This window comes from Boleophthalmus pectinirostris, unplaced genomic scaffold (genome assembly GCF_026225935.1).
Source record: "Boleophthalmus pectinirostris isolate CB_2022bp ecotype Guang Dong unplaced genomic scaffold, ASM2622593v1 HiC_scaffold_16, whole genome shotgun sequence".
In the NCBI taxonomy this organism is placed as follows: domain Eukaryota; kingdom Metazoa; phylum Chordata; class Actinopteri; order Gobiiformes; family Gobiidae; genus Boleophthalmus; species Boleophthalmus pectinirostris.
This window is the reverse complement of record NW_026571095.1, coordinates 15,246,108-15,316,995: the sequence shown is the minus strand read 5'-3', so window position 1 is coordinate 15,316,995 and position 70,888 is coordinate 15,246,108. Positions and strand designations below refer to the sequence as shown.

The 70,888-nt window shown below is 38.4% G+C and overlaps 6 protein-coding genes across 8 annotated transcripts; 3 read left to right on the top strand and 3 right to left on the bottom strand.

The window, feature by feature from the left end:
• The first annotated feature begins 13,331 nt into the window (after positions 1–13,331).
• LOC110159094 (uncharacterized) lies at positions 13,332–18,519 on the top strand. The gene is made up of 8 exons (XM_020923657.2): positions 13,332–13,362; positions 16,486–16,593; positions 17,126–17,212; positions 17,531–17,559; positions 17,638–17,713; positions 17,776–17,910; positions 17,987–18,081; positions 18,151–18,519. The coding sequence occupies exons 1-8, from the start codon at positions 13,332–13,334 to the stop codon at positions 18,517–18,519; spliced, it is 930 nt and encodes a 309-aa protein (XP_020779316.2).
• A 340-nt stretch (positions 18,520–18,859) lies between these two features.
• On the bottom strand, positions 18,860–22,452 carry sf3a2 (splicing factor 3a, subunit 2). 2 transcript variants are annotated; one of them, XM_055151658.1, is made up of 8 exons: positions 22,315–22,368; positions 21,655–21,901; positions 21,522–21,568; positions 21,333–21,442; positions 21,205–21,254; positions 20,937–21,077; positions 19,299–19,367; positions 18,860–19,225 (listed from the first exon to the last, which is right to left on the bottom strand). In XM_055151658.1, exons 2-8 carry the CDS (start codon positions 21,850–21,852, stop codon positions 18,974–18,976), a joined length of 867 nt encoding a protein of 288 aa, XP_055007633.1. In that variant the 5' UTR covers positions 21,853–21,901; positions 22,315–22,368; the 3' UTR covers positions 18,860–18,973. The 2 variants fall into 2 exon arrangements, with proteins under 2 accessions (XP_055007633.1, XP_020778994.1); XM_020923335.2 differs by having other exon boundaries at positions 18,864–19,225; positions 22,304–22,452.
• Positions 22,453–22,594: 142 nt separating this feature from the next.
• plekhj1 (pleckstrin homology domain containing, family J member 1) lies at positions 22,595–25,312 on the top strand. Of its 2 annotated transcripts, none has more exons than XM_055151659.1 (6): positions 22,595–22,956; positions 23,089–23,156; positions 24,128–24,194; positions 24,288–24,363; positions 24,502–24,565; positions 24,631–25,312. In XM_055151659.1, exons 1-6 carry the CDS (start codon positions 22,863–22,865, stop codon positions 24,721–24,723), a joined length of 462 nt encoding a protein of 153 aa, XP_055007634.1. In that variant the 5' UTR covers positions 22,595–22,862; the 3' UTR covers positions 24,724–25,312. The 2 variants fall into 2 exon arrangements, with proteins under 2 accessions (XP_055007634.1, XP_020777450.1); XM_020921791.2 differs by having other exon boundaries at positions 22,601–22,956; positions 24,273–24,363.
• A 688-nt stretch (positions 25,313–26,000) lies between these two features.
• Positions 26,001–30,277, top strand: fzr1a (fizzy/cell division cycle 20 related 1a). The gene is made up of 14 exons (XM_020921780.2): positions 26,001–26,267; positions 26,886–26,959; positions 27,200–27,319; positions 27,513–27,576; positions 27,689–27,819; positions 27,905–27,990; positions 28,071–28,254; positions 28,341–28,406; positions 28,523–28,625; positions 28,704–28,888; positions 28,986–29,219; positions 29,328–29,432; positions 29,508–29,600; positions 29,682–30,277. Exons 2-14 carry the CDS (start codon positions 26,891–26,893, stop codon positions 29,721–29,723), a joined length of 1,482 nt encoding a protein of 493 aa, XP_020777439.1. The 5' UTR covers positions 26,001–26,267; positions 26,886–26,890; the 3' UTR covers positions 29,724–30,277.
• Positions 30,278–36,936: 6,659 nt separating this feature from the next.
• LOC110158272 (spindlin-Z-like) lies at positions 36,937–39,536 on the bottom strand. The gene is made up of 5 exons (XM_020922723.2): positions 39,437–39,536; positions 38,774–38,813; positions 38,358–38,617; positions 38,030–38,263; positions 36,937–37,941 (listed from the first exon to the last, which is right to left on the bottom strand). Exons 2-5 carry the CDS (start codon positions 38,791–38,793, stop codon positions 37,736–37,738), a joined length of 720 nt encoding a protein of 239 aa, XP_020778382.1. The 5' UTR covers positions 38,794–38,813; positions 39,437–39,536; the 3' UTR covers positions 36,937–37,735.
• A 15,636-nt stretch (positions 39,537–55,172) lies between these two features.
• LOC110159115 (potassium/sodium hyperpolarization-activated cyclic nucleotide-gated channel 2-like) lies at positions 55,173–70,806 on the bottom strand. The gene is made up of 8 exons (XM_020923676.2): positions 69,914–70,806; positions 67,610–68,033; positions 64,716–64,877; positions 60,023–60,241; positions 56,972–57,118; positions 56,654–56,894; positions 56,417–56,581; positions 55,173–56,122 (listed from the first exon to the last, which is right to left on the bottom strand). Exons 1-8 carry the CDS (start codon positions 70,789–70,791, stop codon positions 55,173–55,175), a joined length of 3,186 nt encoding a protein of 1,061 aa, XP_020779335.2. The 5' UTR covers positions 70,792–70,806.
• Positions 70,807–70,888: the final 82 nt, after the last annotated feature.

Here is a 70,888-nt window from a genome sequence, read left to right as displayed (position 1 = left end):
ATAAGCATTAAGTCATGTTATAATAGTCTTCTCTTATCATAAGGTTACTCATAGTTGTATTTTGATTCATTCACACATGTCTGAGTAATTCTGCATTGTCCTGCATTTGAAGCTGTCAACACTGTAAAATCTAACACTAGGGTTAACTTGCATTCAGCTAATTTACCCTCCTCACAGCTACAAATTTATGGATCTTAATGAGTGTGGTAAAGTAACAGTTACCTTTAGGGGAAAAAGCACAGTACTCCTCAGTTAGACTAAGGTCAACTTGAATTAGAGAAGTAACTTCTACAGTGATCTATTACTGCCAAGAGTCCAGCTCCATTTCCCAGTCTGTTCCGGTCCTTCTTTTTGCTACCTCTGTGTTTTTCCTACAGCTGCCACTCGTTCCCTAAACCTCCCAGGGCCATATCTATATTCTCCCTCTGTTCATTCAGTCTGTGCTCGATTACAACTGTGTACCTGTTTTGTTTCTTCCAGCATTTTTTGAGACCAAAGGGGCCTTGGTTGAGGTGACATAGAATGACTGAGCTATGTTATTTTATTGCTACACATGCTATGATGTGTTTTGAACTTAAATTAAACAAAAGTTTTGCTATGATTTTTTTAAAGACTAATAAGTATTCAAATCCTTATGTACCTGATGCAGATCTAAATGGCATTATGTAGAATAGAACCTGTTTTTACTCAAACTTGTGCATATAAGTAACATTTACTTGCTCAATTCAAGGCATGATTTCCATGGTTTTGCCAAGTAAGATGAAGTTACTTGTAGGAGCCATTTTGAACTTTTATTTGTTGCTTATCTGTGGCTTTGTCCTCCATTCACTGTGTGGCAGTATGGTGCCCTCCTTAACATATTTAAGGGCCAAGAAGGCAGCCACAGGTGCTGCTGATTGGAGGCAAAGCGTTTTTGGCAACATTGTTTGTATTGTGGAATATGTGGATGACATTGGTAAGCCAATAAAGGACTAAGAATTTATCTGTGGATTTATATTACAAGCGCGTCAGAACAACTTTAAATCAGTAGCCAGGTGGCCAGTGGCATAGGGCCACTGGCTGCTACATTACTATTAAAGTAAAGGTTACTACATAGTTCAGATTTGATCAGTCAGTTGGCAACAGCTTCTCAGCATGAGTTCTATGAATGAAAATTTAAGTACACTTAACTTGCTGTGCCTTGTGAGATAAAAGAGGAATTTACTGTACACTACACTGAGGAATTACTTGTAAGCTCAGCTTTAGATACACAGTTCACTACGGTCTACTTATTAGATTTTACAGTGAATCCTCAAAGATTTCTATTTTCACCTGACCCACCCCTTGCTGCTTTCTATGGTGAAATTTCACTATGGTGATATTTCAATATGACGAGGTGGAGCATATTTGTTCTACAGTTTTGAACTAGAAGTCAATTAATTCTGTTTCTATTATTAAACCGTTATATATAAGCAATATTGGCTTTACGATGAACAAAATGTAAAATAATGATCTGAATTCTGGGTTTTATAGGTTAATAAGTACATACAAAAAACATGCAGATTGCTGTTCTAAATATAAGGGAAATTTGTAAAGCGGTACTGCAGGCACGACCAGTAAAGGCTCGGACATGAAACGACAGGAGAGATGAAAGCAAGTGTCAACCGTGTGTTTGAAAGTGAGTGGGACACAGCTCACGGGGGTTAGCGAGCGCCATCTTTTCAAGAAGAGATTAAGAATAATCGTATCCAGGGGCAAGACAGTATGCTTAGAAGAGAGTGGTTTATATAAAATAAAGAAGAGAAAGAGAGTGAGGAAAGTGCATCCAACCCACAAGGTGGAAAAGTGCAAATTAGAAGATTGGGAGATATGACAGGGAGCAAAAATCAATATGGCTAGAGTGATAAAGTTATAGAAATGGGCCAGAAACCAGCGACAAAATGCTCTGGAGAGGTGCAAAGGAGGTACAGAAGCATGAGCTGTTGTTAGTCTTCAGGCTCTCCCAGAAAGGACAAGAATGTGTGGGTGGAAAGCAACATTTACTGACACAAACTCACCAACTGTCTGTGTGTGTATGTGTGTGTGTGTGTGTGTGTGTGTGTGTGTGTGTGTGTGCGTGCGCGCGCGTGCGTGTGTCCGTATGTGTGTGCATGTGTGTGTGTGTGCACCCAGCCACCAATAACATTATATAAGGATGATCAAAAAACAAGAAACCATGGCAACTGTAATCCTTCAAGCCTTGCCACAGAGCAAGACAAAATAATCAGGTGCGACAGAGCAGTCACAGAAGCAAATGGGAACTTTTGAACAATGAACAAAGACTGCCTGTGATGTGTCCTGATGACAGATGAGAAACAAATCAATAAGAGTAGTAATGCCACTAGCTTGTTCGATTGATTGATTGATTTATTGACTAACAGGACTATATGATCACCTCACAATTTGATATGTCACGTGAGACACAGCTTACAATACCAGCACATTTTGGTGATAAAGCACAACTCAATATATAGCATACCCATGGATTTCAAAACAATAAAGAATTCGGACTGTTGTCATAGCTACTAATAATTTAATGGACCCATATTATGCTATTTGCTAATTTATGTTTCTACAACAAAAACATATTGGGAGCTGTGTTTTGTTTCATTCACACATGTTTACCATGCAAACCCTGCACATTTAGGCTAAGTTCTTCTCTCTGAGAAGTTCCACCTTGTGATGTCATGTGGTAACAAAGGTGCTGAAGTGCGTTTTTAAAGTCCATACACTTCTTTCACTAGAATCTTTAGGATAATTTCAGCCCTGAAATTGCCCATTTCTACTGAACTAAATTTAAAAGGTAGTGGTTAAGTACTGCTTCATGACATCACAAGGTGCAACAGAGTTTTGCATAATATAGGACCTTGTATGTGTATTCAGCAACATAAGATTGGTTTAACATTAAGGGTCACTGAAAATTTTATGAGGTGTGATGTCACGATTCCAAGCTCTAGACTTGCCATATCCCTAAATAAGGCAATACATTTTAAAGGAACAGTGTTCAGAACAATACTTCTCTCTATAGCTCTTCCCTACAGTGATGGTCATGGCTTCAGAATATTTCAGGCCGAACCCGGAGACGTGACAAACCCCAAGTCGAGGCATCCAGGCCAGTGTCCCAAATGTGTGCAGCCGTTGCACAACTCAAGAACGAGGCTCCACTGTCTGTCTGAGTGCACAGCTTAGGAGAGGATAAGGGGATAAATGAGGTAGCTTCAGTGGATGCCTTTTCACTGGCCACAGCTTAAAAGCTCATTTGCATCTGTCCCAGTGCGACATGGAGCTAAATCCTGACTCTGGTCGCCCATATAACAGCAACACACCTGTCATTTTTCAAATTCTCATACCACCAGGCCAAAAGCTTTACGATAAGGCCAATTACAGATCGCCTAGTTTGAAATGAATTTATACAGTTAACAGTTTAAGTAAATATTAAAGTAAGTACTAAAGAATGTTAAATGTGTGATCCTGGTGATGATTGCCTGCATAGATTTACTACATGTTATTCATGGTAGGGGTGGACAAAAATATTGAAATATTGATATATCATGATATTAAATTTGGTGTTACAGTATTGTTATCATGGGCTTCTGTATTAATATATCGTCAAGAGGATTATTTTGGTATTTTTTATCAATTTTTTTGTGACAACACTAATTTTGTTGCTTATTTACTGGAATGAAACTTGTTTATGTAATACACTTGACATATTTTGATTATTAATATTATGTATTTCATATTAACTATTATGTATTTGGTTCTTAACAGCAATATATCACAAAGTATCATGTGCGATATGCTTGATTATCGTGTGTATCACCAGATAGTGATAATATTGTATTGTGAGCCATGTATCGTGTATCATGTATAGTATGGAATTGTGAGGCACCCTGAGATTCCCAGCACTAATTCATGGGTTTTGACATCCTGTTATATACAACATTTACTTTTTCCTACTTAAAAGCTATAATAGTTTTAAATTGTTTATCACCATGGCAACTGTCCTAATATTATTTGAAATGTTATATATGTTTTCAAAAAGCCATCACATGAGATATTGACTCATTGTTCAATATATGTAATGAGAAAGCCTATCATGATAAATACTATATCGATTTATTGTTCAGTATATGATCGATGGAATAATATTTTTTGGGTCTTTTTCTCTGTACTAGTGGGTCATTTTTTTGTTATTTTTCTGTTCTAAGATTAGATTTGAGCAGCAGAGGATTAAATAAATGACATCTATGACTGATTAAGTTTTTCATTTATCAATTGCATCTCATATTCAATAACAAGACTACACAAAATAGGATGTTTTTTCTGAGAAATTGGAAATTTTGGGGTTTATTGCCAGTATCATATAGTTTCAGTATTATAGTTAATCGTCTATATTATTTTCATCAGCAATGTATTGTACTTCAGAATGTGATATCGTGACAGGCCTAATAATGAGTTTATACAGTATTATGTAGTATCTTGGAAGAAGAAGAAAAGTCATTGTCAATGCTTAATTAAAATGAATAAATGTTCATTGAATACAAGAAACAAAAAAGATTTTACATGAGCTTGAGTATTGTAAGAGATAAATTTCAAATAGGATGAGAAATACAGTGGGTAGTGCTATGAGAATGTTAAAAAATAGCACTGTACTGCTGTGTCTCCTTTCAGTGTAGTGTCATTTCCAGAGGCCAGGGATCGTGAGCTCCTGAGGGTACTCTCATTCAGATAATGAAGCACCCGCCTGAAAATGGAGTGAGTCGGCAGACCCAGAGAGACCTTTTATAGCATAATTAAAACTTTACTATCAAATCTCAAAACCACTTCCAGCACAGCAGTGGAGAGGGAAAGTGCTCTTACTGATACTGGCTTGGATTTCATATGAGATCATACGTGAAGTGGACTATCTCACTCTCTTCGCTCTGGGATCAGGGGCTGGACTGAGGAGACTGAGGGCTCACACAGCAGTCAATATCACCTGCTGACAAATCCACATTATCACAAATGTGTGGGGAAGCAAACAGGAGGCACCCACTCCACAGCAGTGTCTCATAATGAAGCACCTGTCACAGTGGCTCATGCAACATTACATCATGTTTTCAAAGCAGTTTGGCTCTAGGCAACTGTCTGAGAATGTTAGAGTATTTACTAGTAACTGAGACTGACATGCATAATAAGGCTGAAGTCCACACTAGTCCCATGCTAATAAGAAATCTGTGTAGACCTTTACAATGCATGCAACCACTGACAAAAATAATAACTCATCCTGCATCATAATGAATAAATAATCTAATAAAACAATGTAGTCACAAGCCAATAAACATTATACTGTTTTTAAATTAAAACCTTTGCCAAATCGAATTGCAAAAACAGTTCCTTTACGTAGCTGGCTGCATCTCAAGAGAAAAGCCACAACAGGAGATGAAAAACAAAGATAGTAAGATATTGTTTCAAGATCCTGCAGTTTTACAATCTCCATACCTCACATATTTATTCACACAAACAATATGCCATGGAATTACTGTGAACATAGACCATACAGCCTCTGCTTGGATGAATCTCTCAGTATTTTGAAATACAACACTTGCTGTTTAATCTCCTGGTAGACCACATGCCAAAATAGAAATAGTAGCTCCCTATACAATAGGTGCCTGTGTGTACATAAAGATTTCATTACATGCTATTGCGATTGGTGTAGATAATGACCTCATTTCACACAGGTTTGATTGTGCCGAGTGGCAGTGCATGAAACACAGGTGTGCACCACAAATATATTGTTTAGTGTTCAATTTAACTTCAGCCCATCATTTTAACAGGAAAAGAGGCAAACATCTGCCCCATCCTTTATAACTTAAAGGGCCCATATTATGCTATTTTCTGAACTATGTTATAATGTTGTTTCACAAACATACCTGGACTTGTGTATTGTTTCATTCATATTTGTTTAATACACAAATGCTGCATATTTAGGCAGAGTTCTTCTCTCAAACAAAAAACACTCAGTTTCACCTTGTGATGCTATGTGGTAATATGCCACTGTGTTTTTAAACTCTGTACTCTTTCACTAGAATCATTTGGATAATTTCAGCCCTGGAATTACTGATCTCTACTGAATTAAAGGTAAAAGGTAGCTCTTAACTTGAAAACTATCGCTTCATGACATCACAAGGTGGAACAGGGCATTTTGAACTTTGGCGATGTAGACAAATTAATAACATAGAGTTACTCAAACATGCATGAATGAAACAAAATAGAACTCCAGGTATGTTTTTGATGAGGACATTATAGCATGGCTTAAAGCTCACAAGAGTCAATTTTGCGTAATATATGACCTTTAAAAAACATATTTTATAATCTTTCTGATGGAAAACACAAATGGATTTTTAAATATCTACTTAAAGCTAACACACAGACGCACAGAAATACTGGTGCTTTCTTATACCCACGTCTACATGTTACTTATATATTTATTTACTTATTTTCAAAGCATCCGATGAGCCAACATGAGCTGGAAGAGAGATGAGTCAACTAATAGGAGGCAGCAAGAATAACGCCCCGTGACATGTGGAATGAAATGCAAGCATCACATACCATCAAACATGAAACACAATTATTGCATCGCTACAGTAAGCCCGTGCCTAGACGCCCCCTCTGTCTGTGTATATGTGTTCATCTCACAAAATGGATTGTGACATGTGGAGGGCCAGAGGACACAGCACTGAATCACATTAGTGGTTCCACATATTAGATTCTCCTGTTTTCTTCTTCTTTTTCTGTCTTGTTTTGGAGAGACATGACACATCTTAGACCAAAGGCTGTTCCAATACTTTTCTATGGACTTCAATTTTCTCTAGAATCGATCTTTGGGGAGAGGCGAGAGTGTTGTTGATTTTCTTGGAGTCCGAGGGTTCTGCGTTTGAGAGCGCCTGTTGTTCAGAGGCGGCGGGCTGATGAGGCCTAATCGGTGCTGTGAGCGTGACTTTCTGATTAAAAACCTAATAAAGGATCCCACCACAGACGATCAGGGGCGGAACACCCACCATCAGTTTGTGCTGAGAAAAGAGATATTACTTCTGTTAATTTTGAAAAGGTTATGATTGCCGGTTCAACCGTAAAGCATAAAAAAGACTAATATAACCAAGCTTTGGTTCCATACTCTTATCTTTATCTCTCAAACTCTGTAGTAAAGCATATACTGCCAACAATGCTGTAGTACAATAAAAGCTGGAACAACAATAAAACCAAGGTTTAGGATTTAGGTAGTGAGGATTCAGATCACAAAGAGTGCTTTTGTTCATACAAACTGGATTTCAACTTTGAAACTGGCCACTCAAATTAAAAGACTGATGTGAGGCTCATTCTGTTTTCTGCATGGATAATGATTCAAAGAACCAAGACACCAAAAGAAAAAATAAACTTGGCCTTCATCTAAAATTTTTTGGTAATAAATGATAAATCTAAATTACAGTTACAAAGTAAAATTTGATTTGTAAGATGTCTACCTGGAATTTGTGGATATAGATAGGTCATGTTTATAGAATTTAAAATAACTCCTCTTTAAATGGACAAAACCAATTATTTTATTTTATTTAAAAATTAATTCTGATTTATCAAAACGCACACATTTCAAAATGGGCCTACATCTAGACAATTGCAGATCCAAGTTCTTTGTTTGGAAATTCAACAGATTTGAAATATATGCTCCATTTCTTGTACAGTACATTAGTGCATATGTACATCTGGTTGCCTGCTAGCTATGAACCAGGCTGTTATTAATCTTTCACTGCCATCCCTCAGCTCTGCTCTCTCAGCTCTCACAGTTACATTTGACTCCACTTCCTTATTCTTCTCTTCTCCCAGTTTGACGGTGTTGAGCCCTGTGGTCCTGAGCAAGAGTGGTTATGTATGCAGGAGATGGAGATTTTAATTAATTCTCATCCTGTATGTGCCTGCATCTGTAGGCTTATAGAGAATCTAATATAACCTGGAGCCAAGACTAAACCAATGAGACAAACGAACAACAATCTTTTCCCTCGTCAGCTTTAACCAGCCATTCAGGCACATACAAAACCAAAGATTCTTCAAATGACTTCTTTTAGAATAGTTTAGCACACAAACAATCTGAAAGTCCTCCCTCTAAACATTTGCTACAGAATTTACAGCGCTCCTTATTCAACACATCACTCCCTTACTTAATTACTTTCTGAATTATTTTTCTTTGAGACTGAAGCAAGCAAGGGAGATATTTTCCTTTGTTGTTTAAAATGCAATAAAATGAAATAAATATAAGCTAAGCCAAAAATATACCATTTCATCAAGACTCCTGCACCACTTTCTGCCCTTCTAATGCCTTTACCCCACAGTATCATCTGCATGAGGGGAGCAGAAGGAGGCCCATTAATCACCACACTGTGCCTCAGAGAGAAACTCCATTGCATTACTTTAAACATTAGATTCTGTGTGGTTCAGGTACAGTAGAATGCATTGGACCTATTACCTTTAAGAGGCACAGTACGCAGGGAAAGTGGTAGGAATAGATTATTGCTCCTGAAGGGAGACATGTGAAAGAAGGAAAAGAGAGTGAAGCAGCATAGGGTTGACAAATCGGTCTGCAGATGTGATGGGAAAATATGGCACTGGCAGAAATTGACTATAAAATTTGTTGCAGAATTACAGATCTAAAGAGGAAAATAAAAGCTTTGAGCAAAGATGGTGAGCCTGGCCAGCAATTTCTCTGTATATTGTACAGAGGAACAGAGGAACTACAGGTCTGGAAACCAAACTCCATAACATCTGCCAGAAAGGCCCAAACAAATACAATGCCAGTACTGAATGATTTATAAATTTGTATTTAAGTACTTCTAGTTCTTCTAATGCTAAAACCTGTACCACTGCATCTTTATAGCAATGAGAGTTCAAAATATTCAATACTCTCCACACCTCTACCAAGAAGTACTGTATACGTTCTGCTCCGGGCAAAAGCAACACCCACGTGCTGTTCCTATTGTGGCTCCAACAGAAGAGTTCGTGCTTCCTCACTTTCTCGCCTTGTCTTCGTCTATCACAGTCTTCACAGGAAACAGGCCTGAAACACTCACACACTCTAGCACACTGTGGTTCAGTCCACCCAAAACGCATTCAGTTGCAAATCCATCCAGGGAAGAGCTCAAGCGAAATCCCATGCCATTTCTGTTGCTGTTGTTTTTTTTCCACTGAGATTCTGACAAAGGCATTATTCAGTAATCATTATGATAGCTAACAGTTGTAACATGGTCAAAATGACTGCAAGTCATTGATGTGATTTGCACTGAAATAGCAATAGCTGGAAATAAAACACGAGTCTATAAAAACATGGCTACACATTGTTTGTGGCTTATCATAGTCTATAAATGAAAATTTTATTTGGGATCACATTTGACCTTCAGGGGGTCACTGCAGCAAATTGTGTAATTGTGCAATGATTAATTCACATCCTCTTCCAGTTGATGTCCCTTTGGAAATTAGAAAATAAGTGCAGTTTAAATTTAACTCTGTTTTTAAAAAAAATTCAAAATTGTTTAAGAAATTAAAGAGATGTGTTTTGAAAACAGGATTTTATTCTCTCAGTCATGTGGTGCAAGGTACTTTGGACACAGACATCAAATGATCCCATACATACATATAATTGCATAAAAGTCTCTTTATCACTCAAAAAAGGCACCTTACTAAGTTATTATATCAGAAAAAAGTGTTCCTATTTTAGATGTTGTGTGTGAAAGCTAAGACGTGTTCATTGAGGCATGGCACATTCTTCGTCAGTGCAAGACATCTGATAATAAGCCAATCAGCAGCAGGCCTGATGGAAAGGGCTGAGTGATGAGAGGCCATTTTCCCAGCGGAGAGCGAGTGGACAGAGGATAGATGATGTGCGCTGATGCAGGCCAAGCTGCTCCCGCCCGGTGCCAACCAGCCAACACCTGAGACCAGAGAGGGCCACAGCTGAGCCTGGATCATTGTTCTAAAGTGCTCATACTGACATGCTGCTGGTGTTTGTGCTCTCTCTGCAGAAGGCACAAGTTTGAGTCATGTTTGGGCCCACAGTGGCCACTATTACTGTGTAATATATCAGCCAATTAACAAGGGGTTGGTGGAGCACAGTGACATTGGCATGCATACAGAAGGGAATCCACTGATAAATGGGGATTCGATTTGCATTAATTATCGCACTTGGCAGCAGGCAGAATATAAATGCATTATTATTTTTTCTTTGGTACCTGTTGCGAGACTCCCACTCGCTGCTAAAATAGAGACAGCTCTCTGGTGAATGGAATTAGTATTGATCACCTTCAACTAGGAACAAAATGCTTATCTGAACTACCTTATCTGAACTACCATTATTATAACAGTCAACATGAAAATAGTATCTGGCCTACACTTGAATCTATAAAATTGTTGAAGTACTATGTGATATTTGATGGGTGAGAAGAGCCTATTAACTATGTGTTATAAACAAGATTTAAACATTACAATGTTAATTAAATAGTTAACCAACAGACAATATTTAATTCTCACAATAACACTCTTAAGTTACACGTACCCAGGTGACTGGAATATGGGGTCCCTGGAGAGAGCCAATACCAACAACACAGTCAGACACCAATTACAGAGGTTATACACACATCTATCTTGCTGAGAGACTGAATCTCTAAAACAAAGGAGAATACAAAATTTAGTCAAGTTGGAAATCTGGATCTGCAATGCATAAGATATTTGCAAAGAAAAACGTGACAAAAGTAAATATGACAGAGCTAATCACTAAGCCACTGAAATCTGTGATGGAATTACAAAGCAGCATTTTGACTAAATGGCCAAGAGGAGGCAAGGCTTTGAAGGCGAGTAAATCCTGCTCAAGTTGCCATTCAAAAAAAAAAAAAAAAAAAGAAAAACTCAAAATCTAACCAGGTGACAACATAACTTTTCATTTTTGGCTACCTTACCACCAGGATCCACAGACATAGACATAGAAAAACCAATATAATAAATGTAATATGGTGTAATATAATATAATATCAAAAAGCAAAAATATAAATGGTAACAATAAATTCAATATAAGTGGTAAAAATATCAAGAGGCTGGTGTAAAATAAGGCATAATTGTATATAGAAGCATATGCAATTATATTGTATATGTAGTATGTATATTTTATACTTGTACATATACGCAATTGTATATTTACAAGTAAAAATAAAATAATAGAAAAATATACCCTGACACACATGCTTCACCAAACAGCTAACACCTATAATGTGCTCTTCTGTCAGGTGCCTGCCAACTCTCTAGGCATAACAAACACATATGTAAGAGCTGCATTTGAAATCAGAAGGTTTGTAAGAGCGCCTGCAGTGGAGAGATAAACACAGCTCATTTGTCAGAGTGTGAATGCATGCATGCATGTCCTATTGTGTGTAAGTGTGCACGTGTGTGTGTTTGTTTTCTGTAGTGAATTCCACCTACCCGGACAGCACAAGCCCCAAGGAGTCCAGCGGCACACAACGCTTCAGTTCAATTATCGTTTACTTACTGCCATCTTTTCTCTTTACCCAGGGCTGCGTCATTTCTCAAGCTGTAAAAACAAGTCATGTCTGTGGTAAGGCTGAGAGGCAAGAAGGCCTAAAAAAAACCCAACAAGAACTGGATTTTAATCATGGAAGGCTACAAATTCTGTATTTGTTTGCAAGGTATAGGTCATTTTTCAGTGCTTGACTTGATAAATAACAACTTGAACTTATTTTTGAAGTCCTTGAGAGGTAGAGGTGGGTAGATTATCAAAATAATGATAATGTTATGAATGCTGTTCTGTACATTTCCAAATCTTAACATTCAGTTAATTAGTGTTGTTAATCATAAAAATGCTGCACAGAGAATTGAAAAAAATCAAGTTGTAAAGTTACAAACAGTCACATAACATAGTCCAAGTATAAAAAGTATAAAAATATCAAATTTGCCTGATACTTTTTATGACATATTTTGGATTTACCTAAATCTAAATAACATTATTGGTCAAAAAATGTTTTGCCATTTTTTGGCATTTTTGCCAATATTTCCCACCCCTGCCCTTGCCCTTCCCACCCTCATTTAAGTCTGAACTACGTTGATTTTTCAAGAATATACTAAATGAAAAAATTCCAGAGACAACAGGCCAGTAAAACTAGTTTAATTGTCTAAAGTCTGAACTTTGGTCTGGGCACCACATTAACTCATTCAAATACCTTGTTGGTAGTTTACAGAAAGAAGAATTACAGAAAGAAGAGACTATATGTGTCACTATATGTGTCATTTAGTTCTTATTACATCAAAGTGTTTAAAGGCATGTTATGTATGACAGCTTGAGAACAATCAGATCTTTCAACTGGGATTTGGGCACATAATCCAAGACCACTTTGTCAAAATTAAACTGAGAAAGAACGTGAATATCCTTTGAGAGTAGCACCACTTTAGTGCACTGTGAAGTTATTTTACTCCTCATTATAAGTGCTAAATGTACTCCTATTCCTAATTCGCTCCAGCTCAAACTGCTTTGTAAAACAAGCCTACGTATCTATACCAGAACACAGGGGATGTATAATTTCTGCTCAGTGTGCCATTCTCTGTATGAGGTAGTTAAGAGCCAGAACTTGGCATGTTCTGCCCCAGTAAGTGCCTTCAGAAAGAACTGGCTGTGAAAGCTGCAGTCAAATAGCTGTAATTATGTACAATCAGTCGACAACCAGGGGCTGGCTGAAAGGCTGCTCACACACAAACACCACTGAAAACGGGCAGAATAAAAGCTTGGAGGGCAACAGAGGCGAAAATATGGCACAATATAAAAAGATGGCAGTGAGTTAGTCTCTAAATCAAGCACCAAGGTTGTGAGAAAAACATGCAGTAATTGAGATCACAAATACTGCTTATGTGAATACTAACTGGGTTTTCTCTAGTTCTCTCTATCATTAACATGAACATCAGCGGTAAAATAATAAGACTAGTTGCTAAACAGCCATGTGATGTTTTATCTTTGTCTTTAATGTGTAAGGAAAGAACTTTGAAACTCCATGGACAGAATATTAAATCTGTTCTTATAGCAAAGGGGGAATTGTTTTCACTGTAAAGACTTTAGCGCGACTGAATTTAATTTAGATTACTATTAGTGATAGATGAGCTTTCTGATTTACGTGTGGTGTAAATTAATTCAAATTTTAAGGCAAATTTCTTAACTTTACAATTTTGGAAGTTGGTACGTCACACTTTCACATTGCTTATATAAAGTCGACATAACAATTTAGCTTAACAAAATGAAGTTTTGTGGGCAGGCAGAGATGCTGGGTAAGCAGAATAGGTTATCTCTGTAGCTTGTGGCTTGAGTTGTTGCTTGAATGTGCAAATTGAAAGTGTCTAAAGGGAGGTAGTTGATGAAAGAGGCTAAGGGATGTATTTATCACTCCAATGTCTAATCCTTAGGGCACTAGTTCATTTAGGTTTATAGTGCTTTAATAGGACCACCTGTGTTATTGATGTTTCTTTGGTGAATACTTGGACATAAATCTTTCATTTATTCCTCATATTTCTGTATAATTCAAAGCTTTATTAAGCAAGTACTACAGAGCGGTGGTGCTAGTGAAGTGGAAATGTAGAGTTCAAATTGCTTCCCTAGCACTGCTTACATTAAAGGTCCACAGATAACAGACTCGCTGCAGCAGTCAGCAGCTTTAAAGCATCCGCCTGATCTTTAAATGTTTTTATATCATCCATCTCCATTCATCTCCCCTACCACACTTTTTCTCTGAACCGAAAATAATTTCACCAATTACATTGGAAACAGCAATGAGTTATTGATCTTTGGCCAAACCATTTAACCCCCATAAACATCCTCAGAGGAGTCAGAACGCAATCAGTGCACAAATCTGCACTGGAGCACCGACTCCACAAAGCAAAAACGTGGTAATGACAGTGAAGCCGTACATCATGTGTCTGAGCACAAGGACTCATATAACTGGTGTCCCTGTGCTGTAAGCAGGGACATCACATGAGCCTGAGTGCTGGCTTCAAGCCTCTGCTTACACACACTTAAAGGCAACCAGGAGCACATAAATGCATAGAGCAAGAAAGTGTGGAGGCAATCAAAATGTATACATACAGGGCAATTTACAAGGAATTATATTTTATATAAAAACCCACAATATATGACTGAGATCATCACCAGTGCTAGAGCAACAAAATGCAGATACACACTGTAACTATACAATAATATGAATAGATGGAAATTAATACACAGGGCTTGGGAAACTGCAGCACTATCTAGGGGCAATTTGTTTAATCAATAAAATTGCCCTCAGACACAGTGAGTGACAGAGGGTGGAAATGAAGGCAGTGAAACCGCATTCTAGAAACAGAATTTGGTGCTTGAGGTGTTAGTGAAGGTGAAAGTAATTTCAAAGACTTATTTGAAAGACAAAACAACTGAAGGCAAGGCAGACGTTTGCCCAAAGACAAATATTCTTCTTTGCATACACACTCGGTCTGACTAATTATAAATAAAAGGTCTAGAGGAAGTGGGAATCGAGGTAAGGATCAAAAGACAAAAAATATATATAAGAAGTATTTTTCATCCATTACTATTTGAGTTGAGGAGGAGTTAATCCTTACCTCTGGCTTTCATTTTGACACCCATAAAATGTATTTTATCTGAAATCAAATAAAAAACCAATCTGCCCTTTAGGGAAAAAAATGCTATAATATTAAGCATTTGGTGTTCTTCATGTTTGATCTTCTACAAATGTTGAAACCAGGCTTCAAGATTTTAGGGGCAAGATCAATGGAAGAAAAATCACAAGCAGAACATGACGACAGTCTTCTCTGGTCGGTTGTACTCCAGAGGAGCAGGGTGACTGCTGCTCCATTTTGACTGTGACTCTGCCTCTTGCTGCAGAGCAGACATGAGAGACACATTATCACATTGTTTGGAGTGGAGACACTTATCTGCCTGAGGGCAACAGTCCGGATTACACACAGCTCTTGGTTGAACCTCGGCTTGGGAATGGGTTGGTTACATGGAGAGCCTCACTCGGATCAAAGGATGAGTGGAGCTGCCTGCAGAGAGAAGAGCACATGAGACCACTGGGCCCACATAACATCAGGCTCATTCAAACATAAGGCCTGAGAGCACAGCAAATGCAGAGACACATCTATACACTTTTCTGACCTGGCATTAAATGTAAGATTAAGGCTTAGACTACCAAAGCCCAAAAAATGTCAACGTAACATTTGGCCACACTTGTGTGTCAGAAGTAATCATATAGAACAATGCAATAATTTAAAGGATATTTTAAGCATAAATAAATTAAAGTATTAAGGCCAACCCACTTCCAAACAAAAGCCCAGCCTCTTGTGTAATGATTTCACTTAGCATAAATTGGTCTTAAACACACACATAACCCACATTAGTCCTCAGTGTGAATCATTAGAATATGAAGTGCTGACGCTGCTCCTATGAGGCTCCACTGGAGCACACTGCTCCAGAAACAGCTGAATGAAACACTTTGACGCTAACAGAAATAACAGTTTTTGCCCAGTGCTTTGGTAGGCGCATCCACAGACAACGCGTAATGGATGGACAGCTCGACAGACTACTCTCTTTACAATGGAGTTTATATTTATTTACCTTTGACTCCATGGGTACTGATCAGAATGTCCTTTGAGAACTAGCCTGTTACAGAAGGGCAAATTGCACCCAACCTGCTGGACTCCAGCCGCGTCTGAATTGGGAGCACTGATATCCGCCAGCACTGTTTGCCCACTTTAATAGGCACGTCCTGTCTACTGGGGTTTGTGCTGCCCTTGAAATATTCTTTTAAGACTTTCACTTTTGTACTAACCTAGAATGAAGAAGTTTATAAGATCTTCTCTATGTTAGTTAACTTCACATGTCAAATTTTTAAATGACGACGAAGCTAATTGAAATCTTCACACTTGTTTGGGTAGCCCTGGGAGTCAGGGAGTGTCTGAAATCTGTTAGCTTTTGTAAAAGTAAAGACTTGGGCTTACCGATGCATTCATTGTTACAAGAGCCCCAAAGTTTGGAAAAAGGCCCCACCACTGTAAAAAAGTAAAGATGTGATACATTTAACAAAACAAGAAGCAGATCAATAGAAAAAAGTGCTACTCTACTCGCGAGTGAGGCAGCCAAGTGTTTTGGCGCCCTCTGCTGTTATAGTGCTGAAGCTTAAAACATATTTTTGTATAACAATAGTTGACCAATATTCCCTCTTCCTGGGTTATTTTTATTGAAAAAAATATTAAATTTGATAACTTAACTGAGATGACAACTTTAGACATCGTGTATATAATTAGCCTACTATTAGGTCTGTACTTGCCTTACTATAAGGACAGTGGGGAACACCACACTATGGGCCTGTCACGTCTTTGCTTTTTGTTTTTTTCTTTCTGCAGCTGCACCTGTGCCGGGCCGTCACTCAGCCCCTGCCCGGGAGAGACTTTCTACACTGCACGGGAACAAAGGCTTTCAGACAACCCACTTCCCAAGGAGCTCCTGGGCAGGTAGGCCTCCTCCTGGTTTATCAGGGGTCATAGGTCGTGATTCATTACGAGATTATAATTGTGTATTTCCGCCATTTCTGCATTTAACATTTGTGTGTGTGTGTGTGTGTGTGTGTAAGATTGTATATGACTTAAATATCCATCCCTCTGCTGGCTTTGGTTCATCTATTTATAGCGCTGCGAGGGCATTAGCTCAATGGCTGTTTAGAAATGTCATGGAAGGCATAAAAGGTCTGTGTGCATCTCCAAATATAAAGGTCATAAAAGCAATTATCATACGCAATAAACCTGCCATAGATTTATATAATTCATTATTAAATCTACTGAAGCTTCTGCTGCCATAACATGAGATACCCTATTGATTACTATTAGTTGAACTTATAGCATACATGGAGTCATTTTTGGCCCATGACCTAGTGACCCCATCTCAGTGTAACCCTACAGGCCTGAGACTTTGTGATGTTATTTGGAAACTAATATAGCAATTAGTCTACAAAACGGTGTAGGCCAGCTGACATTATGCTGTTTTTAGGCAAATTTCAGGATATGGATGAAAATTATGAGACATTTGAAGAGGATTCACCTCCACAGAGACCAAGTCGACTTATCCGCAGACCAGGTGACACAAACACTCACACTCAGACATACACTCACACACATCTATAGTTGATCACTTGGATATATATATATATATATATATATATATATATATATATATATATATATATATATATATATATATATATATATATATATATATATACAATACACAAACCAATTGTCTCTGTCTCAAAAACTTGCAAATTGTTTGTTCACATAGCAGATTCTAGAATAATCACAAAATATCAGCAAATAAATCTCACAATAGGAATATGTTTGATTGAGGCTTATATTTGTTGTTTTGTGGCTTACGTATAAATATCCCATCTGTTTGCAGATATGTATGCTGCAAGAAAACTCAAGGAGGTTAGTTGGAACAAATTCCACACTTTAAATAATATAGACTTCTATTAAAAAAACAATTACATTGCTCATTTTCACCAGGAAATGGCTTCAGTACCTTTGCAAATAAAAGCAGAGCCCAAAGTTTTAGCCAGAGAGACAAGCTTTAATAGATCAGGTAAGTATCCAGGTTATCTCATTGCCCAACTTGGTAGAAAATTGAATGATTTTCTTCTCCAGCATCCATGCCGCAAACTGTCTCCACCCAGAATGCAAGCCAGCCAGAAGTTCCATGGGAGAGTGTAACGCTAAACCGCTGTCTGTTCATAGCAATTACAATCCTTGTGCTCACCTCAGGATTTCAAAGACTTCATGGTAATATAAATAGAAAATGAGAATGAACTCTTGCTTGGTTTATATGACTCAATTATTCTATATTCATATCATGTAGAAGCTCTGCATGGTCACAAGGTGACACTTGATGAAGAGGAGGATCAATATGGGCTAATTATGAGAAGATCGGGGGGACTGCGACATCAGACAGCGGTAAAGCACACTTTTTCACAATACACTTTTACATAAAATGTAATAACCTTATATATTCTCTGACTATAGCCTGAGGCAACCTTATGGGATGTAATATTTTCCTGGCTACCAGACCTTGATGATGATGATGATGATGATGATGATGATGATGACGATGATGACGATGATGAAGTAAGAGTACTAAGGAAAAGGAAACCAAAGAGACGAAGAGTTGTAAAAACTCTGAGTGGTCTTAGGAATCGACCACTAACAGACAAACTATTAAAGCACAGAGATGGCCAATCAAAAGTCAGACAGGCCAAGAATTTGGTGGAACAAAATGAGGATTTAGGAGAAACAGCACACAATCAGGATGACGATGTGGAAAATTTGGAGAAAGAATCAAAGAAAGGCTTAGTAGGCAAAAAAACCCTAAAGGGTAGAAAATTAAATAACTGATAAGCACACTAGAGTATAATATGCCAGGACTGAAATGCATTTGGTAGAAACCAGAGATATGTAATTAAAAAAATTCTGTTAATGGCATTTACTTTAATTTATGGAAATGTGACAGATTTTTAATCTGTGAATTCTGGGCTATAAATAAATGTACTGCTAAAAAATGGTGTTCAAAGTCCAACTAGTATTTTACTTAGAAACACTGAAGTTTAGGTTGTAATAACTGGAATTTGTGTTCATACACTGCCATCCTATGATAAGATGATATTTTATCACAAATGTGTTTATTATAAAAATTTCAAAATAATAACACTCTTTGGATTTTTTTTTTTTTTTTTAATAATTTCCAGTTTTGTACATAACCTAATAACAGTGACAGCAACATGTTGAGCTTTGCAAAACCAAGAAATATAAAAAACGCATTGTGTACATGATAAAAACCAAGAGGAATCAGTTATAGGCCTTCTGGGGGCGGTGGCCTCATGGGCATTGGAGGCATTGCCATCTGTGGGGGCATCTGTGGTGCACCAGGCGTTCCAGGGGGCAGTGGAGGAATAGTCATACCTCCTGGTGGGGGAGGAGGGAGGCCATCATTTGGTTGGTGTGGGCCACCCATCAAAGGAGGGGGGCGCTTGACTCCACCAGGAGGTGGTGGCCCAGACTGAGGAATGGGCTTCTCCATTTTGAAGTGAAACTGAAGGAAAAACTAACAAAGAACACAACATAATTTTAAATGAAATTATTTCAAAATGCATCACAATTTAACTCTTCAATTGTACCTGCTTTGTTTCCTTGTTCCAATGTGTCCAGAAGCGATTTTCTGCTTTATCAATTTCCCGGCTTGGTACCTGGATAATGATAAATGATGAAGATAATTATAAATATTAAAAACAGTAATAATAATAATTAATATGTATAGTATATGTGCATTATTATTAGTGCTGTCATGCGATTAAAAAAATTGAGAGATTAATTATGATCTGTAATTAATTAATCTAATTAATCTCATTTTAATCTCACCTAAAAATTGCTGAGAAAAGCCTTCAATTTGAGGTATTTTCATTTAAATTCATTATTACATTATTGTGGCAGATCAAAAGACTGAAATAGAACAAAAAAAAGTGACTTTATAAAGTCATTTATTTATTTAATCTCCCCAAATTGGCTGTTGAGCCCAAGTCTCCATGAATAAGAAATTGTTTGCTGTAAAGTAGCAAAGACGAGGAAATCTGAACATAATAACTTTTGTCTACTTAAAGACAATAAAAAGTCCAGTCTTTCCTTAACCATATGAAAAATATTATTGATAGAGAAATGCTTTATATATATATATGAGATCACTGGTTTTAGTCCTTGTTTTAGTCCTGGTTTAGGCCTGCTTTAGTCCCAGTTTAGTCCTGGAATGGATTAGTCCTGGTTTGAGCTCTGGTTTGAGCTCTGGTTTGAGCTCTGGTTTGAGCTCTGGTTTGAGCTCTGGTTTGAGCTCTGGTTTGAGCTCTGGTTTGAGCTCTGGTTTGAGCTCTGGTTTAGTCCTGGACTGGATAAGTCCTGGTTTTAGTCTTGGTGTTAGTTCTGGTTTAGAGGCGCACAGGAGGAAGCGCGGTTTACGCAGCGTACGCGAGAAAACACGGTCCACACGCGGCTCACGGGAGGACAGCGGTGACCGCGCAGTAACTACGGAAGGAAACGTGGTCCGCGCGTTCTCAGGTTAATGACGATGATGAAGGTGTGTGTTTGTGTTTGTGTGCGTGTCCCCTCATGTGGCAGGTCACTATAGGACAGTAGTGCAGACATCATGAGCCTATGCAGGTTGTTTTCACCAGTGACATTTAAGTTGTAGGCGATATTATATTAGTTATTTTCTTTTATATTTCACGTCGGGAGAATAATTTCCAAGACACAAATGCGTTTTTACCTGTGCACTGCTGACTCTGTTCTACTGGCTCTACGACCTCGTCCATTGTGCCTGACGCTGCCAACGTTTACGTGACGTTTACATCGCTCTTACTGCGTGCGTTTTGTGTGGGTTTCCGGCAATGAGTGGAATTACCGAAATAAAAAAATATATGTGTTTTTTGTGTGTGTGCGTGTTGTTGTCCCAACAACACATAAAAACAGGTTTTATAATAAAGCAACTCGCATACAGAAACACTAAAGTTAGAGATTAAAAATGAGATTAAAGCGATTAAAAACATAACGCGCTAAATGACGACTGTAATTAATTAATCGCAATTAACGCGATAATTTGACACCCCTAATTATTATATGTATATTATTATATATAATATACATATAATAAATATGTATATTATATATTATGTATAATATACATATAGTATATGTATATTATACATGGCATCACATTCATACACAGACAAGCAAATTAAAACAACTTAGTAAAGGAAAAGAATGAGCACCTTAAATGATATTGTTTCATAAGGTTCAGCTGCCATAAGCAAGTACTGCCAGCGACGGTCAGGTGGCTCAATGCGCTGTTCATAAGCAGACATGAAACGATGTCGTGGTCCAATGCCTTCTGCGATTTCTGGGTAATCAATCTAGAAACATAATATATAAAATTTTAATTAGTGGGTCTTCAAGAGATCATTTAAATAGCTTTGAAGTTTGAAAAGGCCTTTTGCTTGTTTATATCATGTGTCACAATAAATGAGTCAATTTACAAACCTGGAAAAGTAGAGACTGCTGTCCTGTTTCTGGGTCTCTTTGCTTGGTTACTAAATAAAACAGAAAGAAACATGTACTCATTAGCTTAAGCAGTAAATAAAGAGGAGGGTAAAGAGACACAATTATACCTTTATAACCAGGCCGCCCAATTTTAACAAACTTTTTGACCTCAACTTTAACTTTTGCTGGTGCTGGTTGAGCAGGTGCATCTTTGGCTTCTTTAGCTGCTCTCCGGGCTCTTAAAAAAGCAGAGATACAAATAAATGTTACCATATGGAATGGTGGACAGGAATTACAGTTTTCAGAACTTAACTTACAAATTTGTCTGGTGTTTTTTTCCTTGAGTGTGAGCCAAGTAGCTGCCCTGTTGAACAGAGGGAGAACTTAGCAAATGAATGAGGCAGTAAAGAAGTAATAATAAAATTCCCTAATGTTACACATATTAAGTACCTCATTGTTGTGCAATGTCAAACACAGTTTACACTCATATGACCCTAAATGATTTTTCATAAAGTATGGGTCCTTATTTATGTCAATTGTCTCTAGAGCCAGCTGGCGTAGCCTTTCTCGTCTGTCCCGGTTACTTTCAGAAGCGGAGGCCACTCCTCCACTCCCAGTTTTTCCCCCAGCTCGATGCTGGAAATCCATTTTTACAGGAGGTTAAACGGTTAACAGTGGGAATGGGTCTCCAGAAGATCTGTAAGTGAAGAACAAATAATGTATAAAAATCTGATGTAGAACTTAGAAACAGTTGTATTGATAGACAAAAAAACCCCCAAAAACATCCAGTAACATTTGAAGGACAACGATTGAAAACGCAAAAAAAATAAAGCACTTTACAATCACTTCACATCATTTGAGATCTTTGTAGAAGGTGAGTGAAAAGAAGTAGGTTACACCATTTCAGCATTTTAGCTACCTTATCACAGTGATGGGCTAATAGCTAGCTACATTACTTTCGAAGGATAGGTTTCGTGTTTTTAGCAAATGGATGGGACAATAAATAATATCGTAATGCAGTTCTATTATGCTGCGCGAGTAGATTCTAAAGAAAACACGTTAAGTTTCTCAGATAAAACAGATTTCCAACAATACTTACAAAATCCTTACGTTGAAATCACGCTTGACTTGTGAGTCGTACGGTGCGCATGCGCGCTTTTCTTCTACGTGTTTAAGGTTATATGGTTTAAAGGCGCTACAGTTACTTTAAGCGCATTAGCGCCACCTGCTGGCCAAGGACATTTTTTCGTTCACCTTGTAAAAACGTTTTCCAAAAATGCAAACCGCCCCTTATTGGATATTTTTGACAACATATACTCATTAGATGTTTTCGATTACACAATTTAAGTAAAGTAACGTTTTGCGTCTCTTGAGCCTCGTTGTACACCTTACTAGTAACATCGAGAGGCGTCATAATGAGAGGCGTGTCGTCGTGGTGGCTGGTGGTGACGGAGTGTGGCGACGTTTCTTATTTGTATAAATTCTTTTTTATGTATGTATGTTTTAAATAGGCGATGTCACGTGATTTTCACTTTTTAAACAAGCTTTAGGTGTTATAATACTGTTATCTGAGTAAACGTACGATGTTTGTACTTTGTTGACCGTCGTGAAGCTGTAGTTGTGCTGCTATCTTATATGATACTTTATCTGCGTCCAAAATGCGTTTCAATGAAAAAGAGCTGGTTTCCTTGAGTCGCCAACCGTCTGAAATGGCAGCTGAGTTGGGAATGCGAGGACCAAAGAAAGGAGACGGTATGTTTTAATTTTTATATTAGCTTTTATACTTCACCTTTTTGTTTCCTATACATATGACACAATCAAGGCATGACAGTTAACAACTTTGCACAGTGTATGTTGATGTGCGTGTTTTGTTTCATCTAACAGTTTTAAAAAAGAGGCTGGTGAAACTTGTGGTTAATTTTCTCTTCTACTTTCGGACGGATGAGGAAGAGGTGAGAGACCTACGGCTAAAGCTAAGCTAGTTAAAGGAACTGTGTGTAGCCTGTACTCTATTTCAGATTTATAAAGTTATTATGATCACCTGGTTTGCCAGGGCCCTCACCTGCATATAGAGGTCACATACACCTTTTTTCTCATTCTCTCTGATGAATGCCCTTTTAGGTTTAATAGGTATAAAATAACTGAATTTCACCACTGAACCTGGCAACCCAAATGAGAGACTCACTTGAGGCTCATTCCCTTTCTGATTTTTTTGTTTGGATAATAATTTTAAGAACCAAAATACAAAATTATTAAAATAAACAAAATATCCATCGTGTCAAATGTTTTAGTAAGAACAAATTGGCTATATTTGATTTTGTTATCAGTAAGAGCAATATTTGATGTGAACATGCTGGGTAGTAAACAGTAAGTTTATGTTTATCGAAGTTAAAATAAAAATATTACAGTTCCGTTAAAGGTCCTATATTACGCAAAACTGACTCTTGTTAGCATTAAGCCATCTATTATTATTAGTCTGTCTACATGTCTAAAGCTCAGAATGCTCTGTTCCACCTTGTGATGTCATGTAGTTTTAGTTTTCAACTTAATGGCTACTTTTTACCGTTTGTTTGGTAGAGTTTGGTAATAGGACTAAAATCATCCAAATGATTCTAGTGAAGGTGTATGGAGTTTAAAAACACAGTGGAGTACTTCCTGTAATGCCACATGACATCAGTGTGTGACAAATAGAGTGTTTTATGTTTGAGAGAAGGACTCATCCTAGATATACAGGGTTTGTGTGTTTAACACGCGTGAATGAAACAACTGCAGGAATGTTTGTGATGAGGAAACGACATTATAATATAGATCGGAAAATGGCGTGATATGGGTCCATTAACATAATGATATAGTCAACACTCAATGATGATGCATATATAGAATTATAGACAACAAATGTTAAGAACGAGTCTCTCTTTGGCAGCCAATAGGAGCGTTACTTTTGGAACAATGCAGAGTGGAGAGGGAGGACAGTTTGACCTTCACTATCAGTAAGTTTAGTTTTTTTCTCATTTCTAAAAGAAGTCACAGTATAATGAGCTTTTCATTGCTTCATTACCTGTCTTCAGTTTTTCTTGATGAAGCAGAGAGAAAGTATCAATTTGAATGTGATTCGGAGGAGCAATGTGGAGAGTGGATTGACTCAATCATCAAAGCCAGGTTTGTTCTCCATTTGCATAATGGTATAGGTCTGTATATTTAGATTTTCTTTTAAGATGAGTCTAAATGTATGTGATTTTCAATTAACAGATTATCAACATATTTTAAATGTCTTTTTTTTTTCTTTTTTTTTTGCAGTTATGAGTTCATGAGAAGGAACCTTATATTTTATAGAACTGAAATCCACAAGCTTACGGGCAAGGTGAGATTATAATCTTCATTTATTGAGCATGAAATGTGTATTTAGATCTTTTTTTCTCAATCAAGGACCCATTGGAACAGTATGGCATATCTGATGAAACTCGCTTTCAAGTGAGTAATAGCCTCCCACTTAAGGCTAGAGAAACATCCTCTCTGTAGACGGTGTAATGTCCTTTTGTGGATTTGTCATTGTAGCGTCACTCACTGCTGAAAAAATGCATTTCTTTGTCAGTCTTCTGAATGTAAAACTTAATTGTAGTCCAAATGTAGTCCATACAAGTTGGTTAATATTTGCCAGTAAACAAATAGATGTATTTTCAATTTATTTGTCACCTTTCTTATAAATCTGCACAGTCCTTTTTGTATACAAATTCTGTTTTTACTTTTTTTTTTTTTTTTTACATTTTCCCTAAATGTGAGGATGTGGTGTGTGCAGAAATGCTTCAAGCTACTTGAGCTTCAGTTGCTATTTTAAATCACTTCATATTTGATATGAGCCACAAACTGTAAATGTATTGTTACTTTCTATAGATGGTTTTACTTGTATTTATCATAAAAGACAAAGTCTTTTTGATTAATATAATTTGCACAAGTTACAAGTTATATTTCAGTCTGTTCCTGATAGTTAAGTTGCTTTTTTAAGCAAAAACATGCAACCTTTTTTTTTTTCTTCTTCTTTTTTTAAATAGTTTGATTCACTGGAACCTTGCTATTTTTTGTTTTTTTACAAATAAAATATTTGGACTAATTATGCCCATTTTCTGTCTTCCAATGCGCATAAAACTGAAGAATGGGTTGTCCTTAGTAATTATTTTTATTAGATTATCTAAAACACAACAAAAACAATATTTTAATATTTAATAACATCTGTCTTATTGTTTTGTCACTTGAAATTATAACATGTCCGTCTCGGTCATTTGCATGGTTCATAAAGCCTCAGACACTTATACAAATTTCATAGGTTATTATTTATTTTAAGTTAATTTAGGTCTAGTTCTACAAATTTCACAAAAACATACTCAATATATCCAAATCTTACTTAAGAAATCTGGTCTTTTTAAAGTGTATTTATTTCATTTATTTATTAATTCCTGGACATGGGCATGTGACATATAAATGGGTAGCTTCCGTGGATCTGGTAGTTCGTATGGTGTAGGTCTGCATCAGGACACCACGACTCAACTGCAGAAAGCACTATAAACACACTGTAAACCAGCCTTTATACACAACCATGAGAAAGTGCTATGAGAAGTCACTCAAAAGACTGCTGAAATGCTTAGTGACAGACCGTCTATTTCGCTAGATCCCTGGGCTGTAGCACAGGTATACCTTACATTAAGATGACCCCAGCTAATTACACAATAGCTATGAGTAAAGGTGTTGTCATCTATTTGTATTAGTCTGTTTGTTTAATCTGCTGGAAAATTGTGTTCTTAGCATATATTTTGTTCTTGCATTTTGGATTAATCAACGGTCCAGAACATTGTGACACGTTTCCTTAGCAACAACGATTGTGATTCAAAATCTGTGACGTCACACCCTTCCCGTGGTGCTTTGCGGACGCAGATGAAGCCCAGAAGTAGAAGATCGTAAAGTGTGTGTTGTTTATCGATAATAACACAACTCGGTCTGGTGTTTTTAAAAAGAACGTCGTCCTCAAGAATATTTGAAACCACACCTCAAAAGTTGGTATCACGGGCACGGTACGTTGAAACATGGCCGTCGCATTTGAACAAACAATGTTGCTAAAGCTTTTAGCTGGGCGGCTATGGGCTATGCATATAAATACTAGTGTTAGCAGGCGCTAGCTTTGTTTTGTGCCTGTCTATATTATTTGTTACTGATTGTTTGTCTTAGTGCGTTATTGTGTGTTTTGACACACCCTAATCTCAACTTCTCAACGGGACTCCGTTTCCTTTGTTCATTCCCGTGATAATGCATTGATATTTGTTTTTAAAGATTGCAAACATTTGTGTTGTGGACACAGCGTCTTGCAGCTGATCAAGCCTCGCAACGATTAATCAAACTGAAACAGAAAAGCTTTATTGTTGTCAGCAAAATTCACAAAATAGAACTGTGCTTTGTGTGATGTGGTGCAACGTAGAAATGAAGAGAAACAGTGTAAACTAAAATAACAAAACCATATAATTCCTTCAGCAATGGTTGTAGCTACGACCCACCACTACTGAGCTATTTATCTTGCTAATATTTAAATTATTTGTCTCTTACATTAACTGATATTGACTGAAATATAACCATTGTAATGAAATTGTATTTGTATTTTCACCAGTTACATTTATTATTATTGTCTTATTTTGTAGGAGTCATGGATCAAGATTATGAGAGCCGACTGCTTAGGCAGATCAACATCCAAAATGAGAATGCCAGCCCTGTTGTAAGTAAAATATCACGCATACTATACATTTTATTTTAATGATTTGTCTTTTCAATACTCACAATAAACCATAGCAAACACTAGTAATTTATTTGACAGTGTCATATAGTGACATGTAATCTTGCAAGCTAAGTAGCAGAATTTTGGTGCCTGTAGTTTACACCTCAAACAGATGGGCCCCTCTTTTTTTTTTTTTTTTTCTTCTTTTGATAAGAAGTCTTTTTTTTATGTTATGTGTAGAAAGTGGTGCGAGCTTTGACACCCACCAGCTCCCCCTTGTCCTCTCCGAGCAAGCATGGTGATCGGTTCATTCCCTCCCGGGCAGGAGCCAACTGGAGTGTCAACTTTCACCGCATCAACGTAAGTATGCAGTAACACTTTAAAGAAAATGCTGCTCGCCTAACAAAATGAACATTGTTGTTGAACTGTGGAGTGTGACACTTAAAGTGAAAACAGATTCTGCGCTTTAACGCTCTATTTTTATTTATTTATTTTATTATTATTATTTAGTTTAGTTTTCATATTATTTAATAGTACACTATATTCTCCACAGGAAATTGAAAAGTCACACAATCAAAACAGAAAAACCAAAGATGGCACCACAGACAGCAGCAAAGGTAGTACAATGTATTATGCAATGCTACTGTAAACTCATTAGAGTCTGAGATGTTTCTAGAATAAATTTGTGCTGTAGCAATTTTTATATTTTACTTCACATATGGATTTCAGCTGATGGCCTGGCTTACTCAGCTCTTCTCAAAAATGAGCTGCTTGGGGCTGGCATAGAAAAAGTTCAGGACCCCCAGTCAGAAGATCGTCGTCTATTGCCATCTAGTCCGGCCAAAAGAAGCCTTTTTAGTGTAAGCAATTATTATGAAATGTCCTAAAAAAGAAATTAACAGATGTCAGATTTCAATAATGTGGTCTATTAAATCTTCTCTTTAGTATTCTGTAAGTACAAAAAGGGCATTGTCTGAAGAAGATGGAAATACCGTGTCTCCATATTCCCTCTCTCCAGTCAGTAGCAACAGGTATTGGTTGTTTTTTTTGTTTTTTTGTTTTTTTTTTATCGAACCCCACAGCACTAACCTAAACTCTTTTGGTCTTGTAGTCAGAAACTGTTGCGCTCACCAAGAAAGCCGACTCGCAAAATCTCAAAAATTCCGTTCAAAGTTCTGGATGCTCCTGAACTTCAAGATGATTTCTACCTCAATCTAGTAGACTGGTCTTCTCTGAATGTGCTAAGTGTCGGTTTAGGTACCTGTGTTTATCTTTGGAGCGCATGCACCAGTCAGGTTTGTTTACTGTTTTTTATTCATCGTGGCTACATAATAACTTTGTGTCTGCTTATTCAGTTGCATTTTTATTTAATTACTATTAGGTGACACGTCTATGTGATCTTTCTGTGGAAGGTGATTCAGTAACATCGGTCGGCTGGTCTGAAAGGGTACATATGCTTTCTATTTTTATAATAGTACTTTGTGTAATTTGAAATTTTGAAGAATAGGCAATATAACTCATAATGACAATGATATATATTTTTTTGTTTTAATTTTATTCAAGGGTAATCTGGTCGCAGTGGGTACACATAAAGGTTATGTGCAAATCTGGGATGCTGCAGCAGGAAAAAAATTGTCTGTATTAGAAGGACACACTGCAAGAGTTGGTAAGTAAGGTTGTAGGTGGTGTGCATTAATATTAGTACACTGTAAACAGATGCTAAAATGATACTTTTTGCCGGTAGGTGCATTGGCGTGGAATGCAGACCAGCTGTCATCTGGAAGTCGTGATCGAGTGATTTTACAGAGAGACATTCGAGCTCCACCTCTTCAATCAGAGCGACGCCTCCAAGGACATCGACAGGAAGTGTGTGGGCTCAAGTGGAGCACTGACCATCAGCTCCTTGCCTCCGGTGGAAATGATAATAAGGTGCATAAAGTTATCGCATATTATCTTCACACATGGCAATTTAAAAAATTTACTACATTACAAGTTCCTACTAATAATTTAGTTTTTTTACATCTAGCTGCTTGTGTGGAATCACTCAAGTGTCCTCCCAGTTCAGCAGTACACAGAGCACTTGGCTGCAGTTAAAGCAATTGCATGGTCTCCACACCAACACGGGCTGCTGGCCTCTGGAGGTGGCACTGCAGACCGCTGTATCCGCTTCTGGAACACTCTGACTGGGCAGCCGCTTCAGTGTACTGACACTGGCTCTCAGGTCTGCAATTTGGCCTGGTCCAAGCACACTAATGAACTGGTGAGTCAAGTGCCATTTCTTTTGGGTGAAGTACTTGTTTATCTAACTACTGTGTTAATTTAAAGTTAGGTTTTAGTTGTTTGTGAAATATTTTTGTTCCAACTGCAGGTTAGCACTCATGGATATTCACAAAACCAGATTTTGGTGTGGAAATATCCTTCTCTTACTCAAGTGGCCAAACTAACAGGACATTCTTACAGGGTACTCTATCTGGTCAGTATCTTTTTGTAGTTGCAATAATCTTGCTTGTATATAGGTAAAAAATGTAATAAAATCATGTGTGTACAGGCTATGTCTCCTGATGGCGAGGCAATAGTGACCGGAGCAGGAGATGAAACACTTCGATTTTGGAACGTTTTTAGTAAAATGAGATCAACAAAGGTATTTTCTGACTCCTCGTAAGTTATAATATGACTTATAATGTAACACTGTAGATGCTAACCTTTCTTTTATCTCTTGTAGGAGTCTGTGTCTGTGCTGAACCTCTTCACCAGGATTCGGTAGTGGGCAAACTCTGGGCTACTAGGGAACACTCTGAACTCTAACACATAGTGTTGGGCTCTTCGTTAAGTATTCACCTGCAGTTTTTCAGAGGACCAAGGGTGATGAGCCAAGTTGCCGCGCAAACAGTGTTCCTCCTCAGTGACTGAGCCACTGTTCACGGTAGCCTTGATGAAAAGAGGCGCCATAATGTTATGTTTACAGACTGACATTGTGCATATCTGCCAAATATCGCATTTGTTGTTTGATTGTCTATTTATTTTTACTTTTTTATTATTTTAACATAATCTTGTGTGTTTGTTAGAATTTACATTTTTAAATGTGGAGTTTTGGTTTGATCTGTGGAGTATGTTTGGTTTTCAAAGAGATCAGAGAATGCGAAAGAATATCTCTTGTATGGCCGTTTGCTGTAAACGGCTGAAACAAATGTGTACAAGAAAGCTGCCAATATGTAGAGAAGACTTGAAGCAAAAAGACCTGAACTATGGAACATTTATTTTATGCAAGTATTAACTGATGTACACGTGAAAAATCCATAAAGAAAATTTAAAATAGTATATTTGGTGTTATTATTTTCTGAATGCATTAGCTCCCAACAAAGGAAGACATAAAGTGTTACCACAAACAATAATAGACAATTAAATTGTTAAAATAATGTAATGTGGCTCACTTGTGTGTTTAGTAAGTTGCACCCATCACAGTTCATATATTATTATTCTAAATTAATTGTGTATTATTACCGTGAAAAGTTTTAGTTTACGAAGTGGAAACAAATGGTTGTTTTTTACATAATCTTTAAATATTTTATATTACTAAAGTAAAATAGCCAACAGTTTGAGGAAATTGATGTGTTCATGTCTTTTTTGTTTGTTTTGTGGCGTACCTAACCATACTTTGTGTTTCTTTTAGTGGACACAAGAGGGAGCAGTTACACAACTGTAGTTCAAATTTGTATCTTATATATACATAATATGTATGAAACCAAACCATGCCCAGTACACTTTTATTCAAAGGCTAGATAGAAAGGATTATAGACATTACAGACATCCTCTGTGTTGTTGTTTTTATCTGCAGGCTATATCAGTACTCCAATATTACAAGATAAATCATTTATGAATAAATCTGAGAAGATAATGCAAAGGAATGTTTCTGAACTCAAAACCTTTTAATAGTTCCACAGCCCACACTAGTTTAGCACTGACCAAAATCAGGGAAAATAATGAGGCTTCCAACCTCCAGTCTCAGATGTCTGATCTGTAAATATTAGCAGTAAAACAATTGCCTTGCCCTAGGCAAAAAAAATCAGTAAAATTTTGTTTTTGCCCACTGTACTTTAGGCCTATTTGTGTTAATTGGCAAAGGTACTTTTTGGCTTTCAGGCTCAAGTTAAAGATGTGAAGACTTCAACCATGCACACACATATGAAGGCTGTAGAGCTTTTAAGTGCACTAGAAATCTCTCTTAAGCTCAGACTCCATTATAATGTAATATAAATAACACACCGGCGTATGATAGTAATAAGATAAATGTCATGAATAGGGAGCATTGAAATAGTGTTGTAGCTCATCTTGGTGGGCAGATGTTAACATTAAGCCCTGCAAGCAGAGGGGAGAGTAGAGAGGGACAGCTAATATGCATAATCCTACCTCCTGATGTTTCCATCAAGAGGTACAGAATGTGATGTTCATTATACAATGAAAGGTTTACAAGGCAGTGAGCAGGATCTTCCCCCAGGTTCCTTCCTAAGCTCAGTTCTTGAGTTGTATTTGTGAGGAATATGAAAGACAGCATAATAAGTTGGCCCACCCAGGCTCCTTTTCGTTATTAAGTCACAAGGACCTCAGCACAAAGAGGGTCATATATTGTGTAAGTTATTTACAAAAAGACACTCATCCAAACAGGAGCTCACACAGATGGGGGATGGGAGTGTTTCTTCCACAGAATGTACACAGTAACGACCTCTCAAAGGGCAGGTGTCACTGGGTGCTGATTTCAATGGCACATGTATGTAAACTTCTGTTTGAAAATTTGCAACAGATGTGTGAAATTAACAAATCACATTTCACAAAAGACATGCTAAAGTTAATCAATTGTGTGCACTACAGTGAAATTAATCTTTTACTGCCCAGTCAACCCATACTTATTAATGCTCTGTTCTCTGAAAATATAGAATACATTTGTTCCTTGCATGATTTGTTCTCTTAAACTTAAAGATGTCAAGGTGTAAATGTATATAAGACAGAAAAATATTTACAAATGTAATAGATTCTCACTATACACACACATATATATATATATATATATATATATATATATATATATATATTATATAATATATATATATATATATATATATATATATATATAAGTATATATTTAAGTGTTTGAATTGTTTTTAAATTGTTTGTATATTCTACAGGGCACACTGTTTGGCTGTTTAGTTTAGTAGTTTAGTTTGATACCCCCACACAACATAAATGATAGCACTGACGTGTCTCTCAAGATCTCTCAGTTCAAAATTGGCCAGCATCACTAAGGCTGCATGAAATCCTTCAAAATTGTGATCATCAACGAATGACAGGAAAACCTTTTTTCCTTCTGTGCAACAGGTCATAGACAGGCATATGCCCCATCACACGCGCTCACACACGCGCGCGCAGACACACGCGCGACCTGTTGTGTTGCTTCAGTGCCGCTTGGTCACATCTCCTAGGTCTTATTTTGCCTATTATCAACAGCAAACCAAAAACCTTAATAAACCCTACTTGGCCGCACCCAGAACAATTCTAGGCAAAAAATCACGTCAAGTGGGCTCCCGTGCGTGTCGTCACCCGCAGTGGCCCCTCCCCCGCTCGTCTCCTCCGGCCAGGAGACGTATATAAACACAGTGACCCATCTACCCAGTAACATCACCGCCAGTGTTACGTGAAAGAGGGATGGGGCGGGCTCTAGGGAGCAGATTGTGGCTGATTTCTGAAGAAGAAAAAAGCAGTGACAGCAGCACAGCTTCGACTACTCCTCAAGCAGCATTACCCCGGATTCACCTGTTGTTCATCCTTTAACGGTGAGTCTACCACTGAGATGCAATGCTACGAGCTGCATTATAGTGGTAGCCTGCATAGCAATAGAGTACAATATGCATTTCTTTGCCTACCTGTCTTTTCCTCCACTTCTGGAGAAGTATCAAAGAAACAGGCCTATGACAAGCATTTGCTATAAAGTGGAATATAGAAATAAAAATAATGCTACTGGTATTTGATAGAAAAGAAATTATTCTCGCGCTCCGCTTCCTGCCTCGCCCGAGCTAAATGTTTATCGTGTCGTCACGTTGCTCTGATTACGACCAAAAATGAGAAAATAGTAGCTCCATAGTCATCATTTATGTTACATTTCATTGTGTGTGCAATATATTAGAATTCTCGTCATTTATAACCTTGTGAGACCAAACTTCAGTGTAGCAACAGGTGGCATGTTTTTTTTTTTCTTCTCCCAGGCCGGAATCGAGGCGAGATTCAGAGAGACGTGGCGAAAAGTAGGGCGTCATTCAGCACCGAGGGACGCTGGACAGCTCCCACGACCAGTTTTTTCCCCTCTAGTGGCCCTAGTTGTACTAAAAGAATAATAGAAAAATAGCAATAACATAAAATTTACAATTATGTATTTAGTATTATGTTGTACATATATAAAGCTTTATACACCATTGTACTAACTCAAATGTAAAGATGTGGATAGGCAAGTGAATGTCTGTGGTATCTACTGTTCTGGGGTCACTTCTTGGTCAAAACGTACCCCCTATAATCATCTTTCCACTTGTCTCCTGTTGAAGACCCTTCCCTCCTTGCTCCCTCGCTTCCTCTCTCTAAACTGTCCCCTTATTCCTATCCCATCCCCCCTCTTTCCACTGACTCCAGTCTTGTTGCATAGCTACCAGCTCATACTGGAGACGCAGGACAGCCATCTCTCTCCAGTCCAAATGTGACTTATTGGAAAGACAACACAAATTATCCAGATGATGGTTATACATTTAAATTATGTGTTTTTTCACAGTCAAATTGAGCATAATTACAAATTGTGCACAGCTTATTGTGACAGCTTTTTGTTCATTGCATATGGTTTATTCTAAGAGCTGTGGCTGTGATCCGCACTCTCTCGCTCCCCTCCTCCTGCCATCTCCAGCTTTTGAGAGCATTTGAAAGGTTGGCATTACAACAACAAAGGAAGGATGGAATGTCAACATGCTTCACAGAAAAAAACACAGAGATGGGAACTGCGTGAAAATTTCAGTTCAGCTAAAGCCTACCTGGGATGCTTTAGTCAAACACCTGTGCCACATCTGGAGACCCTCAGAAACTCTGCACTCATGTAACGGTGTAGGATGGTGAACTTTAATAATAATGCAAGAACAATCTTTTCTGCTTCCATTACAGACTGAATGCACTCATGGCCCAAAAGGAGATATGTTGGTAGAGCTGAGTGGAAGACTAGTGATTTTGTTGTGATGCTGATCAAATAACAACAAATCCCAGTCTGCCTCTGAGCACAAACAGTTTTCATCAGTCTACGTGTGTTCATACCACGTCCTTCAATGTTATGTGGCTCTTCCAGTATACTAAAAGATGCATTCACGGACTCACAAGCTTATCCTGTATCTTAGGTCGTGTAGATCAGGATCAGTAGTATTCAGTGCAATACAGATATGATGAAGTGTTTGTTTTTTCGTGAAATGTAAGCTGATAATGCCAATGTCTATTGTACCTATGTGCTTGTTTACTTTTTACTGAGGCAAATAAACACAATAAATACAAGACATAAGATATTCTTAATCGGTTTATTTTTTTTGCATATCAGTAGTGTCAATACCTCTCATTAATGGACAGCAAATTATATGTTAGTCAAAATCATGCATATCCAGGGTATTTCCAGTCCCAAGTTTGAACCAATATCAGAATCACGCAATCTTACAAGGTCAATGATATGATTTGTCCAGTCAAAAGGTGAAAACCGCAAAGAAGAAATGGACTCTCAGATGAGATGCCCTTCATGGGGAGACTGCCCAGGTTTAATGTCTGAGTGTGCAATAGTAATTTTCTTCTAGTACTTGGTTCAGCTTTGAAAGACCAATATTGTTCAAAGAGATATTCTTTCCCTAATGTGGGTGTTGAAGAGGCTGAAGGTCTCTTTGTGAAAGGCAGGATAAACTTGTTGTGCACAGAACCTTATGAATGGTAGTACATGACAATTATTTAATATCCAAATATAGAAGGGTTAATAAGGTTTCTATACAAAAGCAGAGATGCGGTGAATCACTCTGAATGTAGTGGTGGTGTAAGGGCCTCAGCGGGAACAGAAATAATTAGGAATCATACAAATGCTAACCATCTTCCAGTGTAGTTTCTGCTCCAATTTAGTTTGCCATGACTATGAGTGCATCTACCCTTTTCTAATATTTCATTTATTTCTTTGCAAATAGACCTGGACAAATAAATAAGAAGGCCACTATCACTGAAAAGTCTGAGAGCAAAGTAGACTCGCTGTAGACACTCTTGTCAGAGAAATAAAAAAACCTGAGAAATAGGACTCAAAGGTAAGTTGAATAAAAAGTCAAGTTTTAATGACACTTTGTGCGTAAAAACTGATATGGTACATAGTAATACATATGCATAAATAGCAAAATACAACTCAACTATAAAAAATAAAATTACAGATTTCAATTCAATCATTGGGCTTTTGATAAATGCTGTGATTCTTAATTAGACATGCCTGATGACTGCTCTCATTCTCTGCTCCCTGCAAGTCTAAGATTGGCAGCCTGCAGCTTTTTCATATAAGACCAGGGGCTGGTATGTGTTGCTAAGCAACACAAAAGAGTCAAGTGCATTTGTTTATTGGCCACCAACTCAAGATAGAGTTTCAAACTTCAGCTGAGGGTCCTTGTATTGTAGTTTTGTTTATTAGTTTATTCATATGGTTTATTTACATTGATTTCATTGGCATTGTCTACAGTGTGCATTGTATGAACCAGATAGGTGTATATATTGATCACATTGTGAAATATACTAATTAGGCAGACTCACCACAAAAAGGCATTATAAAATACTATTTTGCAGGATGAAGGATCACAGTAACAAGTGGCAGGCACATGCCCTTCTCATCTGTGCTTCGGCTCACTGCATCAGAACTATGTGATGACCTTGTAAGCAGAGCTTGATACAGTCATACATAGGCTAGTCGAGCCTTTTCTAATGTCTGAACAATACAAGCTTTGCCAAGAAACAGATGGTTTTAAAAACTGAAGATACAGATGCATGTGTAAAGGAAGAAGTGCACAACAGGTGACAAACTGCAACAGACAGTGCAGGCCTAATATAATGGACGTATTCCCTCGTTGTTGTTACTGACTGGGCATCAAGCCTAGTATTATGGTATGCCAACTGTTCTCCCATGTCTGAGTTGGCAGCCGTTTCCAGCACCCGGCCCCTCAGTGTGACTGCAAGTGTTGTCACAAAGGGCAAAGATGGTGAGCGAACATGTCTGTCTCATACAAGCATAACCACTATGACAATTAAAATCAAGTCATCCTCTGATTAAAGTCGATGTGTTTTTGCAATTATATATATTCTATATTATTTCTCATTCTGCCAGCGGTTCACTTTTTGTGACCCAGACCAACTCAGTTTCTATACTGTGCCAGTAGGTGTCACCATCTCCTTCCCCAGTGGGATTACAATACGACCTGCACATGTAATAGTACCTCAATTCAGCATGTGTTCAAGTTTTACTAAGCATTACTGGGAAACATGGTGAAATATGTTATACTTTTAGGACATATTAAAAGAGTGAAATATAATACACTTTTTAAAAATGTGAAAACTGGGAAAAGTATTTAGAATTTAAATGTTGACAGTTTGCTCATGTGAATAAAGTACCAGAAGTTGAGGCTGAAATTCAGACTTCTTGAGTCAGTATTATACTCACTTTTACACTGCTTTTTGTACAAGAACATCCATATTTCCCATTTTTGTCACTGACCTTGGCATTCAAGTGACTCAATCAGATTTGAGCCACTTGGAAAAACTATCCTTTGAGACCTCCAGACACAACTGTTCAAATGCTTCACAAACTTTAAGTGAGAAATATGTGCATTGTGTGGGGTGCTGTTAATTTAAAGCTAGTCACCAGAAGAATACACACAGAAATCATGCTGACATGGGACAAATCACTTGACAATAACTCAGAAACACACATTTTAAACATCTCTTTTTACAGACATAAAAATGTTTGGGATAATATTTACAAAATGAAACATGTAAGTCACAAATATTGAGGCCTCTATATATCATTATATTACATTTTTAAATTTTGGCAAGAAATTCAATTCAAAAAGCAAAAGGTTTGAAGCCAATTAAAACCTCATGAAATAGCATTAGCAAGTAGCACAAACACCAGCAAAGTAACCTTAGTACACGTTTAAAATAATAATGCAATGTAAGAAGTTGTCTTTTACATAAAATTAAGATATGCAAGTAGGTGCTACATTGGTAAGATGGGACTGTTTTGTTTATCCTTACATAGTTTAAAAATTATATTATATTTAATAGCAAAATTACTTCACTGCATACATGATTTTTATATAACCAATTAAAGGACTAATAGATGACACACAGAAAGCCATAGTTTATCCTACAGCACACACATATTTTTAGCTAAAATAAATATAACGGATATATAAAATTGACATTTGTTTGACAGTCTTACACAAACTTTAAGTTTGAAATTTGACAGATAACAATGAATCAAAAGAAATGTCTGGCCCCATTCACTTGCTATACACAGCTGGTGTCAGACCTGATTTACATACATTAAGAGCTTAAGTTGGGTTGATTTGACAACATTTGAATAAATGGTCTTTCGTCTTGTCATGTTTATGTGGGCTTTTAATCCATAGCGGTGGCTCCTCATGAAATGTATTAACACTAAGACAGGTAACGACTGGTCAGGACCAATATTGTTCAGTTTTAGGTGGTCTTCACCAGATCGTAGACGTGGATATGTACGTCATCATCATATTTGATGTAGTAGACGGTAGGTTTGGCAGGAACTTGGTAGATCACCAAACCGGTTCTCTTCAGACCGTTATCTGTGACATACTCCACCTGCTTACCCACAAGGCTCTCTGGCTCCTCCCCAGGTTTCCTGTCTGCTGGAAGCAAGTGCTTATTTTCTGTGAAAAAAAAAAAATGTTAATACTGCTCAAAGGTGAGGTACAAAATAAGAATATACATTTGCTGCTGAAATAAAACTTGTCATACCGGATTCTGGTAACACGCGCAAATCTCCATCTTTGTAATCATCCCAAAGTTGGTACATGTACAGCACTGGGTCCTTCTCATAGGTGATGTAATACCAGTGAGTCATAATGGGTGCTCTGGACAGGACCATTCCTCTCCATTCGTTCTTTTCGCCATCCTCCTTCTCAAACAGATGCTCTACTGCACGACCCACCAGCTCCTCTGCCCCAGGTGGTACCTTTATTTTATTGTTCACTATGGGAATGATTTGCCATAGAATCAGTTGAATCAATAGCAACAGAACACACACAAAACTAAAGCTCTGGATACTTAATAACATTTAACTCACCAACTTTTTCTGTAAGCACCTGCAGGTTTGATACACGTCCATCTTTAAACAACTCAATGCCATAGACACAATCAAAGCCATCGTATTTCACCATGTAGAGAGAGTTGTTGACTGTAAGTCGCTCAAGCACGGTACCCTTCCACTTGGTCACATTGCCCTTTTCTCTCCAAGTGTGTTGGATTCTGCGACCCAGAAGGTTGTCCGGGTCTGGGCTCAGAGTTGAAGCTGAGCTCTCACTCAGCTCACCACTGCTACGCTTCCTAAAATAGTAAAACATAAAATGACAAAGGTGGTTAAAAAAAAAAAAATCTGTATTCAAGAAACAAAACTGGCTATAATATACATAGACAGCACTTTTAAGTTGTACTAAATGTTAACTAGTCGAACTGAGTGGGAACCATATGGTAAGAACCTACCTGGCCCGTTTTTTTGACATGTTCCCATAAATTCACAGCACTGAAGAAAAAAAAACATGCAAAATGTTTATAATACATAAAGACAAACAGCGAAAACAATAATGCCTATTTTATCAACATAATACATATACAATAACCAATGTTGAGTTTACAAAACCAATAGGAGTGGGAATTAACTAAACGTTCCTGTAACCGGATGTAAACAAATTTACTCGAGCTAACTTACATGCTAATGCTAAGTGCTACTCGCTAACATAGCCTACTTCAGGTTACACATTTATAGCTCCAAATAACTATGCGGCCAATAACTGTAACTCCAAGCAGGGAGACAAGCTAATTTAGAACTGTAAAGTTAAGTTAGACAAGAAATGCATAAAACACATATTTCACAGCACAAACCTTACCAGATATGCACAAATATAATAACAATTACGGGCTTTTGGTCAGGGTCCGTTTTGACAGAAAAAAACCCCAAAGAATGTGGGTGCTGCATTTGTAGACATTAGCTAGCCGAACAAAAGAAAACGCATCGCCATGTAGACGCTTATTTTGTAGCAGTGTACATTTCACGTTCACGGAAAAATGTAAAACTGACAAAAATATATAATGCATTTTCACATGTATTAAAGAACCGAGACAACCGGAATCAGCTGTTTATCCTACCTGATCAATTATTTCACATGTGTTTGTCTTTGCAGAGCAGATTCCATTACCAGAAGCCTGTGGACACGGAAATGATGAGCCTTGGACTACAACTACCAGCAGCACCCTTGTGCCACAAAGCATGATGGGACATAAAGGTAGTTGTTTGTTTTTTTTTTTTTTTTTTTTTTTTTTCCCCCACCTTAATTTTATAACGTATATCTCTAAGGATCATGCATCTAGAGTATGCACACAGTGCAGTTTACCTGCTTTCTGTGCACTTGATCAAAGAAAACGATGTAAAGTAATGGCCAGCGACATCTTTTTTGTTTATTGCTACTAAGATTTTGGATGAAACAAAAAGATTTGACCCATATTAGCCTAAATATTATTTAACAACTTTATAACTTGCTTTTTGTGATTTAATACATGTAAGTGTAGTGTGGTCAAAATAGTGCATTAAAAATACTTAAATATGTGCTTAGACCTTTCTCGCATGCCCGTTTCAACCACAAGATGTCCCACCAAACCCAGCTCTTCTCTGTTTCCAGTCAGTTTTTTGATGATGGACCGGACTGTGTGAGGAAAGAGTGATGCAGTACCTTTGGGTGCCTGTCTGTCAGGGTGAAAGCTTTGGTTTTATCTTGTGCCAGATCACCTGCTGCATGAATGATTCATCTGCAATGGGGATAAAGCTAGTGTGGTGTGTACTGTGTCTCTTTGAATATTCAGGTTCCAAATTAGGCTGTGTATAGCAAATAACCTATTTGATTTGTTATTCATTACACAAGCAGCTGAAACATATAGTGTTTCACTGCTGTTTGTTTCCTTATCTATTTTTTCAAATAAGTTTGTCCTTTTGATTTGTTTCATCTGGAAACTGTTAGTTTAACTTTAGGCTTTTGGGAGATCAGACCTGCCATTATTAATTATATTAATTTAATAATTTGACTGGAGAGAAGTGTTGTTTTTTATGTAATTTAAACACCTAGGCTACAGATCTCTTCAATAAAAAAAAGTGTTGCAATGGTTGAAAACAGCCCAACATCCAAGGTTTCCTCCTCTTGTCCATGTTGTCACAGCAACAGAAACCTGCATGTACAAGAGTATTAAAAGAATGATTAGACTCAAAATTTAGCTGTGCAGTTAATCAGTGCAAATTTGTCACATTTACATGATGTTTTGCTTTGCCCTATCTAACTTGAGTTAATCAGAATATTTTCTTATATGTGAGAGTCATCTGTGTCTACTTACTTGGGCAGGTTTCTTTTACTCTATCATCTGAGAAGGCAAACCCACTGTGGCCCAGTCTCTGGGGATGTCATGAGAATACTGTCTCCAGAAATAGAGGTCTTGTTCCATACTCTGCCAGGTATTTATCACTCTTATGCATTACAGGACAAGAACCCATGCACTAATTGAACACAAAGAATAGCACTGAGCTAAAAAATCTGTTTTTGTGAAGTATTGCAAGGAGACCACAAAGAAGGCTGATGAACAAAGTCATTCCAAGGTTAGTGCGTGAGTGTCCATTGATTAGATATCTCTATTATTAGAAACTTCCCTATGCAACCTGAACTATATAATAGGTTGAAAGGGATGCTGCATCATAGCAGTAGACTTAATCTGATGATGTACTACAGAAATGAATAGCTACTATTGCTAAAAGAGGTACCTGTTTTAATGTTTTCTATGTTGAACCTGAGTTAGAATTAACATTTGCTTTGTGGACATCTTAAAACAGACACAACAGAAGTACCTCTGACATGCATAACAATATATGCACAAAATGTGTTTCATGTTGCTTTAGTTTATCAGAATATTTTGATTTAATAATAATAATCTAAGATGAAAGTTGACACTCATAAGTTTACAATTCATCAATTGCCTAATAAACCAGTTAAGGGTTTTCTGGGTACAGGCTCTTAATGTTGTGGTTGACCCTAAGTACTACCTTTGTCAGCGGATTGTGTATCCTGCAGGAAGTGAATAAAGCTTTGAAGTAAGGAAAGAGGGGGAAGGGGGGTCAGATATGTTTTTATTGGATCAGAGAAATCCCTAGCCATTCTTGTTTTCTCTCATTTAAAAATACACAGAGAAGAACATAGTGGAATATGCACTTACAATTATATTTTAATGTTATTGTCATGCTCAAGTGGTTTGGGCATTGTGAAGTATTCATTCAGTGCGGTAATAAGTAAATCCCTTTATTAATTGGGTTTTAGGAACATGGAGCTGTTACAGTCACAGTTAATTGACTTAACTATAATTAACTGTAGCATAGAATCTCTAAAAGCTTGTAGTCTCTCTTTCGTTGCCCTATGACTCATGCTCCTCTCACCGCAATTAACCAGTGTGACCATATGGAAGAAGTCTTTACTGTTCAATATATGGTTTAATATATGGAAGTCTATCTCCAGTCAGTTGTCTGTATAGTACATCTCTTTGGACTGTATGGCAGTAGTTTGCTTTATTTACTTCACATAAATATCTTCTACCATAGTCCTGTGCATATATAAACTGCAACATTGAGCCATAGGTGGGGGGGCAATGGCCATTTAGTTGCAGGAGTGACACAAAAATACAATGACAGTCTCACAGTCACTCACTATTTATTAGTGTGACCAAAATTTCAAAATAAAAAACTGGGACATCCCCATTTTTTTGGTGGGTGGCTGGTAATAATAAAACTGTGATACTAGAGTGTAATTAAGGGAAATTGTTATGCAAACTAATGTAAGTCAGTATGGTCACATTTTATTTGTGTTTTTTCTTCATTTCTATGCAGCTTTTCTGTATTTTACCTAAAGAAATTACAATTTATGCTTCTCTTTACTGTCAGCAGGTATTAAATTGGTTGAGAATAGGGACACCTTGGACATTTCTTGTATAAAACTGGGACAAATCAATGGTTTTGGATAAATCTGTTGAGACAGGGGTCACTGTACTATTGATAATTTGCAGTGCTGGGGGGTCTACATGTGTTTCTTTGGTGGAACTTTCCGTAGTTATCATGGTGATACAATGCACAATAATAGCAACAATAGCAGACACTGTCAGAAAAGTTCTACAATGTGATCAATACGAGGGTTCATGGTCCTGTTAAAGTGATTGATTTTTAACAAAAATCAATCAACCAACAACTGTTGGCTAATGCTAGTTAGCTTGTGACTGTAATTTGTGTGAGAGACAAGTCGGTTCACTTAGATTAGTTCCAGCTAAGTCAGTTCTTTACGATCATTTAGTGGTAAAATAACGCTCAGATTAATTTCTCAGACAGAGGGATGCCTACAGTTAGCATCTAAACCCCACAGAATGTTGAGGACATCAGCTGCAAAGAATCAATTAGCAAAGTCCATTCTTTTAATATGTCCCGAAAAATGAGAGGAATCCAGAGTCCCTCCTGAAACATAGAACATAGAGAGAATATAGACTCTTAGCTTGGCCACAATTGTCTGTTTATTATCTGTGGTCCAGGTCTTTGCAATACATTAGCAAGAGGCATTTCTGTCATACTGCCGTGGTTGGAAGGTTATTCAGGGCTATGCAACTACTGTATAAGGTCACTACCATACATATTACTCAAACAGACAGCTGCAGTTATGTTACTTTATGTGTATCTAATAATAGCAATAAAAGTAGACATAATTTTGGATGTAATGGTCTGTTTTGGCCCCTAACTCACCCTGTCAAGGACACTCTGCTCCCTGTTATTGATGGACGGAGTGTTGAAGATGCAATCTGACTCTGTCTACTTACTGGATCGGCTCATTCACGATGGCTGCCTCCACATGAAGCCGCAGATGAGCACTATGCTCTATGTTTCCCCACTGTGATAATACGCTGACAAATATATTGATCACAGCAACCCTCAAATCTGCCTGCTAACAGTGATTGCAACTGGGTGTTATCGCAGAAATCCCTCCCTCTTAGTACTATTTTACACTGGAGGACAGTAAAATTGTGAAAAAATAAAATATGTAGGCCTATTATGCAAGACATCAAAACCACTTTATAATTACTACATCCTATAGCCTTAACAAAGCACAAACAAACATAAAGAGAAGGTTCATTAAGAATAATCCAAGTTAAGTAACTCCTTAATTAAGAGGTTAGGAGTTAGAGCTAGGATATTAATTAAGTAGTTACTAAGCCTGAATAATTGTTAATAAACTATCTCATCATGATCATGTCTTTGTTACAGCATCATTGTGAAATGAATAATACACACCTTGTTAACTTGTGGGCAGTGTTGGGAAGGTTACTTTTAAAATGTAATCCCCTACAGATTACAGATTACACACCCCAAAATGTAGTTTGTAACGTAATCCATTAAATTACTTAAAGTGAGTAACGTAATCTGATTACTTTGGATTACTTGATATTGTCATGTTTTTTTAAACGACATGAATGTAGCAACCACATCCTGAAAATTCTTGTTTGTTGTCTTCAAATTGTCTGAGCCCAAGTCTCCATGAATAAGCAACTGTTTGCTGTAGATTTTATATTTGTTTTTTTTATATATATATATATCTCACATCGGGAGAAGAATTTCCAAGACACAAATGCGTTTTTACCAATGCACTGCTGCTTCCACTGTGTGGCTGACACCGCCAACTTTAACAAGCCGTTTACATCGCTCTTATTGCGCGCGTTCTGTTTGGGTTTCTGCCAATGAGTGGAATTACCGAAATAAAAAAAATAAATAAATGGGATGTAGCACAAAATGTGAAAACAGGAAAATACTGCCTTGTAATCCACTTATTTCAGCAAAGTAACTGTAATCCAATTACCACTCATTGAAATAGTAACTGTAACGGAATACAGTTACTCATAATTTGTACTCTGATTACATAACGGCGGTACATGTAATCCGTTACTCCCCAACACTGCTTGTGGGTGGTATATATTCTGCATAAATTATATTAGTGAGGAAACTATTGAGATGTATTGGATGTAGAGAACAGACTTGTCTTGAATTAAGCACTTAAAGAAGAGACTAATTTAATGGCGTGATTAGGGTGCCCTAATCATGCCACATACTCACCACTTCAATAAGGTGTTCTCAGTGTAAGAGACAAAAAGCGCAGCTCATTATAGTTTATTGTCGTACACATATCCTCTACTTTATAGACTATAAAAATAGGTGCTTTTTATATATAGAAAATTCATTCATCCAGAAGTAAAATGCATGCATTTGGTTGACCTGTTCACATGACATGACCAAACCTCTTCAAGTTAGTTCAAGGGCCACTTCTGAGTCCTGTGAATGCAGCCTACATAGACTGTGGTTGTGTGCCCACGCTCTCTCTCTCTCTCGCCTTGTTCCTCAATCCTTTAATCTGCGCATAAACCCACTGTGACTTCATCGCCCTGAGTCATACTGTATCAGACTGCTCTTCTGCCTGTATTTCTCCCCTGTGTGTTCTTCCTGTCACAGAGCACAGACAGTAGGAGGTACCACACTCTTCAAAATCGCTGCTCATTTACATAGAAGTACATCTGATATCCTCTCTGTAGGAACAGGAGCTATTTTTGCACGAATATGTAAATAATTATAGTCTAAACCCTCAAACCCAATAGCTCTGAAACAGATGTTCTAAAATGTGCCCTTAGCAACAGCATGCAGAATTATGTAGCATGGAGAGGAGCTACAGTGGTGTGCTATAGAATACCATTAACCCAATAAATCTGTCTCATAAAATCTCTTGTAACTTGTCGTTTAGCTTTATTGGCAACCTCTTACACATTAGTCACTGTATTCTGTTGGCAAGTTGCTCTATAAATATAATTTATTGTGAGCAATCAAATGAATGTTTTCTGCTCACTGAACAGTGTAATAAATGCTTATCAAGCTCTACCAATTAGCAATTTGTGTACGCTATTGCCAGCACCAAAGGGCAATGGAGTCATATACAAGTGCATGTGTCATTGCTGATTCAATACACTCTCATCAATGTCAATCAAATCAAATTTAAAATATGATAAACTGCTAATCTTTTCTCCAAATGTGGTTGTGCATATTAGTGTAGTTCTTAGTTCACTGCTTTTTCATTTGATACAATATTGTGATATCATTATATTGTGTGTCAAACGCTAATAGTGTGGAAACAAAATAGTGCAAAATACAGGCAGTATCTGTATCCGAGTTTCCATCTTATATATCTGCATAATGTAACAGTGTCTGAGACACACACACTGACGTCATTGATATAAAACTGTGCCTGTAGTTGTAACTAAGTGCCCATTTCTCTCCCGTCTTCCTCATGGAGCTTATGACGAAAGCACTGCTTCGATTCCACAGGGTCACAAGGAGTAACAGACTTCCTGCCTCTGTGAGTGTGTGTGTGTGTGTGTGTGTGTGTGCGAGCGAGCGTGTGTATGTGTGCATTTATGTGCGTGTGTGGTGATGACGGCATCGGACAAGCTGTGTGTCTCAGCATGGGGGGTGGCTTGTGTTTGTTGAAGGAGACAGAAGGAGCTGAAAGTGGTGATGCGCTGTGTCGGTAGCTCATCCAGTGACTCAGCAATTTCACCAATGAATTTTGTAAATAATCCCCTCTTTACTTCTTATCCCCCATTGGCCCTTTTTGCAGAAGCTACATAATCAGTCATGTCTCATTAGTTAATTGCGTTTAAAAATGGCATCTCATTGTTTAATGGATTTCAATTTAGAAAGAAATGTGAGGAAATTACAAAATAGATTATCTTCCTATGATAATAATCTATAGAGAATAAGAACCAAAGTTTTGTATTGGCTCATACATTGAAAAGTCATCATTGACAGCATTCATGGGGTTTATTGCCTGGAGAAGTCATAGGCACTTTGCTGAGAGCATAGAAAGACAGAGGATAGAAATAGACCAGGAAGAGGAGAGGGCCTGTGTATTCTGACATCCTAGATAACACATACCATCCAGTTGTGTGCACTGGGAATTAATGCTGAAGACAATGGAGAGAGGAGGAGGAGGAGAGAGCCGTGAGCATGCACCAGTTATGCCATAAACTAGAATCAAAAATACATTAAAAAGGACAGTGTACTACTAGCAAAATATAACTTGTGTAGCTTATAAACTGTGTACACATCATTAAATTGAGGAACTGGATAGGCAAATCACAAATCACACACAATATTTTGACTATAGGTGCAGTCACTTTATGGAGAGTTGGTCACTAAGTCCACTTAATTTATCTAAAATATAGCCCTGAAACTAAACTTCCTTTGTGTTGCCTCTGTAAATGACTTCTTTGACAAATTCTTCCTTTCTAATTCTTGAAGAAAGAGAACACATCAGAGCCAAGGTCCAGTTGTGATAAAAAGCCCCTTAGAGTCTGCCTGTGCATGTGGAGCTGTGTGCTGCAGGCTTGTATGAAGGTGATGGATGCTGTGGGGGTTTCCCAGTTCCCCTGACAATTAGACTGTCAGAGCGTTTCCCCTCCACACTCTGAGACAAAGACCTTCTACAGGCCCATCCATCTTTTTAAGGCCACATAAAATCACCAATTGGAAATTATGATCCTGCACATACTGCTCTGTCCTGCTATAAGGCAAATGTACCACCTGTAAAATCCATATGTGTTTTGATCATGACTGCAGTTGCTGAGTCTCAGGATTTTCATTGGGTACTAGTGCTTGGCGAAATTGTGACCGTGTTATTATTCTGTTTTAAAATAATCTCTTTACAGCTTTTGCAACAAACCTTTATTGTATTTGACAGAATAAGTGCATTTATAGTATATAATTAGTCCACTAACGTCATTACCGTGTATCGCATCCTATCTGGTCTTTCTTAAGTTATGACTTATAGAAGTCTTTATTAGTTGTAGTAGCCTCTGTTGTACCATAGAGCTCCGTCTGTCTGTTTTGTCCATTTGTTGTTTTATCTTTAAAATGCATGAAGCATCAGGCCTGCAAGCCTTTCACTCTTTAGTCATTTAATCAGTCAGTGTCATAGTTGATCAAAAATGTCAACTAGTTATTTTATTGGAATTATAAAGGATTTATATGGATAACAATACACAGGAGAAGGCATGGAGTGAGTTAACTGGAAATTTGGGAATTAATTGTGATTTTATTATGCCTTTTTACATAACAATATGCAATTTAAGTAAATTTCTTGTCTTGTCATTGCACTGTGTGGTTGGATAATACATAGTTTTGAGAGCTTTTGGTTATTCCACACCCCATTTAGTTAATTGACTTTAGTCAATCAAGAATTTTTTTTATGTCATTTAAAGCCCTATAGGAGCATCCCACTGTCCAAAGCTTTGCTATTTCCATGTTTCTGTCTTTTAAGCTCCTTAACAGAACTAAATGTTTTTTTGTTTTGTTTTGTTTGTATTTTAATAAGATAATGTTACCTACATACTGTGCTGAAAACTGCTGATGAAAACTTTACAAAGAGCCATGTTTAAACTAAGAATATTTCTGTCCCTCTCTGTGGACACGTGTCTTTGGTGAATAACAATGTCAGTGAATGCAGACCTTGATGGAGCAGAACAGATGAGATGATTCAGAAGTCACAGCATTGTCCTCTCTCTCTTTACTTCTGCTGCAGCCTAGTTCAAATATAAACACTGGAACTGCTCAAGGGAGGGATAGGATGGGCAAGAGTGGCAAAAGGAAGTGCCACAAACACTCTCTCTCTCTCTCTCTCTCTCTCTCTCTCTCTCTCTCTCTCTCTCTCTCTCTCTCTCTTCTCTCTCTATATATATATATATATATATATATATATATATATATATATATATATATAGAAAGTTTTTTTCTATTAAATAAAGAAACCTAGATTTAGGCCTACACAATGTTAGAATCAAAGCTAATGCAGATTTTTCTTAAAAGTATTGTGGTGGTTTATGATTTATCTTTTAAAAATTGGATTCTGTTCATAGTGCTTATTTCAGCCCCATCATTGAGCATTAACATTTATGAAAACACTGAAATCTCAATCACTATATTAATCAAAAAGGCCTTGAAATGTTTTTTATTTTATGCACGCATGTTAAGTGATAATTTAAATTATCTTTAGCATAGTGATTTCTACTGTCCAAATGTTCTCTCAGATATATATTTCTAGCAGCAGCTTTTGATTTACATAAAGATCCCATGTTTCTGCAGGCTCTGCCCTTTCACTTTTCATCCTTTTCTTGCTCTTCCTCCTCCTCTTTGTCCTCAAGAGGATGCTGTCCATTACATAATTTGTTGTTATAAGCAGATAAATGGCTAGAATCATGTTCAGGGTACTGATTTGTTAGCTTTCTTGAAAATGACTTCAATAAAAAAGGACTTACACATACATTTGATACCAAGACTAGAGGTCTAATTGTCTTATTTTGCAAGCTATACTTGCTAATGAGTGTTAAAATAGTTGATGAGGATGCACTAATAATAGTATTAATGGTTATGGTTGAAGCATGTTGCTTCTTGCTTGTGTGCTGTGTGTCATTTAACAGGAGATTGAATTACACTTTGGTCAGGGTCACATGGTTTGTAACCGCTGAGCGTCCTTGGGTAAAGACTGCATTGATCTGGGCACAGACTGATAACTGTTTTGGACCTAATGAGAAAAACAAAACTCCTTCAAGGATAGAATGGTAAAATAGTCAAAATGAATTGACTTCCTTATCTCCCCTGTGTCCTGTGGATGCTGAGGGCTTGAGAACAATTTAGTGTATATTTTGCTGGCTTCTCTGATTCATTCATATAGAACCAAATGCTAACTGTCATTTGTGTATGTGTTTTTTCTTTAGTGCAAGTACAAAAACAAAGTGCACCTGCATGAAATGTAAAAACTGAAAATGCATATTTGACCTACTGTAAAACACCTGGGACACACAAATGCGAGGGTTGCCCAAAGCTGTTCTAGGAAAACTGGACAGATATAGATGGGGGACACCAGTAAGTGGCTAAATAAGCAAATTGCCCTCTGGAGGTAAACAGAGTGGGGGGTGATGCCGAAGATATGATTAATTGAAGTAGGACAGAAAAGGGACATGGAAGAACACCAGCCCTGCATTGGAAGCAAATGGAGGACAACTCATGCTATTCAAGATTAACTTAAACACACTTGTGGTACAGTTAACATAGTGATGGGTACATTTATGAGTAGACAGAAAGAAAGTGTGTGCAAGTAGCTCAGGGAGAGAGGACATTATGTCATGTCAAGGTAAGACTCAACGCACTGCGGATGGCCTCACCCACATTTGTGCCAGAAATAGGGAGGCTACGGCAGCACTGTGGCATTCACCTCACATCTAAACTGCACTGTGCATAATCACCAGTGCCATTGTTTGAGCAATGATTTTATCTGAAATTTGACTGTTCTTTCACTGTATGATCATTCTTATTGTAAGAGTATCCTAAATTGACATTTTCCACTATATTCTAAAAGACATTATAAATATTAATTATGACAAAAAAAATTGTGGTAGGAGGAATGTTAACTTTTTGACAAAATGCTATGAGTAAAATATGAGTAGAAGACATTTTAACCACTATTTTAAAAAAAAAACCAAAAACATTTTATTTGATTATAGGTATAGAGGCTGGGGGTAGCTTGTAGAAAATGAATGGAAGTCAATACAGTGTCTGCTGTACTAATGAAATAGAGTGAATGAGTGTGAAGGAAACAGACAGAGAGGACAGAGGAGTGTCCTTGGGCTGCCCTTTGCTGTGACGCACGCACCCACCCAGCCGTTCATGCACAAACACACCAAAGCACCCAGCATTTAGTTTCACACAATAGCTGCTGGAGTACTCCTTATATTTGTTATTATAGGAATAATGCCTGATATATGGGTCTATTTCAATGAGAGCTCCCAGACATGTCATAAGAGATGCATCAGCTTGTGTCTGCAGAATGTGATCTCATCTACAGAATGAGGCTGGCAAAGGCACAGGTTTAGACTGGACACATTATGTTTCATTTATACTCTGTTTACACTTTATGTTATGTGCTGGCAGCGTAGCAGATGATGCCATGAAATCAATTCATATTTATGTATAAGATTTTATGTATGAGTTATACTAAAGCTGTACAAAAGATAAACCTTATTTCTGCCATTGGCTATGAAGTGTGTTATATTAGATTTAGGATTAAAGAAGACCTAATACACCCCAGTGAAATATGTTGTGTGAGTTTACCTTTATACCATATGATGTGTCTTTTGTAGCTCTGAGCCCAATAAATTGAAGTCAACACAAAGTTAGTATGCCAATGCGCTCATCTTTTTATTGCACAACAATGTATCATCTTTTGACGCTTAAACAACACTGCCATTGACTGACAGACCAGCTTATTGAGAGAGACCAGGGTGTGGCTCCATATTCTCAGCTAGCAGAGGGGTGGACAGCCTTTTGGAAGAGGTTCAAATCAGCTCTGTGCCCTCCCAGCCAACACGTCGCTCAGAATGGGCCAAATAGCTAAACTATCAACTTTATCTCCTGTTATCAGTACTGATCTGGCCTCTTGAAGATTTCAAATCTGATTAGAGGTGCAGTGCTCAGGCTGAGAGCTGATTTGAACCTAAATGATAGACATCAACTTAGCTTAGGCAGAGGTCGGAAAGACTTTAAAAGCGGAAGTCAAGCCTGAGATGGTGGCAGACTTTAGTACACATGTCTTATTTCTGTGCTGTAGTCCACATGGTGCTGGTATAGTCTGGCCCACACCAGACGCTGCTGGTGCAGGCTGCGGAATGCTACTAAGTATGGAAATGTGCTAGTCTTTTATTGGAGCGTTTCAGAGTTTTATTTAGATGTGATGGAGTGGTGAGTGAGTAACACTTCGCAGTTTGTGCCAATGTCTCTCGGCCTCATGTAGGATTCGAACCCCTAATGGCATTATATTCTCCAGTGGGACCAATGTTATAGAAGGAAAGGCACAGGAACACACACACACAAACTCAAGCACACGAGAGACAGAGTCCTGAAGCAGAGAAGGCTTAGGTAAGCTAAGCAGGCTACAGTAGCTACGACACAAATATATAATTGACAAAATAAAATTATTGTATACAACAATGTCTAGATTTGAAGGTCCCACTAAGAAATGTACACAGAACTCTGCTTAAATAAGAAAATACAAGCATGCATTCTGCTGTTAGTTGTCAGGGTAACTCAACCAGGAGTCAGGCTCCAGTGAGGCGAAGTTTGCCCCAAAGATTTTGTCGATGGCAAACACCAGGACAGTGTGCAACCAGCATCAGATCTAAAGACGTGTGCAACATTTGGCATCATAAAGAATCTCTGTCATGTTCACACCATAATGCTGTGTCTACGTGCATCACATTATCACTATTATTTTGATGTTTGGCTTGTTGCAGTAAGCAGGTTAATAGTATAAGCAAAGTCTAAACTGCCAAAACCACCAGAAGCCTTCAGAGCTCATCTCCTGGTAGAAAATGTTTCTATACAGCAATTTGTGGTAAAAACACAACAATGTGCCCCACATGTCTGTGTATACCATATGTACAGGACATGGACTTACAGAGTACAGCGCAAATGGTGTTGGAAGGCTCAAACCAACAAAAATGTGCAATTTTGTGTTTCCCAAAGCAGGGAAAAATATATTTACTGACATTGTCAATTTAATTCACTAGTCAATATCTAATGTTATTACATATATATTGCAAGTTAATAAATAAAAACACTTATCTGCAATTTTACAGGCACATACATACCACAAAAATAGACTATGTGGAAACTATATACTAGGCACAAGGTATATACAGTCTATGTGCTATGGGCACATTGTATAAACAAAAAAAAGAAGGTCAAAGCAAAGACACATAAACACAAAAATATACCCTGATTTGCTAACATATCACACCAAGGCAATCTGTACCTTTATATCTGGTACTGTGAAGATGAGAGGTTTGAAACATACATACTCTTCTTGTCAGTCAGTGGCAAACATGCACCTAGGATTTCATACCTATTTGCAAACAAGGTCCAGAAGATCAATTTAAACAATCACACTTAAAGCTCGGCCATCAGGCAGAGGCAGCCTTGTATCATGCAAACATGTCAATGGCAGTGAGCCACTAAACTGTGACATGGACACAAAACAGACAGAGGCTGAGGGCTTGGCCTGCCTGTATCGGCCTATGGCAGAGCGCCCACAACACATTTAAGATCATTTGAGTGGGCGTGACTTACAGAATAAAGTATTGAATACAGTGAACAGAGATGTGCCTGATATTGCCTGAAACATTAGCTCTTAAACTCTCTCCATCTCGCTCTGAATGACTGTTGACACATTAAAATCATATCAGCACAGTCCAGATAGCAGCTTAATAGGGCAAACTCTGGTTTTAAAACAAAGGAACAGGGACTAACTGATTGCACTGAAACTGTTTCCAAACATACTACAGCTATTGATTCATATACTCGGGTCATTCACAATCATATTGGCATTTGGCATGTACCTTTCCCATAGGAAAAAAGCAATATAGAGTTCTTGTGTTGCTGATGACTCAGGTCCCAGCACTGTGACCCACATAAGACAAAGAACAAGTTTAGTGCATGTCATCTATGTAAATGAATATGGTTCAGGAGCTGGGGTTAACAAGCCATACACTTAAGCCCTTAGATAAAACAATCACCTTCACTATGTTGAGGAGATAACAGCTCTCAGGAAAAGTGACAACTCAAAACTCATTATTAACCACTATGCCACCACTGTGGATCCACCTTGCTTTGTGAAGCCAATCAAATTCAAAGAGAATCTTGCAGCATGTTTTATAAGTTGATTATAAAAGGATAGACAGCTTCACTTAATATAATATAACACTATGCTGCAGCAATCAATAAAACTCTCTGAAAAGGTAGCAAACCTGAGTGAAATGTCCATCGCATTGATTTTACAGTTTAGCTATGGACCAAACCCAAAAGTTGGATGTAGTCTTTGTTACATATATGAATGAGCTGCTCATTCTCAGTCCCAATTGTATTATTAAGCCTTTTGGTTTAGCCAGATCATGTGTGGATAAGACGTACTGCTAACATTTTAAGAAAACAACCCATTGATTTTCATTTTGCTGTAGTGCAATACAAAATGCTTAATGTCCTCAGTGCTTGCTTTGGTCTGAGGAGTTTGCCATTTATATACAACTCACTCATGTTCACTTGTACCTTTACAAAACACTAAATCTTGTATTCCCATAGGGCAGGTGTTTGTGTCTGAAAGCTAGAAATAAATCTGATGCCCAGCCAAATATTTTGACACACACAACCCTTTGCATTGAAAAAGACATTGAAATCTCTTTATGTACATGGCAGTTTAGTTCTGATTGGCTTTTCAGTTTCTCTTATGGCATACATTCAGCAAGAGAAGATATGAAGCTTTAACACCATTTTCAACACTACCCCCAAACATAGTATGGTTCTTTTTGTTGACACATTCATAGGAGTTGTATGTGTTACTAGGAAGTTAAAGATTCATTTGTACTTATTCAAGTAAATGTACTTGTCAGCCTTTCATGTTGCCTAATTTCCTCCCATTGCAATGTCACAATATTTGTAAAATTACTCCAACATTTTAAGGACTATAAATTGCTTTGGACATTGCACATATCCTAAAATGTTTTTGGTTAGCAACATGGTTACTGGATAGTTAAACCTCAGCTGAGGCATAGCTGCTGGATTCTTGAAGATTTTAATGATAAAAAGTAAATGGAAAAGTTAACTTTCCTGTACAGCATATGTATAGATATTTATATCATATATATTTATATATAGGCAGGGTAGAGTATTGCAGACTTATATTGCATGTGTTAATCAATAAACCTAGACAAAACAAGCAAGTTTACAGTATGGGCTGTAAATGTATCCCTTTGATAAAGCTCTGATTACGTTCTGTTCACCCTCATCTCCAGGGATTACAATCAGTGCGCTGAGCAAACAGAGGAGTGTTCGCTTGATGGTTCATGGTCACTGTGCCAGACAAGTCATGCTCAACAAAGCCATGTAGAGCGTCCATTCTCTGAAAATTATAATAAAAACTTCCACACAAACACTCACCCACATGTACACATACACACAAACCAAATATATGGCTTCTAACTTTGAATAAAGGCAGTTAAATAAATGGCATTTTCTTCTAGGTTTCTTTTCAGTTGATACAGACACAACCAGACTTTGTGTTCAAGCTCACCTTTGGTTTGGATAGATACAATGAATATAATATCATTCATTCTCTCCTCAGCAATTATGTACACTTCAATGTAAGATCGACCAGCGGTCTACAACACTATGCTCACCCTTTTAAACAATATGAAAAGCAATGGTTCTTTTGCTATGATAGCTTTTGTATGAAAAAAAAACTAAACTAAACTAAACTAAACTAAACAAAAAACACTAAAAACACTTGAAATTCATTGTCATTTGACCTCACGTCCCTGATTTTCAAAAAGTCCAGCTCCTGCTAGATTGCATTGCATGGATTCTACACAGTATGTTTCTTCTTTACAAGACAGCAATATACAGTAGGTGTTTGGAAGCAGTGTAAGAGTGATACTAAGGGTGCTGGCCCAGCGGCCTGAACCAGTTCAACCTTAAGTTACAAGTTCAGTTGTATAGATTCCACTTCTAGCAAAAATGTCAGACTTTCATTTTGCTTGTAATTGCACCAACACAGAGAATCTTTTTAGTGTCACATGACCAAGGTTTCTTTGGTCACTTACTGACACAGCAGCTGGACTGACCAAGAACTAACAAGGATTTTCACAAAAAAGGCCTCTTTCCTGAACTTCACCAGGGTCACAAATTGGAAGACAGCCGGGATCTAGCAGAGTCTAGCTCTGGAAGGCTGACAACTGAATCTTTTTTGGGGACTCCAGAGTCTGGAGGTGCTACTGCCCCCGTCACAGCAGGTCCACCAGGGGGAGGCGTAGAGGCAAAGGCCACCCTTTGCTGGGGGCCCCCTGACCGCCCCACACCTGAGGGCCCAGGTACACCTGAAGGCCCTGGTACACTAGGGTGGGGAGCCTGTGGGGGGCCGATGGAGGTGTTGGAGGTGCGTGTGGAGGGAGGTGGGCTGGGCGCCACAGAGGCAGCCTGTGGTGTTCCTTCCTGGGGGAGTGAAGGCTGAGAGGCAGACATAGCTCTACTGTCCTGGCTCAGACTGCCTGTGTGGAGGGAGTGGGTGCTTTTGTGAGAGGCTTGCCGCTGCTGTGTTTGTGTGGGGCTGGGGACATGGTGTTGGACTAAAGACAACTGTGAACCAGAGGGGCCTGCACTGGCCAAGTATGGGAAAGTCCGACCCGTGGCTGCAAGAGGACTCTGGACGGGAGGGCTGGAGATGGCAGAGCCAAACGCCCCGCCAAAAGTCTGAGGGGGCTGAGCCTGAAGAGGGGACATGGACACTGGGCTGGCCAAGTTCTGCATCACTTGGAAGCGCCGCACCATGCGAGGGGACTGCAGGTTCCCAAGGCCCACCAAAGGATTTGCCATCTGGGGGCAGAAGCTCATGGCCACAGCCTGCTGTAGGGTGGCGATAGCAGAGGCGCCCTGTTGCTGACCTGGAGGAGCAAACATCCCACCAATGGATGGGGTCATAGACATGGCCCTTGGCCGCTGTAAATCCACCAGTTTCACCATCTCTCGGTCGTACTTCACAATCTCTTGAATCATCTCATTCTCCTGGTTATTGAAGACTCCAGAGTTGAGATCATGCTGAACCTTGTGCATCAGGATGGAGTTCTTTTTTCCTATAAAAGCAATAAAAAATACAATGATAAAAATATGTAGTTTTCATATTATCACAACAGAAGAATTTAATAGAGAAAAATTACTTTACAACATGCAATCGGCCTTTGCTCTCATCTAATGTTACAATGAACTATGTTGGACTGAGGATCAAACAAGCTCATTTTACTATGATTTCAACTATTATTTTCTGAATCTGAAATATTCAGTCCTCTGTACACCATGTAACCATTTCAGTGTCCTGCTTGAAAGCTTGCATTTCCTTGCTACTGTACATATAATGTATTTTTGCCCACCTATACGGTCCAGCCGGTCTATGGCAACGGTCTCAAATGCTCGCCTCATCATGGGATATTCTTCTAGCACCTCATTGAAGTGATCCACAGACAGAGAGTAAAGGCGGCAGTAAGTTTCTGCTCGGACACTCGCAGTTCGCCTTCCCCGGGTTAATAAACAAATCTCTACAAAATAAGACAAAACTTTAAAACAATGTTGCTATTAAATTATAGGGGATTCCCAAAGAAAACTTGCACCTCCAAAATAAGAGCCATCTGAGAGTTTCATTGCCAGAGTTCCTTTGGTAATAACATTGCAGACTCCATGTTGGATGAAGTACATTTTCTTCCCAATTGTGCCCTCTCTAATGATGTAGTCCTGTGGTTGGAACACTTCAAATCGCAACTTGGTCAGCATGGCTGTCACAAAGTTTGGCTCTGCATTTGCAAACAGTGGCATGGATGCCACTAATTTGCGACAATTGAAGTTGACAATTTCCTGAAATAAGATATTAGAACATTACTAATAATGTTATTGACATTTTAGAAATAAATTTGTTATCTATTGTGTTTTACCTCTCTGAGTGGCTCGCTGAGTTCACCCAGGATGCTCTCCTCATCAAACATCTTTCCCTGGTATCTGTGTTCATAATAATCATGGATCTTCTGTCGGAAGTCGGCCGGTAACTTGTGAAAGGACATGTATTGCTCCACTTGTTTGTACTAGAAAACAAAAGATATAACATTGTAGTATTATACTTTTTAGACACATAAAGAACATTACATACAGTAGGTTCTGGAAGCAGTGTAAGATTGGGCAAAGACTAATGAAACATATTTGGCTTATTTTTACTTGAGGACGACTGAACACTTGTATAACTCATTCAGCTTCATCTTAGTATAAACATGGTTTGACCAGGGTAAGTGGTAATAATTAGGAAATAATTCGGCGTGACAACAACATACTGTACCACTAACTTACTATTGTGTTGTGTGAATAGCAACCCATTCAAAGCAATAATTGAGAAAGCCAGTTGCAAGCCAGTGCTTCAGAAAGAAATCTTGTTCTTGTTCTTGTTCTCTAGTTTTGATGAAGTAAAAGTAGTGAGCTCTCTCACTACTAAACTGTAAGAACAGTGTTTAACTTTTGTTAAACACTGTTCTTACACTTTTGCAATTAATGACAATTGCAGTTATCCATCAGCTGGATACCAACGCAATTGTTCAGTTAAGTAATTTGTACTTTTTATGTGATCTAATGTATAATATGTTTTTTTAGACATGCTGTCCAGAATTACATTTTTTAGCATCAGTGCAATTTGTAGGTGTCTTAGACTGAAAATGTGTAACAAAATTGTACATGAGAATTGCATTGTACTGGATTGTGTCAGGACCACATGGAAACATCCACTTTATCATCCATTGTGTGTATTTGTGTCCTAGCTTATACAGTATGGATTTCTCCATAAGGAGACTACAAAGGCTATATTCTAATCACAAATTTAGACACAGAAACTGCAACAAGGCCTAGTCTTTTATTATCAACTTAATACTGGATCAGCGACTTAGAAGATGGGTTCTTTTACTTCAGACATTCCATGATAATAAAGTGGGGGTTTATAGATCGGTATAATTCACATGTTTTGCTGTGGCTCCAAAGAGGAGTCAGAAGTATATACATTATTGCAGTCTGTCTAAGGCAAACATTTCTGTTGTATTTAAATACAACCCTACAGGTATACATTTAATTGGAAATGTTTTGAATTATAAAAGTATTTTGATCACCGACAATATCTGCACTGTAGTGAGTAGACATATATACTGGCACTGTTAGCAGCAACTATTGCTGCTGTCTGTACTGTTTTTCAAACTGCATAGCATAAACAAATAAGCATCATTTGAATTATTGAGCTCCTTGTATGTAAGGAAGTCTCCAGGGAAGAGTGCGCCTGACTCTGATGGACTTATGCAACACACTGTGAGCGTTTCACCTGCACCGCTACTCCTGACACATCCAGATGGAGGCCAGCCTCCAGCAGTGACCCTGTGTCACAAACCTTTACCTGAACACACAACACCACATCGCAGTGCTGTACAACATCTCGATATTCACAAAACTTCGACTAGATTTGCAGCTGTGGTTGGACAATATGATGCACATTTATCTCCACTAATATTGCCAAACACATTTGTTAGAAATAAATATCACTCCTCAATCTCAAATCTATTAATCATTTAATTGTCAGCATTGATGATTCTTAAATAACTTCTAAATTTAGTAATGCGTTTTGACCAGCAAGCCTTTTCAAACAACATGCAGAGAACGTTTGCACCCTAAAAAATATTCTGTTAATAGCATCGGTACAAGGCAAGTGGTAAGTACCTGCAATACAGTCATCAACATGAGCAAATGTCTTTCTCTGTGTATGTTTTGTATTATTTTAGGTTTTATTCTGCAGCCGCTTTGACCCAAAGAAAACAAGTGGTCTGAAATGCAAAAAAAAAAAGTCCCACAGGTCCCCTCCTCCTTGTTGTACTCCTTTACAGACACTGTGATGTAGTAGCCAGTTAGCTTAGCAGTAAAACATGCAGCTCTCAAGGACATCACTAGTACTGACACAGGCAGAGAACAAAGGAGAGATCAGAAATAGAGAACACAGTCGCATATGAGGTGGTAAAAGGCTGTGATATGTGATGACAGTGGATTGGTCAGGAAGTAGAAGAGAGGGGTAAAAAGCCTTGAGCAGATGCTGCTCCTGAGTGTGAGAACAGCGGAGGCAGCCATTGGTGCTTACGTCACCTTCAGGATGACATTGGCAGGACACACAGGTCTGCTGCCTCATCAATTCTGCTGCTGCCCAAGGGGACATCACGGCACACAGAGTGTCTCGCTCTCTGTTTCCCACATCTGCCCCTCCTCGTAGGCCCTGGCGACGTGGCTGTACCTGGCCCAACACAAAAGTGTGCTCTGATTGGCCAATGAGAGCCAGCAGCTCTCCACACTCTCCAGCCGGTGAGACTCTGCTTGGATACAGAGCGGCTACACTACAGACCACTGCTGCTGCTCCTCGTCACTTTTCTCTTTCCATCACATTTTCATCTCAGACATTTACAGAAAGAAAATTCTATAAATCTGACTCAAGAACTGACCCTAATGGAAAGTGCTGTGTGTCATCGCACATGAACTTAACTAAAAGAATGGAATGGACAGAAATTGTATCGCAGGATGTAAAAACAACATACAAAATCCAAATAATGAGAAAGATTTGCCCCAGCATACAACTATTACTATAGAAATAAAAGAAAGTTCATCAGGAAATTGTTTATATCTTGAACTCCTGCCCTGCATTCTCTGAGTATAAATTGACCACTATCTCTGCACTCCTCCGGAGTTCAGAACACCTTTTTAAAGCAGGTACTTAAAAAGCCATCAGTCTGTAAGGCAGTTTCACTCTTATGTCAGTATTATTGTTTATTAACTTTTCATGTTTGTGAAGACTTTTTAGCGAGGTTACCATTACTGATACAAGAAAGACTTGTGTCCATTGTGATACTTTCCATCTGTGGATCTAGTCTTATTAGACAGGCATGTATTCACTTATAATGATGATTGATCATCTAACTTACCTTTTCCTGATACTGTCGTCTGGAGGAGTCCAAGGACTGGATGAGGGCTGTCGCGTGCCCAATGAAAACAGCGTAGCACGTGGCTCCAACAATCATACTGAGCATTGTAAGCCAGATGTCTGAGAGACTCTCAGGGGCCTGCCGACCATAACCAATGCACAGCATGTGACTCATGGCCTTAAACACAGCGAAGGAGTAGAGCTCTGACCAAGTATCGTTCTGCAGGAAGGATGTAACGACACAAAGAGTTAAAGACGTGCTGAAGGACAGAGGAGAGAGAAATGTAGCAGACAAGCTGTGGAAACAACAGGGTCATGAGTAGCACTTATACAAATGAGAACTCCAGGGACAGGACTGCTTAACTAAATAAGAGGAGGAAAAGGAACCAACACCAGGGAAGTCCTTTGAGGCCTAATCAGGAAAAGTAGAAGTGGGTTTAAAATTATTTCCTCAGAGAAAAATGATGAGAGGTCATTAAGTATGCCCTTTCAGTGCAGTGTGAATTTATTTCCATTTCTTTTTCTTTGTATATTTGCCTATATGCACCAAACGGTGAATGTAAAATGATGTATAACATACAGAGTGAATGTTATCTAAAAACAATTTGAAGACTTTATTAATATTTATTTAGAAATGTTGCATATGTTGGCAACGTAAACATACTTTAAAGAGTCCACCAAGTGGGCTATGGACAAACGTGAAAACATAAAGAGAAACAGTCAAGTGAAACAGACTGAATAATAGATGAATGATGAGCACTTTGATTCTGAAATAGTACAGGAATCCATATGCGTCTCAACAGCTCCCCCAGGAGACTTTAGTTTGGGAACCATCCACTGTTTGTTACTAATCACAGCCTTCATTAGCAGAGCAAAGTCCATTTGGTGTTTAGAGTTTCACACTTCATATGTTTTTGCTGCTGTGATACAGTGCCTACTTCAGTAGGCATGAAGGCATGTAAATTACAAATGTTCTGTGCCGTATATTATTTTAAAAAATGAACAATAATTCAAAAAAGGGGAGCTAAAATGTGTCTGTGTTTTTTCCAAAAGATACACCTGACCCTCTGTGACTGAAAACTATTCAGCACATAGAGCCTGAGTGTGCTTGTAAGAGGATGTTATTGCAGTGCTTTTAACTCAGTCTAAAAAAACACCTGGGTTCCTTTGGGACGGGTGTAATCACATCCGCACCATCCCGCTCTTTGACTTAGAAACAAACACCACCGAATACTAGTCCATTATACAGCTGGGACAGTAGCATTCAATTTTCTTGTGTAATACAGAATTACTCACTGCAGCACATTTAAATCAAACTGATCATGTTTGTCAAAAGACCTATGACACTGTTTGTTCAGACAAAGAGCACTGGGTAAATAAAGAAATGTAACATTGTATGCAGTGATTACAGTCTTATCTTCTCCCACAGCACAGCGACGCAGTCTCTCGGTTGTCACAGCAGGATAATAGGGAGGTGATGCTGTGTGTACAGTGGGTACACACACAATAGTAATTACACAGAGGAAACTATATACTGTTTGTCAGTTAGCCCTTCTGTCACTGCTATTATCTATGTGACTCAAAAAGGCTGTGGCACTCGCTTCCAAAATGATTGTGGAAGTTAATGCTATAAAGTAACGTGGTGTAAAAACAACCTGTCTTTCCTGAGGTATTACAGAGTCCAATTACTGTTTTAGTGGATGTCATTGGAAGTACTTGGGATGCCCTCCACTGCTCCTGCCTGTAGGCATTGCTTTATCAGGGTGCAGGGTGTGATGGATGGCCAGGCTCCTGCACAACTGCTAATGTTACAAGTTGTGGACGACTCAATAGGGAGGTGGTCTCAGGTGCTCTGGGCCTGTGCAGAGCTTGGACAGCTTTACAGTGACTGACAGCTCTCTGGGGAGTCACTGTCTTTGATTATGCAGGGCAATGACAGATCCAAACTTTGTCATTCAAACTTCAACTATAGTATGCAAGTTCAAGATCAAATATACCCTTTCCATGGACTGCTCAGTTATCATTTCAAAAAGAGTGCAAACTTGTTCATGCACCTATAGCGATAAAGGTTGAGATAACTAATGCTTTGGATGGAAATTAAGGTTTATGAAAATATCTGCTTTGTATCTCTATGTCAAGCACTACAATTGTACTTGTAAAGAGAGCCTATCCTAACAACCAGATGGACTTCCTGCAAACAATCTGGACAATGTCCATTTGGTGTTTACTCATGACAATTCATATTTTAAGGGCCTCATATATTAAGCTTTTGCTCATGTGCTAAACAGCCAAACACTCTAAAAGTAGAGCAAAACCCTTGTGCGATTTTGCACAGAGACGCTAAAGAAGACACAGCGCAATTTTGTTTCTATGAGTGAATTAATATGCAAAACAGTTCCTTTTTTGCCAACATCACAACAATCTAAGGCAGAGGAGATGCAAATGAAGTTGTTGAGCAGTGCTGCCAGATTTATTACAACTATAAGGGCTAAAGCTGTGTGACTAATATAGTAGGTTGGAGAGAAAAGTATTAACTTTTTTTTTTTTTTTTTTACACAGGATGGCTGGTGCACTTAGTGCACAGGGTATTTGATATTGATTTTAAATGCTTTAAAATGACCCACAAGGATAGATAATAACATTTTGTTTTCAAAGCAGCAGTAATACAATATAAACTCTTTACCTGTGACATTTTGGCCCTAACTCTCACAAATCTTTCACTGATCCGGAGCATTCTACAGCAGCTGTCCATCAAACTGGGCTTTCACGCGTCAGTCCCACGTCCTGAAGCGGAGACTGTGGGGTCCAGTCCAGCCATGTTGGATGAGACGCGAAGTGCTATAAGCACGCACGCGTTTGTGCTCGTATTTCCACAATCCATCTTTACACGTTTAAATCCAAAACTTAAAGAATAGCACTGGCTAACAGCCCATGGGAGCAGAAGCATGCAAAAGTTTCCACTCTCTATTAGTTTTGTGGTAGAAATAATACGCGCACTTCCCAATGGTAAATCACGACCGTGGTTGAATTGGTTTGATATTGGATATTGGATATATTGGATATAAAGCAATTTAACTTGTGATACATATCACAGATTTTTTTCAAACAACTTGTGATGTCTTCATAATCATCCAGGGTATATATCAAAAGACAGTAATTATATATATTAAAAAAAAACATTGACCATTGTTGATTTTTCTTTCCTTAACACCAACAATTTTGTCCACGTCTGTACATCACAAATTAAATTCATAAATATGCACTAAATCAGCTCATAGTATGATTTATTTTGTTTATATATAATTACTGTCTTGTGATATTTACCCTGGAAGAAAAAAGCAATCTGTGATATGTATTGCAAGTTAAATATCTTTGAATGTGTCAAATATCCAATATCAAACCAATTCAACCGCAGTTAAATCATGCGCAACACGTCCACAAAAGTTATTTTGCAGTTTATTGCTAGTTTTCAGATTATAGAATCTGATTATATTATACTTCCATATGGGGGCAAGAAACAGTTTTCCCTATTACTTGTAGTACTTTGAAATATCGGAAAGGTAAATTCTAAAATTTGGAACCTGGTCATTTATATTATTAGACCCAAGACCATGATATAGCCTATTACAGCAATATATAGCTTAAGAATATTAATTTTACCTGCTTCCCATATGTATTAAATAATACTGGCCTATAGAGTGTTGTGATGTCATCTGAAACCCAGCAATACTCGCAGTTTAGCGCAGGGGTTGATAACTGAGATCCCAACTATCACCCACTCTCGCCTTCTCTTTAAATATACATGTACTTATTTGTCTAACATAGACATGATTTTTCCAGCAGAAAATACCAGGAGGTACAAAATGATAGGGGACGTATGGAAAGTCTGCTGGAGTGCTAACCACTGACATTTTACAAGGGATATTGTACTGTAAAGCCTTTGGTATTGTTCACAATTTATGTTTATTTAACAGTAATTACTGTTTACATAAAACAAAAGTTCTGTAATGTAAGTAAATTGTGTGTCATCTTGACAGGCCTCGGACAAGTGCAATCTGTTAAAAACCCTGTTTGGACCTGTGCCTCCCGCTTGGGTGAGTGAGCTCTCCTCTCATGTAAAAGGCTACACTGACAGACAGACCCATAAACAAGTAGCTTTTATCTCTGTGAGAAAGACATGGCAACAAAGAGCCCAGCTGCCATGCCACAGTCCCCCTCCCATCCCTCTGTTTCACCCCCTTTTATCTTTTCTGTCATCACCCCACCAAGCACAAGCATCCAGAAGTGTGCTTCAATCTCGTGTCCAGGGCCTCTCCTAAAACTGTTCCCTGGTTTAGTGCCACACACTTGTGGCGAGTCATTGTTTTCACAAATGTTGTCCTAGAGCTTAATTGGCTCAAGCTGTAGCTTTTGATAGCTTATAAAGGTTTATGCAATTGATTCTTTTAGATATAAACATAATTTGGTATTAACCGAGAGGAGGTACAATTTCAAAAAGAATAAGGATTAATGCTTTTTATCAAAGTATTCCCTGAACTAAATAATGGATCAGTTTCAAGACCTGTGTGTGTACAAAAATATTTGTTATGGCCACGAGCTATTGATTTACACTGTCACAACATGTTAATCAATGGTGTGTGACCACGGTATTTCCCTTTTCAATCAATGACAACTAAAATGTGTATAGTATGTACCTCCATCTTGTTCAGGGACACCCAGCAGTCTGAAGGAAATTCCTGGAGCATGGGGACCAGGAACTGTAGGCAGCCATCCCAGTGACACAGCAGCAGCATCATAGCAATGAGGTTACAAATCCGCATCACTGCACTGGCCAGGTCATAGGTCATGTGGAAGATCTGTCAGACAAAAAATATGGTTGAAACAGGTGAAGGAATGTGAAGTGAAATGTACAGTTTTTATTAATGTTAGATACATTCAAAGGGTTATGTGATTAATGAGTTAGACGGAACAGATAACCATCATCCCCTCATCAAACTCTGCAGGAGCAGGGTAAAACATTTGCTCAATCAAGATTCCTGACATCAATCACAGTTTGGCCAAGTCATAAAGAGGTAGTCACTCACACAAGGCCCGGGCCAACTCCACAATACAGTCACAACCTCAGAAGGAGACACACAGGCAGTGACAGACGGCCATAGTTGTAATGTTGAGTCTGTGTCGCCTTACCCATCAATCACACTGAGATACGGGACAGTGGTCAAGTACCAATCACCCCGCTGGCCTCATACACCAGGGGATGTATGATTAAGCATGCAGGTCAGTGGGCATCAAGTCTTAACTGAGAGTGTGGACAATATAAACTGCTACAGGCCATAACCAACCAAAAGTGATCAAAAGTGACCATATATTAAAGGGCCCACATTATGCTTATTGTTTGATCTATGTTATAATGTTGTTTCCTCATCACAAGCATATAAGGAGTTTTGTTTCATTCTCACATTTGTAACACACAAACTCTGCATATTTGGTCTCTGTGCCTCTCTCAAAAAGAAAACACTCTATTCCACCTTGTGATGTCACGTAGTAATACAGGAAGTGTTCCACTGTGTTTTTAAACTCCTTACACCTTTAGTAGAACCATTTGGATAATTTCAGCTCTGAAATTGGCAATTTCTGCTGAAAACAAGGTAAAAGGTAGCTTTTAACTTGAAAACTAAAGCTTCATGACATGACAAAGTTCAGAAATCTGACCTGGAGTACTAATTAACTTGTATATAAAAATAGATAATTAAGGACAATCTAAAACAACTAAATAATAGCTGAATAATAGCAGGATGAAATATATAATGTTTTGTTAGTTCAAGTAATGTTTTTTGTGTGATTCCACTGCAGCTGTAGATGGCAAATCCTTCCAAATCGTGCGTTTTTTGCTAACCATGCTTTTTACGCTAACTGGACTGGGGTCACACTGAGGTTATTACCAGCAGAAAAGCACTGAATCGCTGTTACATTTGTGTCTTAGCTCTCAGTCTCTGTGTATGCCAAGTATCACTTCCCATCGTCTGTATGTGTGTATATCACATCATATCTTCAGAAATCCAATTATCCAAAGGTCAAGTGAGCAATGGAGCCCCCTTTGCACCACACACCACTGCAAAATGCTGCCAGGCTGCCGATACACGGACATAAGCAGGGAGTCATCTGACTACCCCACTGGACCTCTCATCATAGAGACTACCGGTACTCCTTTTGTGTCCCAGCTGGGAACATAGTCAAACAGACTCCCTTCTGCAATTTTTTTTATATATACCGTGGATGTTTTAGCAAAGAGGCAGAGCCAATATTGAAGCACTGGATAGTATTCAATATCATCACTGAAGAGCTGTACTGAAATAACAAACAAGTCTTGTGTTTTTACTCCAATTGAAGGCCTCAAATTGGCCTTAAATTGTGCTGTGTTTTTGTCAGTTATCAACATTCTGTCTTCAGTGATTGGACTGACCCACACAAATCAGCCTTCACTACTTGAATGTGTCACCAGTTACAGATTGATCATTCTTTTCTCTCAACAAAAGAGTTTTAATTGATATGCCAGCATGAATTATGTATTACAATTATTAACTGTATTTTACATTGGTTGGCGCAGTGTTGCTCACCAAATTACCTTTTTGATCCTGATGTGAAAAGTTTATGAAGTTAAGTCAGTCAAATTTATAATTCATACAAGTTTTCCTAACTATCTGCTTGTAATTCTGTAATTAAACAGGTGCCATGATGATAGGAGATGATTTTGGTTATTCCCTTCATCTGTCAGGGGTCATAGTCTTGTGCCTGAGCAAAATCACATTTCATATCCCCTTGTATTCTACCCCAGCTCCCCTCCCTCTGATGTCTTAATTGTTCAACTTTGTTTATTCTGGTAATAGACTGCTTATTTCACCTCCGAATGCTGCTGTGGGACTGCTGGGTGAGACATGAAGACGTAGAGAGGAAACTTGAGCAAAATCTGAGCAATCTGATATAATGTTTGTAGAGGTTTGTGCCCTGCTGTTTTTATATGGATCTCAATAGGGAGCAGTAAGCGAGGACTTTAATACTAGGCAGGCAGCTGGAGGAGATGCTACTGTGTGGCCTCAGGTTTGTCCGGAGCCAGCGCCAGCAGACTGTACACAATAGTGAGCATTTGTCTCTGTCTTGACTCCAGATTGACTGTTACTTTGTCTGTAGTGAGGAACTGAAATAAGACCATGCAGCCACTACCAACTTGCATGTATAGGTAAATATAGCTATACAAACAAGTTGCTGTTTTTCCACAAACTATATCAAGGATAAAGAACTAAGGATTAAACATGTCATCTCCTTATGCAGATGAAGTTAAACTGTGAACATCAAAGTAAAAAAAAAAAAAAAAAAAGTTTTTAGTCATATCTTTTCAGAACTATAAAAGCCTTACATAGAGTGTAAGACCAGAGGCAATTACTGCTGAGACTACAAAAATTGTGAAGTTGCAGTACCTTAGTTAGTTGAGCCTAAACAATGATCTTTAGTGTGACCAATATAACAATCAAATAAAAGACTGGCTTAGTTGAAATACATTTAGACTCTGTAGCCTCTACTTTACACTTACCTCTTCCCATTGGTGTATATAGCGTATTAATCTGGAGAGTCGCAGCAGCCTCAGAAGACTTAGGATTTTAGTAAATCGGACAATCCTCAAGGCGCGAGCAGTTTTGTACACCTCTGAGTCTATTCCTTTCTCTACAATGAGGAAAATGTAATCCACTGGAATAGATGAGATAAAGTCAACAATGAACCAAGTTTTTAAATATTTCTTTTTTATAGTTTCAGGGTCCAAAATAATGTCTGAGTTGTCCTCTATGATGATCCCTGTGCGAAAGTTGAGGACCAGGTCCATAAGAAAAAAAGTGTCTGACACCACATTGAAGATGATCCAGGGCGTGGTGGTCTCGTCCTTGAAGAAGGTGATGCCCACAGGGATGACGATCAGGTTGCCCACCATAAACAGCAGCATTGTGAAATCCCAGTAGAACCTGAGAGAAAAGAGTACAGGAAAAGAAAGGGTGGAGGGAAAAGACACAAATATAGCCAGATGAGACCATAACATTTTGGAAACTAGGTAGCTACAATTAAACAGCAATTAGATAGAAAAGACACAAAGAAGTAACTGTCTCCATGGTTATAAAGTTTAGGACTCAAATTTGTCCTGTTTCTTCAAATGTCACCTGTATTGTCAGTGTAAGGTAAGCAACCATATGTATATGTTTATGGAATGAGCTATAGTGTTGGCCAACAATAACAAAACCCAGATTTGACTTACAGATATTTAAATAGGAAAAAAGCAAACAAAAGGATGATTTAAATTAGCTTTAAGGTTTATGCTTGATTATGTCAAACTTAGTCCATGAATATATGAAAAACAAAGCTTAGAGTATGTTCAGATTTAATAAATTCACATTGCTGACACTAGTGCACTGTCTCTAAGTTGGTGCAGGGCTGCCTAAAAGTCTTGAAGCTTGTGTTTGTAACTTGTGAAGATAGAATGTTTTATAGGGATGAGGAGCAAATTTTTGAAGTTATACACTTTGAACCCATGAATCTCTGCAGGACAGGTGCAGCGCTGAGTCACTACTGCTCCTGTGACTTATGCAACATAAGCTCTAACTTCATACTGGGAAGGTGTCAGTTTTTTTTAAACATCTGTCAGAGGTGGGCTTAATCACTTGATGCATTCATATGTTCATCCTCTTTTTACATCTATATAAACCCTTGTTACAGGCAATAAATCTGTTTAAACAAGCAGGCATGAAGGCATACTCTTACCAAAATGAGCCAATGCTAAAAATAATAATAAAGTTTCATTCATTCCAGCTATCATATAATTGATGCAAAAAGGTGATGGTTTATTAAGCACCTATTTAAGGGATGGAGACTATTTTCATAAGCCCTACTTAATACTTTGAACATGTTAGTTTAGCCTGAAGTAACCAATGGGGAACATAGAACATGTAGCAGAAGAGGACAATAAGGGTTTTCACTGAGTATGAGTGGGATGTAATGAAACCAGGTCTCAAAAGTGGTCAAATTACATCCTGTTAAATACATCTAAAGTTTAACCCTTGTCGGCGTTATCTGATCTATGTGGGCCAAACGCAAGCCCTTATATGTGGATGGGACTGGAGCTGTCCGTGGTGCTGAAACAACGCAACCGAATGCAGCCACTGATTTAGACTAGTCTGGTCCGCGCAATCTCAATAATAAAAAAAAAAAAATCTTAACATTTGTGAATTGTACAAGCCTTTGGAAATATTTTCTTCACGTGACAAACGTTAGACCGACCAACTTCAAGCAGGTGTAACAACGTTTGAGCCGCTCCGAACACAGCTCATCCGTCACTGATAGTGCAGGGTGCGGAGAGCCGTCTGCGGGCGAAGATGTCTCCAGTGAGCATGCTTGAGGTTTTCGTACACTTGGCTCAAGGTGACATTCCATTACGGCCGCGCACACGTTTAGCCTACATCCTGCCACGGCTGTGCTGGCAAAGATACGTGCTATTGGTTAAAGCGTGGGTTTTGAAGAAAACGTAAGGACTGGTGTTATGAACGCTGCGTCTATTAAAGACTATGCTCAGATGTAACGGTAGCAGGCCAGACTTGGTGACCATCCCACATATGTTACTGTAGGGTACTGAAACAGCATTTGTTGACAACCTTGAAAGGACGCCTTTGTAAAGTCCATTAGACAACAGGTTGTTATAGAATAAAACAATGTTCCATATTTATTCTTTATGGTCTAATATTTGTGGAGATGCTGTGTTGACATTGAGCTCTATTCTATAAGTGACCAGTCACTTATAGTAAATCGTAGTTGACAGTAAACCTCAGTCTTTTTACAGCCAAGTTCGTGCTCTTACCTGAAGTCGCTATATGGGTGGATAATCCAGTTCCCCGCTGATTTGACCCTCTCTTGCTCCCTCTCTACCGCTTTTTGACTCCCATACATGCGCAAGGAGAATTTATTGACTCCGGGCTGTAACATGCTGCTGAATTGTCGCTGCATGAAACTGGCTTGACTACCCCTGGGTTCGGCATCTTCGGCAGGCACAATTTGAGGGCCATCTTCTGTTTTCTGGAAAGTAACGGAGGTCCTGTGCTGCTGAGTCTGAGGGCATGAGGCTTTCCTGCTCGGCGCGTTAGAAAAGGACACCTTGGAGTCCTTCTTCTCGGGGACACCTCCGTCTGCTCCGTGGCCCCCGGTCAAGGAACCGCCTGGCGTGATCGAGCCGTCCATGCTCGCAGTGGTGGAGTTACAGGCACCTCGCGCAGCACTACCGGCGTCCTCGGCCCTCGACCTCTCCTGTTTGGAGATGATTGAGCGCAGGCTGCCAGTGCCAGAGTCCCTCCTGCATTCTCCGTTTTTGGTGCATTTCATGTTGGAAATGGGAGCCAGACCATCCCCTGTTGTCGCGCTCATAGGCTCGGCCGCTGCTGCGGACTGCGAGGCCTGTTGTCCAGCTTTGGCGCTGAATGCGCGCTCGGCAACATCGCCCGCACAGGGTGTGTGGCTCTCCTTGGCTCTGGAGAAAGCAATGGGCCGTGGGGCGGCGGTGGCGTTCTCTGCGTGCGTAAGGCTGGGCTCCTTGTTGGAGTTTCTCCTGGAAGCAGAGGACGCGGCTCCCCCTCCTGGTCCAGGCGTAAAGTTCTTCATTCTGATGCCGCCACTGCCCGCTGCTCGGCGTAACCGAGGATGCTCAAACTTGGACTCCTCGTCTCCGTCGTCTGTCTCATCCATCACGTTGCTGGTCACACCGGGCTGCTTAGGGCTCGCTGCCCCCGCAGACGCCGCGTCTACACAGTTCTGACTGCTGTTGCTTCTTGTGCATTTGGAC

Bases quoted from the DNA above. Each gene is read 5' to 3' on its own strand.
- LOC110159094 (XM_020923657.2), top strand. From the start codon at position 13,332: ATGAAGTTTTGTGGGCAGGCAGAGATGCTGG. The intron at 17,213-17,530 runs GTGACACAAACA...ATCTGTTTGCAG, and splicing joins TCGACTTATCCGCAGACCAG to ATATGTATGCTGCAAGAAAA. The intron at 17,911-17,986 runs GTAATATAAATA...CATATCATGTAG, and splicing joins AGGATTTCAAAGACTTCATG to AAGCTCTGCATGGTCACAAG.
- plekhj1 (XM_020921791.2), top strand. From the start codon at position 22,863: ATGCGTTTCAATGAAAAAGAGCTGGTTTCCTTGAGTCGCCAACCGTCT. The intron at 22,957-23,088 runs GTATGTTTTAAT...TTCATCTAACAG, and splicing joins AGGACCAAAGAAAGGAGACG to TTTTAAAAAAGAGGCTGGTG. The intron at 24,364-24,501 runs GTTTGTTCTCCA...TTTTTTTTGCAG, and splicing joins GACTCAATCATCAAAGCCAG to TTATGAGTTCATGAGAAGGA.
- LOC110159115 (XM_020923676.2), bottom strand. From the start codon at position 70,791: ATGGATGAGACAGACGACGGAGACGAGGAGTCCAAGTTTGAGCATCCT. The intron at 68,034-69,913 runs GTAAGAGCACGA...CTTTTCTCTCAG, and splicing joins CACCCATATAGCGACTTCAG to GTTCTACTGGGATTTCACAA. The intron at 57,119-60,022 runs GTAAGTTAGATG...TTTGTTTTCTAG, and splicing joins GACGACAGTATCAGGAAAAG to TACAAACAAGTGGAGCAATA.
- fzr1a (XM_020921780.2), top strand. From the start codon at position 26,891: ATGGATCAAGATTATGAGAGCCGACTGCTTAGGCAGATCAACATCCAA. The intron at 27,577-27,688 runs GTAGTACAATGT...TATGGATTTCAG, and splicing joins CACCACAGACAGCAGCAAAG to CTGATGGCCTGGCTTACTCA. The intron at 27,820-27,904 runs GTAAGCAATTAT...TCTTCTCTTTAG, and splicing joins CCAAAAGAAGCCTTTTTAGT to TATTCTGTAAGTACAAAAAG.
- LOC110158272 (XM_020922723.2), bottom strand. From the start codon at position 38,793: ATGTCAAAAAAACGGGCCAG. The intron at 38,264-38,357 runs GTGAGTTAAATG...TCATTCCCATAG, and splicing joins GGTGCTTACAGAAAAAGTTG to TGAACAATAAAATAAAGGTA. The intron at 37,942-38,029 runs GTATGACAAGTT...TTTTTTTCACAG, and splicing joins GCGCGTGTTACCAGAATCCG to AAAATAAGCACTTGCTTCCA.
- sf3a2 (XM_020923335.2), bottom strand. From the start codon at position 21,852: ATGGATTTCCAGCATCGAGCTGGGGGAAAAACTGGGAGTGGAGGAGTG. The intron at 21,255-21,332 runs GTATAATTGTGT...TGTTTTATTTAG, and splicing joins TGGGCGGCCTGGTTATAAAG to TAACCAAGCAAAGAGACCCA. The intron at 19,226-19,298 runs GTACAATTGAAG...GTTCTTTGTTAG, and splicing joins GGAACAAGGAAACAAAGCAG to TTTTTCCTTCAGTTTCACTT.